Below are 72,089 nucleotides of genomic sequence, written 5' to 3'. Positions count from 1 at the left end.
CCAAAGTAGTATTCCCCGGCAACGGCGCCAAAAACTTGATGCACTTTTTATTAGCACTAAAATTACCTGCAAGTATACAGGGTAGATCTAGTATAGTTAAAGGTCAGTACCGGATATCGAACACGGGGAATATAATTGCAACTGGCTATCATGTACTAAGCGTCAAATACTATCTAGAGAAACAAAAGTTTTGGGTTTTAAACTAAACAAAATTAAATAAAGTAAAAGAATAAGGGCAAAGAAGATAGAATTAGGCAAATAGAGGAATTTCAAGGATAATGATTTCATTGACTCTTTAGTTATTCTAATTAGTTCTACGTTCATCCAACTCGAGTTTTACCACGATCTCTCACTATCATGCATCAATACTCATGTCATAATTATTGTATGAACATATAAGATAAACCAAGCAAAGCTATCACCGATCAAAGATTGACAATAATCCAGGTAACGGCCAATTAGTCGAACAAAAGTTCAAGAAAAATCAAGTGGAAATGAGTTCTGAACATTAAACATAAAAAGAACTACATAAAAGTCAAATACTATCAAACCTCAAAATTCTATTGTTTAGCAATCCATAGACAGATGAACTAAAACAATAATTAAAGTACGAGACATGAAATAAACAAACAAAACCCAAAGATGAATCTTGAAGTCTCCATGCTCCTCTTGCCTTGCTTCAATCTCCAAGAATTGTGGAAGAATTAGGTTATGGAGTAGAGAAGGAGGATGGAGGGGGAGCCATGAAGGCTCCTCTTTTGGGGGCTATGGAAGGGTTGAATTGTATGAATGGGGTTATGGGGTATATATAGGCTTGAGAAGGATTTGAATTTGGTAATAAGTTTCCTCCAAGCATTAGGAAAGATGTAATTTTCGTTCCCCATAGTATAAGGAAAAGATTTCGCTTCACAAGGTAATATCTTCTTTCCTTCTTCAAATTTCCGCCTAGACTGCAGTTGACAGCTTTGCGCGACTTTGGTAGAACGGCCATAACTCTCTCCACAAAAGTCCGATTGAGGTGATGCCTGTACCATCTTGAGTCTCTTTTCAAGATGAAGAGAATGGTGTGTAGAAATCCCTGATCGGAGTTCAGTATCGCCGGAAAATTGAGTTTGAAGACAGCTGTCGCACGCCGCATTTTTGTGGCGGGCCACCACACCTTGGCCGGCGGTCGTCGGGCGCAGTCCAGAAGCTTCTGACTCTTTGTGGCGGTCGCCACGCACTTGCCGGCGGTCACCAGGCATGTCTTTGTCACCGCTGAGCGCCGGCGGTGGCCAAAAGTGTTGCGGCGGTCGCCGGAGAAGCTCTCCAGATTTCCTACTTTGTGTTTTAACTCCGTTTTTAGGTTCAAATATGCACATTTCTCACAATACATGTCAAAATACTAAAATAGATGAAATATGCAAATAATGGACATGTAATGCAACTTTGATATTAAAAACGGACCACAAAATGGCCTTAAAATAGTGCAAAATGCGAGCGTATCACTCGGCGGCCTTCCGTTGGACCTTTTCAATCTCTCGACGGCGATGCACGTCTTCCAATCGTTGTTGCTCCCAACATTGTTGCTCCGCCGTGCGCCAATCGCCTTGAGCCGTCCATCCTTGGCGGTTATAGGCATTCTCCCTTTGTTTCTCCGCCCATCGATTGTCCCACGTGTTGGACACGTTTTGCATGTAGGAGTAAATTTCTCCTAATTTCTCCTAATTGGGCGGTTTGCTTGAATCTGGCGGCAATGGCCCTCCATTTCCTCTTCTTCTTCTTCTTCTTGGCGATGCTGGGGCGGCGGTGGTGGGGGTACTCCACTATCTTGGGCATGTGAATGCTCCCCTTCCTCATTATAATTTTCAAAAGCATCGAAGGCGGAGTCAACATCGGGCTCAAAGATGGGGATGCGAGCCGGAATATTCCTCTTCCTAAACTCCCCAAACGTCGTCCTTGGTCAACTGTGGGATTGGAACAGAGAAAGATCCCCCGCCACTTGCAAGAAAAATCCTTGACCCCAATAGTCGGTCTTCAATAACCTCACTGAGAAGAGCACCTCATAAGTGATAAAACGCTCCCCGCCATCTTCCGTCAATCCGACGAGAGATATGCCCAAGTGTTCAACAATCGCCGTGATCAAACCCCCAAAACAAATAACGCCTCCGTCTTTCTTCGTGATCCGGTCCACATAAAATGTAAAGAGGGTTCCATAGTCGAATCCCTTCTTGTGAGTAACCACCACATCACATTTAGCTCCGTTTGGGAGAGACTTCCCCGACCGACACTTGCAAACATAAGTTGGGTCATGCTCGCGGTTGCGAATCGATGAAGATTTGGCATAACCCGCGGCGTGCTCTTGCTCATTCGTCATCGCGCCCCAAACCTCGGAAAAATCATAGTCACTATCCTCCTCGGGGTTGGGGTTGAAACAATGGAACACTCTACTAAACTCGTCCATGGTGAGCGAGTGCCAACGGTTGCCTAGGCGGAAGTCGATGCTAAGCGGGACGTTGTGGCGGCGATCCTTGGTGACCTTGAGCGAGCTAAGAAACTCAAGAGTGAGCTTCCTAAACGACGGCCACTTCCTCTGGAACATGTAAGTGAGACCGTTTCCATCGCCCATGTCGCACAATGCCCAAAAATCCTCCATGATCCCCAAAGTTTGGAAGGGAAATCGTGGGGATATCTTGAGGGTGCCGTCTCTCTCGCGACACCTTCTTCCACATAGCCTTTTGCTCATCCGTGGCAAGGCTAATGCCATAGTTCTTCGCATTCTCAGGCTTTTCCTTTGATCCCATAATCCTACAAAAGAAAATTTATATTCTTAAAAGATAAAATCCAAAGGTTCCCTCAAACTTGCACTCACATAAGTAAAATCCAAAAATCAACAATCATGTGCAAGTTTATGTATCATAACATCCTAGATGGAAGCATGTAAACATTGTTGGGGTTTTGGTGCCCCTTGCACAATGGATGACTTTGTACAAGAAAAATTAATCAGATAAAGATCTATTTGACCGATTATGAGATTAATCAATTCAAATGTTAAACAGATAATTGCATGCGATTTTGATTCTCCAAAGAATCGACGATTGCTCGCGCCTTCTCCACGTGATGATCTTCAATACTAGACCACAGATCTTCTCTCTGGTTCCCGAACTGTATCTCAATATCAGGGTGGGCTGATCTTATCAAAATACTAGGGCTCGAATAAAGAAGACAGAAATATCCTCACGGAGGAGGAGCTGAATTCTCACGGAGGAGAAAATAAGAAAAATATTGTCCCTACTCTAGAGAGAGATGGACAAAATTTTTCATAATGAATTAATGAATAATTTTATCTCCTTTATTCTCCTATTTATATTAAGTTCCTTTTTGGGCCCAGACAAGGATCTAGGTTGTGAAATTCTTCTTTTTCTTTTGCAAAGCATTGCATAGATCTGACCGTGTTACCTTAAAGTGGACGACGCCCACAACCGGTCTACTAAGCAAAAGACTTAGACTTTGTTTGCTTCTTATACATTTAAATGTTTATAAAACATCTTATAAATGCACAAGAAAACACAATGTAATAATATACTGATTCTATTCGTGCAAAACTGCTCGAATAATACTAAATCGGGTTAAAAATGGATTGTAGAGTATTACATATACCCCACTTTGGTGGCGGTGGCGGCGGTGGTCCGCCGGCGACTGGGCAGTCCCCACTTATAGAGTATTACATATACCCCACTTTGATGTTCGCTATGGCAGTTGAGATCTTGTTCATTCCTAGCTCGAGGCTGTTTATCCTAGCTTCCACCACTCCGATCTTGGTATCATTAACTTTTAAGTCTTAAGTAATCACCTCCAAGATGTTCATGATTCCCTGGTCATACTTCTCTTCTTTCTTGATTGGCTAAACTACTCCTCACTTCCTAACGTTAAATCCTGCGGGGGGATGCAAGAAATTATTATTAGAATAAGAGAGATTTGGATGAGGTCGGTTCCCTTTATAATTATTGAAGTTACCGCCCCCTTGGTTAGGGCAATAATTATTATTGTAACTTCTATTGGGACCACCTCATTATATGTAGTTGACTTCCTCTTCTATCGGGGCAGGAGCTTTGGGTTTAAAGACCACTATGATGGAGGTTGGTGGAATCGGATCCTCCGTCCTCGATGTGTCCATTTGGTCTACCCTAACTTTGAGCTCGGCCAATTCCTTCGCAAAAGAACTTTCATCGGCCTCTTCTATCGCTGCTACTCTCCTTGAAGCATGCCTTTCTTTCGAACACCCCATGCTGTTAATGGCGAATTCCTCGATTACCGTCATTGCATCTTCTCTTGACCTTCTCAAAAAGCCTCTGTTTGCCCATGAATCCAACATATCACAATTTTTTTCGTTAAATCCGTTGTAAAGGATTCCTACCTGATGGTCCACGGTGAAACCGTGGTTAGGGCACTTTCGGTGGAGAGCTTTGAAACGAGCAAACGCTTCATAGTGGAGCTCGTCATAGCCTTGGATGAACTGGAATATTTCGCTTTTCAGCTTCAAGATGGTGCCTGGCGGGTGATACTTGTCGAGGAAGGCAGCTACGATGTCTTTCCATGTGGAATCCTTCTCTAGGGGCATACACTCAAATCACTCATTAGTAGAATCAATCAATGAAAAGGGAAAGAGTCTTACTCTTATGGCATCATCGTTGACACCATTTAACCTAAGAGTGTTTGTGATCTCCACAAATTTGGAAAGATGGCGGTTGGCGTCCTCTGCGGCTGTACCTGCAAAAGAAGTTTGCTCGACCATTTATATAAGGGTCATGCATAACTCAAAATTGTTAGTATCAATACGAGGACCTTCGGGAAAAGCAATCGTATTCCCATGATTGAACATGTTCATCACGGGTAGTATTTCCTTGTTCTTCTTTTCCAGTGCCTCGCGGGCTACCCTCTCCGCATCTCTCTCGTCCATTAACATCTGGACCATCTCCTGCAGCTTTTCAAGGTCCGTTTTGTCACCCATCGATCCTGATCCTTTTTCACTCCTTATTCACCTACGAGTTCTTTCAAGTTCTAAATCGAGCGGTTCTAGGCTCTCCTTCCCAAAGCGCATTCGCATACAAGACCTGCAAGAAACAAAAACTAACACAAATTAAAATTAAAAATAAAAAAAGAAATCAATTAAAATCCAAAGTAGCAAAATTGTCTGTTTGAAGATATCACTCCAAAGTGAATTGTCTTCCCTGGCAACAGCGCCAAAAACTTGATGCACTATTTTTAAGCACTATTAATATCTGCAAGTATATAGAATAGAAATAGTATAGCAAAGGTCAGTACCGGATATCGAACACGGGGAAGGTAAACACATACTATCTATCTTCTACTAAGACTCAATTACTATTTGGAGAACAGTAATGTAACATCCCAAAAATGACCCTAGACGAAATGTGCTATTATAATTAGAAAAAATGGGGATTTATGTTTTCAACAAATAAATTGACATTAGAAATTGCAATAATAAATATAATACTCCAAAATATACTCAGATAGAATATACTTTTCCAAATAAAAATGCCGATTCATTTTATATAGGAGACAAAAAGTTTCCCTTAAATTGGATATATACTAGAAGATTGAAGAAAAATCTAGAACAACAATTATAATGCCATTTGTCAACTTTTTGGAGAGGAATACATGCAATATAATATTAAGTGAGGCCATTTAATTAGCATAGTGGGGGAGATATGTCATCTCTATCACAATAAGGGGGGAGCTCTCTAGCCACCAAATACCATCGGTCTCTCTCTGTCTCTTTAAGTCACCATGTGTACTTCAAGCTCTAATCCAATTCGGTCAGATTAAACCGTTCAATTGCCAGTCCGTTGGTATTAATTTGAGGTGTCTTGTTAACTTTAGCCTATTTTGACTCCCTTTTTCGGCTCAATTATGCATATTTCTCACAAAACACGTCAAAATACCAAAATAGACGAAATATGCAAATAATGGACGCGTAGAGTGACTTTGACATAAAAAACGGACCAAATAATGGCCTTGTTCAAATCCGACCGTATCATGCATTATGTAAAGTTTACCATAGGCTTGCTCAAAGTCCAATCCCTCCTACACTAGATGTGATTAAGCATCAAAAGTCCGAAAGGTCTTTATCTTTGGTTGTAATGTAGGCTCTTTGGTAGGTGAGGAATATTTGACTAAAAAGTGACTCAAAAATAAAATATCCCAAGTAGAGTTAAAGTGACTCCACTTTTCTAAACCCCAAGAAACTATTAACAATTTATTTTTCTCCTTCAACTCACTTTCCAGTCCCATGATTTTCTTTTTTTTTCACAACCTTTCACAACTTTTTTTTTTTTTCATAGGCATCCTTTCTAAAATCAAGCACACATATTTCGAATTTTTCTATTTCACAACTTGTACTTTCTTTACATTTAATCACACTACTTTTATACTTTACCCCTTATCTCTCCAATTCCTTTACAAAAGATAATAAAAACTAGACTAACCCAAGGAATTGTCCCCATTATTTTGGCTTCCAAAGAAAAGGTTTAAAGGCTCAAAATTGGCTCCAAAGGGAAAAATTTTGAAATTTTGAGAGGGTCAAAAAATTTAGGTATAAAAGTAGGCTTGAAAATATGGCCTATCATCCTCCTAAATCAACTTAAACACTATGTAAACTTTAGGCAGACTAGGAGCAAGTTCTAGAAACATATACATGAATGCAGATAAATCACACAAGAAAGATTTAAGGCTCAAATCCTCACAAGTTATAAGGATGATTCAAGGCAAACAAGCAATTCACTAACTATGCACCTTTTCACCAAACCATCGAATCAAAACGTTAAGCCACACTTAAACATAGATGGAATATAATATCATCGGCAACTCGATCTAAAGTGTGTAACTAAGCTTGCGTGTTTCTAAGTTCTTCATGTTAAGTTGACGACATGGATTCAAGAAAATATTTTTAGAACACAAAATTCTCCTACGAGATTTTGAAAAACAAAAACAAAAACTTAAAGCAAAAAGAAAACCCTAAAACTCACGGTCCACCACTTCATCCCCCCAAACTTATTTACAACAAAATGTAAGATAAGTTTGTAGAGTCGGTTGGGACGTGAGTGAACTACTAAAAAGAAAACATACCTTGAAAAATTTTGCGTAGAGGTTGGACGGGGCAAAATTTCGAAAAATTTCGAAAAATCACGCTGGAAATTGTGCTCAGGTGGCGGTCCGCCGCGGCAGTCGCCGCACGATGTCAGATGGTTCAAGCGTTCAGGTGGCGGACCGCCGCAGCACTTGCAGTGGTAGCCACGTAAGGGTCAGAACCTGCGAAAATTTTTCAAAGCAGAAAATTAAACTAAAACCAAAAATACTTAAGAATTAAAGCAAAAATCGTCAAAAGCATAAAAAGAAATTGTCTAAAACTATCCAAAAACATGATACAAGTGCTTATTTAAAGTCATTGAGCTTGACTTCTTCAATCTTGAAGAGGAGGAGGGAAACGAGCATTGAGGTCGTCGAACGCGCCAATAAGATAGGCGATGTCGCCACTCATGGTTTGGCGCTCTTGTCGAGCCTCGACGACCCTCCTTTGAAGCTCTTCAATTTGTTGACGGCGATGCACGTCTTCTAGCTTTTGTTGCTCCCAAAATTGTTGCTCCGCCGTACGTCAATCGCCTTGAGCCCTCCACCCTTGGCGGTTGTAGCCTTTCTCTCTTTGTTGCTCCACCCAACGGGTGTCCCAAGTGTTGGACACATTTTGCATGTAGGAGTAGATGTCTCCAAGTTGGGCGGAGGTGTTTGCTTGGAACTCATCATTAGGATTCGGCCTCTCGCGGCGGCGGTTCGCTCGAGTCCGGCGGCGATGGCCCTCCACTTCCTCTTCTTCTTCGCGATGTTGGGGCGGCGCTGGTGGCGGCACTCCACTTACTTGGGCATGCGAGTGCTCCCCTTCCTCATTATAGTGGTCAATGGCATTATAAGTGGAGGAATCCTCGGCCTCAAAGACAGGGATGCGAGCCGGGAATTTCCTCTTCCTAAACTCCCCATTGATGGGGTTGGCCTCAATGGCTCTTCGGTGGGCCGGAGTGTCGAGCTTCCAATTGACTTGGTTCGCCCAAACTTCGACCTTGGTCAGCTGCGGAATTGGAACGGGAAAGTGATCCCCCACCACTTGCAAGAAAAATCCTTGACCCCAATAGTCGGTCTTCAACAATCCCACCGAGAAGAGCACCTCATAAGTGATAAAGCGCTCCCCGCCATCTTCCGTCAATCCGGCAACAGATATGTCAAGTGTTTGGCAATCGCCGTGATCAATCCCCCACAACAAATAACGCCTCCATCTTTCTTCCTGATCCGGTCCGCATAGAGAGTGAAGAGGGTTCCATAGTCGAACCCCTTCTTGCTGAGAAGACACCAAATCACATTGAGCTCCGTTTGGGAGACACTTCCCCCAACGACCCTAGCAAACATGAGTTGGGTCACAGCGTGGTGGAGGTACCTCAAAATGGGGTTGCGGATCGATGAATACGTGGCATAACCCGTGGCATGCTTCTTTCTCATTAGTCATCGCGCCCCAAACCTCGGAGAAATCATAGTCATTGTCCTCCTCAGGGTTGGGGTCAAGGCAATGGAACACTCCACTGAGCTCATCCATAGTAAGCGAGTGCCAACGGTTGCCTAGGCGGACGTCGATGCTAAACGGGACATTGTGGCGGCAATCCTTGGTGACCTTTAGTGAGCTAAGAAACTCAAGATTGTACTTCCTAAATGACGGCCAATTTCTCTGGAACTTGTAACTGAGACCGTTCCCGTCGCCCACGTCACATAACACCAAAAATTCCTCCGCGATCCTCGAAGTTTGGAGAGTGAAATTGTAGGGGTATCTCGTGTCACACCCAAAAATTCCTCCGCGATAATCCACATATTTTATCAGGTACATATTTCAAAACATTCTAAACCGTAGTGGGACCTTTCACCACTCTATATACTACACATTTATCTACATGCAAAAATGATGAGGAGGAGAAGGTTGTCAAAACGCGTCAGCCGCCGACCCTGATGACATATGGAGTTCCTATGACTCACGTTGACAAAAAAGGTTCACTGATATCTTATTCCTGAAAAATATTAGTGGTTTATATGAGCCACAACTCAGTGCATCTAAACCTTACCTTTAATTTCACACACAAATATCAAACATATTATTTCACCAACATATATCACCAGAAGTAATAGATATCGTAAACAATTTCATATTCATATGCATATGCCTCTCCGTTCTTTTCATTATTCTGTGACAGATCAAGCCCGGTATCTGCCCGGGATTTCCATTGTATACGACCCGAAGGTCCGTTTTATTTATTTGACCTTTCCACGAAGGCCCCTCTTTGATTTGACCTTTCCACGAAGGTCCCTCTTTGCATATATTCTTTGACCCGTAGGTCCATTATCATTGAATATGACCCGTAGGTCTTTTTCCATTGTATATCAAACCCAGGGCAAGATTGTCACATATCCTCTTTAATTCCATGGTTCAAAAAATTCCAATACCATGCATCAATCGTATCCATTGCACCAATTAAATACTCATATGTCATCAATAATAATTCCAATACATATTCATTGCACAAATCACATATCCACATCATTTACAACATCAATATCAAATAACACAACCATTTCAGGCTCACATCATATAGTTCAATTTTCTCGATATGGCCATTACGAGTTCACGGTAATGCCTTTTGGGCTTACAAACGCCCCAACTGTGTTCATGGACCTAATGAACCACGTGTTTCCACCCGTACTTGGACAAGTTCGTCCTAGTCTTTATTGACGATGTGCTCATCTACTCAAAGGACGAGAAGGAAAACAAGGAACATTTGAGGACCACCTTAGAGACGTTAAGAGCCGAAAAGCTCTATGCTATGTTTAGCAAGTGCGAGTTCTGGCTTAACGAGGTGAACTTCCTTGGGCACATAGTGACGGCAGAAGGGATCCGAGTGGACCCTGCAAAGGTGGAAGCAGTACAACGTTGGCAGTCACCAACAACACCTAATGAGATTCGAAGTTTCTTAGGTTTGGCCGGATACTACCAAAGGTTTATTGAGGGATTTTCAAAGATAGCAAAACCCATGACTCAGCAGCTCAAGAAAGAAGATAAAGTCAACTGGACACCAAAGTGTGAAGCAAGCTTCTAAGTATTAAAGGAGAAGTTGAGACTACCGCACCAGTTCTAGCTGTGCCAGGATCAGGGACAAGTTATGTGGTGTATATCGATGCATCGAAGTTTGGTCTGGGGTGCGTGCTGATGCGGAATGGTAAAGTGATTGCATACGCGTCACGCCAACTTAGGCATCACGAGTTAAACTACCCCACTCATGATCTGGAACTAGCGGCAGTGGTACATGCCTTGAAGATTTGGAGACATCACCTCTACGGAGTTCGATGCGAAATCTTCACGGATCACAAAAGTCTCAAATACTTCTTTGAGAAAAATGATTTGAACATGCGACAATGCAGATGGATCGAATTAGTAAAAGATTATAATTGTGGTATAGTTACCATCTAGGCAAGGAAAACATAGTGGCACACGCTCTAAGCAAAAGACTGCACCCCAATTGGCAACCTTTCTCGCACAGAATGAAGATCTGATACGTGAGTTTGGTAAGATGCGATAGGAGGTAGTAAGAGCACCGGAGATGGTGGAAAGGAGGATCGCTACCTTGGTAATCTAACCAGACCTAAGGGCCAGAATCGTTGAGGCTCAAAGGAGTGATGAATCATTGGAGAAAATTCGTCTTAAAGTTAGGACGAGGAAGGAGGTGAGTTAGGCGAAGAGGCGAATAACGACCTCACTTCGATGGAATATTGTGTGTGCCCAATGATGAGGCACTCAGGTATGAGATCATGAGTGAAGCACATGAAACACATGGAGCATAGCGTCGTTTGGGATGACATGAAAAGGAGCATATCGTCGTTTGTAGAAAGATGCCAGGTATATCAGCAAGTGAAGGCTCTACATAACGACCCTATGGGAAGTTGCAACCCCTGGAGACCCCATAATGGAAATGGGAGCACATTGCGATGGATTTCGTGACAAGATTGCTAAAAGTCGCACCGAGGAAACATTGCTATTTGGGTAATTATAGATCGCCTCACCAAAAATGCTCACTTTATACCAATTCATATCACCCTTGGATCAGACAAGTTAGCTCAAATCTATGTACGAGAGATCATATGCTTACATGGAGTACGGGTGACAATCAGACCATGATTCAAAATTTACTTCTAGATTTTTGATAAGCCTACAGCGAGAGTTGGGAACCCGACTGAATTTTAGTACTGCATTCCATTCGCAGACTGATGGGCAGTCTGATAGGACAATCCAAACCTTGGAAGATATGTTGAGAGCCATAGTACTCGACCATGGGGGAAGCTGGGAGCCAGCACTACCATTCATAGAGTTTGCCTACAACAACAGGCTACCATAAACATGGCCCTGTATGAAGCATTATACGGAAAGAAAGGTAGATCACCACTATACTTGGATGAAGTTGGTGAGAGAAAGATTCTTGGACCGTATCCTGTGGATGAGATGATAGAAATTGTCCGACAGATCTATGGAAGAACCAAGGAAGCTCAAGATAGACAAAAGTCGTATGCAGATGTTCGCAACCGACCTACAGTTCAAGGCTGGAGATAAAGCTTTTGTGAAAGTATCTCCGTCAAAAAGGATAACAAGATTCGGTGTCAAAGGCAAGCTAAGGCCGCGTTTCATCGAGCCATAGGGAATTCTAGAAGAAGTTGGCACCGTGACGTATAGATTGGCACTACCACCGAGTTTCGGAAACGTCCACAATATTTTGATCTGTCACAATTGGGGAATATGTGTTCGACCTCAAATGCATAGTCTACCAAGAAAAAAATAGTGTTAGACTCACATTTAAGCTATGAAGAAAAGCCAAAGTCAATTTTGGATTGGAAAGTAAAAGAGTTGAGGAATAAATCTATTGTAACTGTGGAAGCATCACGGCCACGAAGAAGCTACATGGGAATTGGAAGAAAAGATGAAGGAAAAGTAGCCAAAGCTATTTGAGTGACATAAGCAAATTTCGGGACGAAATTTTTGTTAAGAAGGGTAGAATGTAATACCCGTTTCTTTTGTTACCCTTTCCTTTATGTTTAAATGTCGAACTAGAGAAATGTCACCCTCTTGCTTCATTGAATTAAATGGAACTCGTTACCCCTTGATTAATACTCAATGTTATTGTTTCGCTAAACATAAGTTAAAAAGATAATCGAACAAACTAAAACAAACTAATGTATGTTATGGAATAAAATTTAACATTATACAAGGATATGAAGTTGTTCTCCCTGGACGGAAGTGTCCGCTTACATCTCAAATAATACATTAACCTACATAATCACCTCACGTGTGATTTATGAATGGAAACAAAAGAATATGGGACACTACACTATTACAAAATACTTATGAATGGGATAAAGGGCTTAAGAAACTAAAATCTTATATGAGTTGCACTTTGGGCCTCTTTCTCCCGAGCCCAAATCACACCCCACCACGGCCCATGTCTGATCAGCCCGTGGGGCCTGGGGCAGCAAGCCCATGTCTTGGACAGCAACGTGGGAGCCAAGCCTTTCCCTCTCCTGCAAGATAAAACAAGTTTTAATGACTAAGGAACAAGAGAGATTAAAGAAATTTTATTAGAAGAAAAGAGACAACCCCTCTTTAGCTATAGAGGACCAAGGACTTACCCAATAAGGCAAGTCAATGCCTGCAAGACCCACTCCTCAAAACAGCACCCACATACTACTTTTCCCTACAATACCACCCCTGCAATAAGCAAACAAGTGATTTTATGAAGGGAGTACTTATGCTTCAAGAAAGAGACGAATGTATTAATTAAAAGCACAGTGAAGATCTTAAAAAGGAGGATCTACCTGCAACAAGAAAACAAAAGGGAGTTTTTACCCAAGTTCTCGTACTCCAAATGCCACCAAAACAAATTAAGTTCAAAGCACACTAAGGAGCTGCAAAGAGGGGATTCGCTGCACAATAGGATCAGCCCATTTATTGATTCACGAGTACAACATATGTACTGCCCCACAAATAGCCAATCAATGTGAACAAAGAGCCAGAAAAATGCTGATTTGAATTCTGCCATATCTCAACAAATTGCAGCAACAGCTTATATATATGTTTTTCCCCTTCAATATCTGTTTCCCTTCACCACTCACCACTTCAAAATTTCATTCTTTCTCCCCCACAAATCACAACCGAGAGTAGAGAGTGAGTATAGGTTGCTATGCCTCTCAAAGACCATTAGAAGTGGGAGTTTTTCCCAACCACCAGCCACAAGGAATCAGGTAGCACATACTCACCCTTATACCTCATTTTCACCCACTTAGAACATCACAACATGATCATATGGGAAATAACCTTATCAGGTATAGAACATAAAGCACAAGCATAACTGGTACGCATAAAACTCAAAGCATGGAATGCAAATTTCCAAAAAGGTCATGTTTTCAAGCCTCAAACCATAATCTGTTCAACTCTAATACCATGAACCTTCTAAAAATCCAACTTTTAGCTAACTGTAAAAGAACTAAGAGAGAGAGGGTAGGGACTTAGCTACTGGCCGACGAATCGGCGTGGCTCACGGGCAGAACCGCAGCTCGAAGGAGGGAGCCGAACTGATCGACTCTGTTCTAGAGAACAGAGGAAGTCACGGAGGCAGTCGGAGCTCTGTGCGGAGGGAAGCGATGCCTTCTTCTCTCTTCCGACGGTGCAACACCAGCAACGGCTGGGCGTAGAGTCGGCTGCGCGACAGCAGCGACACCGGCTCGTCGTCAGGCGGTTGGCGGCGGTGCTGTGTAGTAGCCGAGAGATCGAGCTCATAATCCGGCGAGAGGTGTCGACGGTGGCGGTGAGAATGAGGCGAAGGGAGAGAGAAGGAAATTAGGGATTTCCCCTCAATTTGGGAATTTTTGAAGAGAAAGAAGGAGATGACCGATGGAATTGGGGAGTATGTCTTGGGCCAACTATTAATTAGTTTTGGGCCTCTATAATTAAATGTATGGACTAAGGATATAATTTAAGAAGTGGGCCTAAATTAATTAAAGTAGGAATGGGCTGGAACTATTAAAATGGTTGGGCCTATAGTTGGATACTAAATTAAGTCTTGGACTCTGTCAAGGTTAAACGACCAAGTAAATTATTTCATGAGAGGGTTTGCTAATTAAATCATTAGATGATAGTTAAATCACGAACAAGATACGTGGAAAAATAATACTCTTAAAGTTAATGGAATTATTTTTATTTAACATCCACATCAATTAAATCTCCCGATTTAATTAATGTTTCAAGATTTCTAGAACTTTTCTAGAAGACTAAGAAGAAGAATAAAATGGACACGCACTTAGGATGCATTAATGTTTAAGTTTATTTGACTTCTTAAAGTCTAATTTAAAGTATTACCTTATTTCTAAAGGGACGTCCTCACACGTCGTTTAAGATCAAGTCAAGGAATTTTCGACTATGGATTACGTGAAAATTATGTGAAAATTATGCTATTTATGTTTTGTCATGCCATTTTATGTTTTATGTTACGTCCTCACACGTCCTCACACTTGAGGTGGGCATTTCTTTCTAAATGTGAACTTGCCTTTTAGCATGATTATGTGAAATTATGCTATTTATGTTTTGTCATGCTATTTTATGTTTTATGGATTACCTATCTGCTTGGCTATGCCAATTATGTTTAATCGAATTCGGGTCCCAGTGGGGAAGTAAAGCCTACTCGGACTAGTGTACACATATGGGGATCGTGAGCTAGCTTTTAAGTTGGCCGATCCAGTGACCGTCGTGGAATGTGGCCACATTCCCGGTTCACATACGTTTCAGATATGGTATATATGTTATGTGATTGTGCAATCAATTTTACGAACAAAAAAGAAATTTTAGTGACTCGGGCCCTTTAAGTTAAAACTCCGTGTTCACTCAACTGGCTGACAAAACTTTTTACGAAAATTATGTTTCGGCAATGTGCCCACTGAGTATATCAAATACTCAGCCCTGCATGTTTCTTTTCTAATGTACAGGTTGAACGTTTACGAGGAGGCGAAGGTGTTGGGAAATGATCATTAATAAGTAGTTAGGTAGCCGAAAGTAGTATGTCTTCACACATATTATTTTGTCTTGGACTCTTCCGATGCAGTAGAACTATGTTCTAGAAACTTATGAGTTTAGTCTTGATACTCTAATTCCCTTTTGACTATGTACCCATTCGCCCTTGAAACTATTACCTTGAGTTGAATTATTGCTTTTATGTTTATTTCATGATTGATGAGGTTATTTTAGTCACGAAATAGCTTCGCTCACTAGTACTAGGGAGTTGTGGTCGTGACAGAGTGTTATCAGAGCAACGTTCTTTCGCTCTGGACCCAAGAACCTTCTTTCAAGCCTTAGTCAAGAATGATAGTACTAGACTAGAATATGACTAAAATGGGGAGCTTAAAGGGACCCAACACCTCGACTCGTCACGTTCAACCGCAACAATGAGGTAAGAAAGAAGTTCTTACCAGAAAGTTTTTAGTTATTCATGAAGGAACTTGATAAATGGAAAAATGATTTATTTATGAAGATATTTTGAAAATATTCAAGGTTTTCAAGGAAAAGCATGTAAATTTTATTTTTTTCTACGAACTGTGGAATTTCAAGCTTATAATGTTAAGCATAAGGAAGTCTTTGAGACAAATGCTAAAGTATTATGAATTGCGCATGTTCGATTATGTGAAGTATGATGGTAGACTAAAGAATTTTTAGAAAGTTACGGAATGACTAACGCATGTGAACATAGAATGCCTAAGAAGTACGTTAGGCTAAACGCTCTTGAACAGTATTGTAAGTCGATGACTTCCTCACCGCTTTTCTAAGAGATAAAACGAACGAGTATATGCAAGTTAGGGCAAACCCCTAATTTTATTTTGAAAATGAGGAAATATAGATGAATGTGTCTAAAAGCGGACCCCACACCTTTTCCTCTACCCTATGTCTTGATGAGACCACGATCCATGATGTTGTAATTTTATGTACAAGAAAGAACCTAACAATTTATAAATGACACATCTATTCTTAGATGGTAACGATCGCACGAGATACGAGAAACTACCTACGACACATGGGCGTCTATCGAACGTTTTAATAGAAAGTTCCATTTGTCTTTATGATCTCAATCATAACCAAAATGAGCGTACCCTCGATCCAGTAAAGGAGGTGTATCCTTACACGAAAAAAATATCGTACCTACGATCTAATTAAGTGATCCAGTCTTGCTTAGCAAGTCAAAGAGGCTACGCGATCTCAAAACAATGCTTATAGCACGCTGTGAAGCACGAAGGAGAGTGCAATGTTTTACGAGAATGACCCTTCTGACTTATCGAGAACATTATGAAAATATGACCTTCAACGGCAGTTATTAGTTGTAACACCAGGAATCCTAGCTTGGAATGTATGGTTTCCTATAACGCTCTGATCATGTCCGAGCTCCGAAAGAACAAACAAGGGAGTGTCACATAACTGGAACAGATGATTATGATCAACAGTACTTACTTGGATTCCAATCGATTTCTTTCTATGAACCTCCTTAATGAAAATGCCCTCGTCTACTTTAGACTTTAGATTGACTTGCATTTATGCAAGTAATGCCTCACTTTTTCCTTTCCTTTGAAAGTTGTGACTCTCTTTCAGTTGGTTGGCTATAGTAGTTGAGCTCCTTGTTTAGAAAATGTAAAGTGTTGAATTCATAAGCTTCGGTCGTAAACCTTCGATTCTAAAGTTGCTTACGACCATGCCCTCTAGAATAATCTCATTTTGAACATCCTTAACAAGGGTGTCCTGCCGTCTTTTTAAGACTTTTGATTGACTCACGTTTTGGCAAGTAATAAGTCACTATCATTTTTTCAACGAAAGTGGTGACTTACTTTCAAATCTTAAATTCAGAAGACTCATATGTTCTCAAACATCTTTGTTGGTTGTTGTCTCCTATGACCCCCCCATTTGCAAGATCAATATCCTGGTTTCTTTAACTCTCATGATATAACTTCACTTGCTGATTGTTCATACATCTCTCCTCAGAGAATGGCACCTAAAGTGGAACTTTTGTTCACCTCCTTATTTGACAACCATATTGTGACTATTTCATTCTTATATGGGTGAATTTTTATTTTTTTTGTTGCCCAGTTCCACTACATGCAATGTTTCTAGCTCATGATTTCTTTCTGAAACAATAAGTTAAGGCTAATGTACTGCATTTTCCCTGATGGTAGTTGACTTCTCCAAACAAATATTTCTTTCACTTTGGTCGCTACCTGTGAATCCATTGATGTATTTCCATGATTTCCACATTATGATGTTGGTGAACCATGATCAACGTTAAATCATGGCAATTGTTTACATTTCTAAACCCTCCTGCGACTAATCATCTGAGGTCTTGAAATGTTGAAACCATCATCCTTGATGTACGGATCTAGTCAATTTGAGCGGACAATTGAACTATCTTATTTGACAGCCTACTATGGAAATTGAGAGTTAATACAATATCATCTTATTCTCATGACCTACCTCATGTTCTTTCAAGCTCCCATCAGAAGTGAGTTTTCAAATTCTATGGGTTTATCTGAAACCATTTGGACCACCTAGTTCCTTGAATTGACATGATAAATTCCATTGAACTTAGTATTTTCCTTCAAAATAAATTGTCGCAATTTGATGATGAAAATTCATAAGAGTCGAACAAGAGATGATATTCTTGTCCCCTTTGATATTGTGGAGCCCTCCAAATTTTCAGTCATGCTCCTTCTATGTTTCATATCCAAGTTAAGACTGTTAGATTAATCTTTGAGTTCTCGATACAAGACTCTCGGGAAAGGCACAGCCTTAATTTCTTTCAGATATGTATGATAAATAAGTCTCTATTGACACACGTGCAGAAAATGATTCATCGACCAAAAGCGTCGCATAATAGACAACACGAAACGTTAAATATTTCATATATACATACCACTTGTAACAAGTTGGTAAAAGATCTAATATTATGCTATGTAGATAGGTAACTAGCCTTGAGAAGAGAAATGTCAATGGAATATACATGGATCAAATGACTTTTGATGATGTGCAAGACCTATATATATATAAACGTTTAGTTGATCAAAACGCTTATTACGAGTAAGATAAGCAAGCCACAAGAAATGAAGACTCAATCATGGTTATGTAATGAAAACCATGGAGAAAATGCGAGTAAATTCGTAGTTTATGATCGACGAAACGAATTCCATCAACAAAAGAGATTCGTTTGAAAGGTGGCTAGCAAAGGCCAAAGCTGGAGGGACATTCGGGAAAAAGAACGCGTGATAGCATCGCTACCCTCACCATCCCTACCACGGAAGAGGAGAATCGAAGTTTTCTTTAAAGGGTTATCGCAAGAGAACGAATTTGGTGTCCTGTAACATGGAGTAAGGATGAACGTTAGCAACAAAATGCGAAGAAGTATGGAGTTAGCAATGTCTGGAGAAAGGAGTCTACACCTCCACACGCACTATTCCAGTATTCAAAGATAAACATGAGTAAAAAAAAGTCTGTGCTAAATCATGACGAAACATGTATAGCAAAGTAGACTACACCAGCTAAGCGGGAAGTTACGAGGTCAAGCTGTTAACTCAATGGCTACAATTACGATCGATGCAAGCATTAGAGAAACTGACGACGAAATCTAAGAGAAAATTTGGTGCTCTACACAACCTGACTTAAACCATGTGTTAGACCCTAGAAATCACTGAATTTACCCCCATAACCGATGCATGAAATTGGCCTTATCAAGAGGCATCAATCTAGAAGGGTTCCGGCCGTTGAAGCAGCCGAGGAGAGCTCATTTGCAAAGGAGTTAGCCAAGCTCAACGTTAGGGTGAATCAGATGGACACATTGAGAAGAGAGGATGTCAACTACGTTCAACAAGGAGGCGGACCTAATAGGCCTTTCAATAATAATAATTATCGCCCTAACCAAGGGGGCGGTAATTACAACAATTTTAATGGGAACCGTTCTCACCCAAACCTTTCATACTCTAACAATAATTTCATACAACCCCCTGCATGATTTAATGTGAGCAAAGGTGGAGTAGTTGAGCCCGCAAAGAAGGAAGAGAGATACGATGCAGGGATCATGAAAATTCTAGAAGTGCTAGTGCAGTACAGAAAGACCAACGACACCAAGATTGTAGTCGTGGAAGCAAGGATGAACAACCTCGAGTGGCTGACATCAACAAAAAGTGGGTTGCGAAGCAGAAAACAAGTGCAGAAAGCAGCTCTGGGGCGCAAACTGGAGTCTACCCGACGCCCAGCTGACCGCTGCAAGCTACGCAGTGGGCCGTTATCGAGCCGGCTGAAACACCCGCGAATAAGGATGCACTCGTGCGACACAATGGGATTGTACTCCCTTTTCAGCCAAAGAGGAAGTTTAAGCTTGAGGAGCAATTCAAGCATTTCTTGAATATGTTCTACAAAGTTCAAATTAACATTTCTCTCGTCGAATCATCGCATGAAATACCTAGGTACACAAAACTACTTAGGGAGGCCGTTATGAGGAAGAAGATGCCTACGAAGGTGGATCTTAAGTTTCCATTCAATTGCAGTGAGATCATTCAACGAGAGAAGGCGGTTAAGCAGAGGGATCCCAGCCAATTCATCACCAGGTATTCAATTGGGCAAGGAAAGGTGGACAAGGCTCTATGCGATCTTGGAGCTAGTATCAACATCATGTCACTCAAGTACTACGAAAAGCTCAACATCGGACCACTTATAATTGCAGATTGCACGATTAGGTTGGCCGATAACTCTGCAATCAAGGCGGTGGGCATGATCGAGGATGTGTTGGTAGATGATTTCATTTTTCCCGCTGATTTCATTATACTTGATATGAAAGTTGATAAGAATGTGCCTCTAATCCTCGGCAAAGATATTCTAGCCACAAGGAAAGCTCTTATTGATGTAGGTAGAGGGGAGATCACGCTTAGCGACAATACTAGCAAGTCCACCTACAATATAGAAAACGAAGTGCTAAAATACGAGGAGGCACAAAGAGCCAAGATGGAGTACGGGTGAAGGGTCGTGATGATGACCAACACAACAAAGCCTAAAGGACCGAAAGAAGGGGAGGATTGTTCTAACCCTTCTAATTTTGTCATTAATGCTTTACCTCTAGCTCCGAAAAAGGGAGAGCCTAACCCACCTAAAGTTTCTTTGCAGGAAAAACAAAAGAGGAATAAGAAAAAGAAGGCTCAGTCACAAGCTGACCCCGAAGTTTATGTGATTAAGACCGCGGATTGAAAGTACAAATGCTGGAAAAAGATGGGCACGAAATTGGTCCAATTCGCAGTTTTCAGTACAAGGTTCGTTGATTCGCCCATTTAGTTGGGTCACTTCAAGTCGAGCCAATAACTTTAAAATAAAGGCGCTAGTTGGAAGGCAACCCAATTCTTTATTCTTTTCTTTTATTTTCCTTTTATTTTCTTTATTTTTGTTTTCCTACTTTATTTTATATAAAAAAAATATATCTCACGGCAGCCGCTGCACAATCTACAGCGGTTGCTACCGTTTTAACACGTGTGCAGGTACAGGGCCGGGCCCTAGGGCGGCCGCAACGGCTCGGGAGAGCGCGCCATTTTCTGAAGTTCCGCAGCGGTCGCTGCGTGAGAGGCAGAATCGCGAAACTGCCTATTTAGGTAAGTTTTTCTCATTTTCGTCACCATCATCCTCCAACTTTCAATTGAGTGACATAAACTGCTGATGCTCTGACTCAACCATAAAATGGCTATGAACCTCGTTGAACTCCTCGATAATATAACTTGGAACTCCTCCTTTGGAAAAGAACTTGAATGATATACTGGCTTTACAACCACACCGCTTGGATAACCGTCAGCGTTTGATCGAAAAACCTGACCGTGCATTCGCTTGGCCATCCTCGATCGACTTCTTGCTGCCTTCCCTATTTCATACAACATTATACCAAGTAGCAATACCATCTATTTTCCTCATTTGTGATTTGCCCATATCAAAACCAACATCACGGGCATACACATCGTAGAACGCGAAACTAAAATCTAGTGATTTGAACTTCTGCCCAACCACAGGCTTCAAATCTGAAGAACATTCAGGTACAACAACCACTGTATAAAATCACAAAAAACATGTCTCAGCTACCATACGCATTACGAATTATAAAACGTGCATTATTTATTTACACAGTACTAAATATAAATTAAGTTTATCTAATAAAACAACACCCTAGCCGCCTAGATTGCTAAACCCTAGCATAGACCAAATAAAACGTGCATTATTTATTTAAAACATTACATTACACAGTAATAGATATACATTAAGTTTATCAAATAAAACAACTCCCTGGCTGCCTCGATTTATAAACCCTAGCCGACACCATAACTAAACTCGTGCTCCTTGTAAACGATTGTGGTACTAGCACCATAATACACCCTAGCCCAAAAGCATGGCTAAACCATTGGGTAATAACTGAAACGTGACCCAAATAAGCAAATAGGACAAATCATACACAAAACACAACATAAACCGTGCATTAAATAGTCTATAATTACCATTATAACTACTACCTATCAGAGACCATATCTAAACCCTAGCCTAAACAAAATCGATACCCTGTGCGAGACCAATCAACACTGATACAATTAGGAAACGGTTGTGGTAATCCCTACATACCATCTCTCCTTCGAAATAAATAAAATGTGGAAACAATAATCGTAGACCAATGAAACGTGGAAACAATAATCTATTTGCAATTAACGAAAACTCCAACCAAACGGTTTTCAACTGCAGTAATGAGTTTAATCTAAACAAAGACTTTTCTAATAATATTACCTTCTTCCAATGTTGAAGAACAACCTTCTTCCATTGTAGAAGAAATTACGGGGACGCTCCGACAAAATATAATTTTAACAAGAATTATTAAAAATTATGCAAATTTTGCCAGATATTTTAGAACCATAAATTTCTTCAATGAAGAATGATGGGAGAATAATCGGGGAAAGAGAAGAAATATTTCTGTAATCTTTGAATAAAACCGCTGCGATATTTTGGGATGGAGAGAATCAAGCAGTTTCCATAACCGACGTGAATGTGAATACCCTAAATGCCCTTTTCTATTTTTTTAATGATTAAAAATGATTAAATCAGGCCCTATTTTAAGCCTTAGAACATGAAAATGGAAGGTGGAGATTGAGAAGGAAAAAGAACAAAAGATGGAAAAGGATATGAATATATCCATATAGATATATATATATAGGGTAGTAATATAATGCAAACTTATGTATTGTACAAACTCAAAACTCCTCAACACAGCTTCAACACTGTTTCAATACAATATCAACATAGTGTAAAATTTCAAGATTTTACTGTCAACGCAGTATCAACACAGCATCAATCATTGACTACCGTTGAAATTCTGTTGAAATTTTCTTGTTGATGTTTTTTTGTGATCTGTTGACATTTTTCAATGGTCCAGATCATAGTTTTGAGTTTGTACAATATTTAGAGTTTTCATTTGATCACATTCCTATATACACAATATATAGGGTTGCGTTAGTGTGCTAACTAATTTACTGTAATAACTAATAACTTTCAATATTGTGTGTTAAAATTATCAACACTAAGACATAATTATATCAATACAACATGCGAATTTAAAATGTCAACATAAAGACATAAGTTTATCAACACAAGAAGATTGATAAATTTATGTCTTTGTGTTGATGTTTTTAACATACAAAATTGATATTAGTTATTAGTTATTACCATAACTTAGTTAGTATTTGATCACACAATATATATATATATATACAGAGAGAGAGAGAGAGAGAGTCTCATTATCCACAAATCCACTCTTAAAGACCGAACCACCGAACCCTACCAAATTAGGGCTTTTAGATCCAGTTTTTTATGGATAAGATACAGAAATTTATAAATTATTTTCGCCTTCATCACGAGCCTATTTTAATTCATCTGAAGGTAAATAAGTCATACTAACATGTTACGAAGATTTAAATTCGTTCCAGAATATATTACTTCATTATAGTAGGTTTTTACTTCATTCTAGTAGGTTTTTACTTCATTCCAGTAGGTTTTTACTTCATTCCAGTACGTAAATGTGGTTTCGCCGTCGCGTGCCGTTCTTTCTCTCTACAATATCTATCACCAACGCCATGGCGCTAATATGGTTTAATAAACACATGGAATAATGTAATAAATTATTGGAATGAAGTATGTGTAGAAGCATTTGAAGTCCTACTGGAATGAAGTAAAAATGTTATCCAATGAAGTAATAACGTTTCTGAATGAAGTAATAAACTGACTTGAATAAATTGCATTTTTAAATGTTAATCAAGCAAAAACCCACGTCAATGAATTTGAATGAAGCATATGTTGAATCATTTCAAAACCTACTTAAGCAAGTAAAAACATGTTGTAGTTTCAAGGTATTACGTACAGAATGAAGTAATAAACCTATATAATGAAGTAAAATGGGCTTGTAATGAAGCCGAAAAAATTTTCACAGCAACACATCTCATCAAAAAAACTAGATCTAATGGCCCAGATTTAGTCTCTAGTTCGGTCTTTAAAATTGATTCGACAATGATCACAACTCTGAGTCCCATTATTCACAAATCTAGTATTAAAGAACGAACTAGAGACCAAATTAGGACCCTTAGATCCAGGGTTTAATGGATGAGATTAGACCATGATATATTAATTTCGCTCCTTCACTAGGTAGACAATATACTTCAATGCAGGGGTATTTCGGTCAAAACATATATGAGCTCATCTCCTACCCCATCTCATATTATCTTATTTCCCCGTCTAAATCTCTCCTCCATCCATCTCTCTCTCTCTAAACAAAATTGAAATCCCTAGAACTCGTCGTCCTCAACGCATCTGTCCCTCCTTCGCGGTACCGCTACCGTAACCAGCGTGAGACGACATGTGCTGCCGTCACTCTCATGGCTGTCACGCCCCTTCAGCGCCGTCACCTCATCATATTTGCAAATGCGTTGTACCAGCCACCATCGGTTTGCGCTCGGAGTTGTCTGGCTCCACCTCTGCCTATTTCCACTCGAAGCTACATTGTCGTCATCTCCTTCGCGATGCATCTGCTCACCGTGTTCGTTGCTGTTGTCGAGTGACCACCGTGGACAAAACTGCCTCGCTGTTGTTTCTGAGTACAAATAACTCTTGGATTGGCCATAATTGATTAAAAATGCAATGAGCAAGTGAGATTGGTGCGGAAAAAGGTGATGCGTTTCGTTTGATTACTCAATCCATTTGTTCAATTATTGGGGCAGAGTTTTGGTTTTTTGAAGCTGAAGGCTCTTCCGGGGACACTGCAGAAACAAAGTATTTGTAGAAGAATTTGGAGTCCTACTGGATGAAGTAAAAACATAGTATAATGAAGTAATAAACCCTACTGGAATAAATTGTACTATTATTTACAGTGAACAAAGTAAAAAACCTTGTTCAATGAATTTGAAAGAAACATGTGTTGAATCATGTAAAAACCTATTGGGATGAACTAAAATCCTATTTTAATTAAGTAATGACCCATTTGAATGAAGTAATAAACCTACTGGAATAAAGTAAAAATATGTTCATTTCCAACTTATTACGTAATGGATGGAATGAAGTAATACACTTACTTGAATGAAGTATAAACGTACTAGAATGAAGTAAAATATATTCACTTTCAATTTATTACGTACTGGATTGAACTAATACACCTATTGGAATGAATTAAAAACCTACTAAAATGAAGTAATACCTAATGGAAATAAGTTCTGCACTGGTATTTTTCAATTTATTAGTACAATATGTTATACGTCAATATTAATAGTCATTTGGTTCTTTTCATTTCTAATATTATTCGTTCATTATATATTACTTCATTTAACCAAGCTATTACTTAATTCAGATAGTTCCATCACTTCATCTACTAGTTTGTAATTTATTACTTCATTTATTTGTTTTCTAACAATATAATGATACATTTATTTGTTTGTAATATATTACTTCATTCCAGTAGGTTTGATACTTCATTTTAGTGGTGCATTACTTCATTACATGTGGTTATAACTTTATCAAGTATGTTATTAAGTTCATTACAAATATAATTTTTCACAAACTATGCATACAACATGGTTCAATTCATATTACTTCATTACTTGATGTTATTACTCCGTCAAGTGCGTTATTTAGTTCATTAAAATTATAATTCTTCACAAACTATGCATATAATACAATTATGTCCATATCACTTCATTATTTGAGGTTATAACTTCATCAAGTACGTTATTTAGTTCATTACAATATTAATTCTCCGCAAACTATACATACAACGCAGTCCTCCAAATGTTCTTCTCAACTTCAAAAAATTCCTTCAATCTACAATGATGATTTCTGCCAGAAATCCTTCAAAATCAAACAGGATGACGATCAATTGTTCTCAAAGCTTCTCTACCCCGAATCAAGTAATATATGCATTTCCTTTTTGATGAATTCTCCTAAGTAGTATTTTTATTTTGCACTCTATGCTTGCCAATAATCTGCATCACAACTAAACAATACGAAACAAGAAACAAGAAGAAACACACACAAAGATTAACACAACCAATAATATAACTCAAATGTCGAGGATTTGGCAGAATTATTTTCTCACTTTTATTCAATTCAGTCAAAAATATCGAGCCTCCTCGTGATGGAGATTTTCCAATGCTAAATTGGATAAACTAATTAAGGCTGAAAGCTGCTAAAGTGGAATATGCACAGCTCAAAACAACAGCCAATTTAGCTAGAATTCAGATGCTTTAAAACAAATTAGGATTCAAACAAAAACCCCAACATTTGAGAGAGAGAGAGACAGAGATAGAGAGAGCAAAATTTTGATGGAAATAATATTCAACCAAATTTCATAATCTGCAAACAATCGAGAACCATAGATGTACAACTACATCATAGTCGTTGTTTGCCCTAAATCAGTGACTTAGGTGAATGACCTAGTCAAATGAAGTAATAACCTAATATATGAAGTAATGACCTAATCAAATGAAGTAATATAGAAATCTAATAATGACGATTTCCACACTTCTTCCCCATTCTGGAATTACTTCAATCAGCCTTCTCCACGCTGCTCTTGCAACTTCTTCTTCTTAGCCATTAATGGCAGCTCGTCCGGCATCCTCTCCAGCCCATTCCCTATGGCCCCATGATAAGTCGAATTCTAAGCCTTGGTTACCGGTCAGTATGTCGTGAAATTCATGTATTATCTGCAAAACAGTTGCTCAAGTGTGCAGGATTGAAGGATCCAACTCAGTAGGAAACGATTCAGGTGACGCAAGTGAAAAGGGCTCCAGAAGGGTGCGATACTGACCAGGATGCATGCCAGATAAAAGGCTCGAGATGGAGAAGGAGGATAGCTAGGATGATCATTGACGAGGGCAAAAAGGTCAAAATGCGGGAGAAGTCTACCCTAAAAGCAAGGGCAAGCCTCCCAATAAAAGAAGCCACTTGGAGAGAGAGAAGGAGTTCAGTTCGGAGTTTGACAATCACACTTAGTAGAATTCTCTCTAGAAGATCCATCTTTCAGCATTATCCCACCTCTCATTCCTCGCCACAGCCATGGTCACTTGACGTCCAGAGTTTGCCGGAGAAGTCATCAGTCCGCCATTCCAGCCAGTTGTCGTAGCAGTGTAGTAGTATCATCGCCCGGAGTGGCATAAACAATCTTAATCACTTTCTTAGTTTAAAGTTTAATGGTTTTCATCATTTAAGTTACTTGCAAACACTCATCTTTGTTGCTCTTTTGAAGTACTTTGTTATTTTCCAACATTTGCATTATGAAGTTTCTATTTCGCATGTCACTTTGGTTCGAATTTGCTTCATTCTGCCTAGGAAAGTTAGATTTAGTGATTGCTTTCAATTTCTAAGTATTTTCTTATCGGGAGTTGTTGATTCAAAAGTTGTAGCTATGTTTAGTCAAGTTTTCATGCTTGAGTTTCTTTTCTGCGCCGCGGTTACCACCTTGCATGTCAGTCAGTAGAAGTAAAGTTGCAGTTTTACCGTTTAATTTAAGTTTAAGCATTTTAATTGATGGATCTTGAGTTTGAATTTATGAATCTGAAGTTTTAGTTATGGTGTCTGTGTTCATATGATTTTTGTCAATACTTGGTGAGGAAGAAAACGTCAAAATCAACTTTATTTGGACCACTTTTACTTTTAAGTTACTTTTACTTTTGTTCCCTACTTTTCAGATGTACTATCCAGACCTGTCAGGAAGCCCCCAGCCATCAGATATACCTTGTTGTCTAAATTTCCCCTTTTAGTAACTGTCCACTTTCCATATGTCTCTGATACACCTTGTCCCCTATATTCACGAACACTCCCACATGTCTGTTATTTTTCCGCCTACTAGTCAGTAGAGTACCACCTTTAATTCCTGTCTAGGTAAAATCTCAACCCAGGCGTGGTAGCTAACCAAAACACCCAGGAAAGTCACCACAGTTCTCAAAACGTGTCCATCCTCGTGGGATTCGACCCTTACCTCCACTATACTAGCCAGTAGAAATGGGTTGAGGAAATTTGTTTGAAGCCAGGTCCCGGTTATCGTACCAATGACTCAGCTAGGTCGGGAATCGCTTCCTGATCAGTTGGAAACACTCCAATTTACATACGATAAACTACAAAACACCCAAAAAGAGTGGAAAGGAACCTGAGGAACCCTTCAAAATGGCGCCGTTGCCGGGGATGGATGGCATTCATACCTGTTATTGTGTGTGATCTTTTTGGTGTACATATTGTTTATAATTTTTCTTTTCTTTTTGTTTTCAGTTTATGAGAAGTGGCTCGGCTCCTGGCCAGTGGAGACCAAGGATACTTCCCCGAGGAACAATACTCGTTACCACTCGTTCTGGTCTGTCGTCAGCACTGTCCGACCTAGGAACGAGTAGTGACGAAGAAAAAGAGGAGCCAGAGTACCAACTCCCAGAGCTTCCCCCCAACCAGTAAGAACACTAGTGAGAATGGCTGACCAAGGTGAGGACGATCCCGAGCTCGCAACGCTTACCGCGCACGCCGACGGAGATCCCCCACAAGCCATAGTAGTCACCCCAGGCCAGACCACCTGTGATGTGAAACCCCACATGATTGCAATCCTACCGACTTACTATGGGAAGAGTTATGAAGGACCCTACGAGTTCTTAAATGAGTTCTGCAAGATCTGTAAGGCACAGAGGCGGCCAGCAGGAGTGAGCGAGGATGATTACAGACTGAAGGCCCTACCTTTTGTCCTAAAGGGAGAGGCCAACACTTGGTTCATGCGTCTGCCGGCCGACTCTATCAATACGTGGGCCGATTTCAAGTCAGTTTTCTTAGCCGAGTTTTTCCCGTCTTCGAAGACAAGTGCATTGAAGAGGAAAATATCGTGCATAAGGAAAGAATATGATGAAACCCTGAGCGAGTACTGGGAGATGTACATGAGCCTTCTGGAGTCATGCCCCAACCATCGCATGAAGGAGATAGAGGTGCACCACACCTTCTATGAGGGGATGAACAAGGAAACCAAGGATCTGGCGAATTCATCATCTGGTGGTGATTTCACCCAGTTGAGAGTAAGTGAAGCCAAAAAGGTGCTACGCAAACTGTTGAATGCGAAGAAGACGTACGATAACGCGAGAGATGGGTACAGCAGAGAAAGGGTAGCTAGTGCTTCGGCTACTGACCAGGAGGAACGGATGGACTTGAAGATGGGGGAATTGAAGAAGGAATTGCTGATTGCAATCAAACAGAACACTCCACCACCTTCTCCAACTGGAAGCCAAGAAGCCCCAGCACTACCATATGATCAACCGGACAACTTGCCGGATGTGGAGCAAGCAAATGCCGCAGGATACTACAATTCCAACGGCAATTGGATTCCGGGGAAACAAAGAGATGCACCATGGAGGGACCACCAAAATTTCCGATGGGGAGATGGAAATCAGAATCAGAACCAAAATCAGGCTCCAAATCAACCCAACCCCCAGCCGAACCAATATCCCAACCGCGGACCAACAAACCCTGACTACCATTCTAACTGGGTAGGAAGAGACCAGCATCCTCGGAACCAAGGCTCTCAAAACCAGAATCCAAACCCTACCTATGTGCCACCCCATCAGCGAAACTCTCAAAACCAAAACCAGAACCAAAACCAGAACCAATTTAACCCAGGGCCTCAATATAACACCCACAATCAAAACCAAAGTCAGTACCAGCACAACCACGACCAGTATAACCCTCCTGCCCAGTATAACCAGTACCCACCGAACCAAAACCAACAAAATTTCTCAGGGTACCAGTCAAACCCACCACCTCAGTATAACCAGCATCAGAGCTCGAACCAATTCCATCACCCAAACAGGTCGAGGAGGTCCATGGAGGACATGATGGGAGAGATGCTTGCCTCGCAGCAAAGCATTAAAAATGACTTGCAGTCCAGTAATGAAACAATGCAAGGAATGCAAAGTGCCAAGAAGGAGCATAGGGCAAATATGGATATGATGAACATGCAGTTGGCCCAGCTCGCTAACTCGGTGGGCGAAATGAAGGGGAACTCAGGGAAACTCTCATCTACAGTCCATGTACCTGAGAAGGAAAATGTGATCAAGATTACACTGCGGTCCGGGACAGCCTATAATGGACCTCAGCTCAAGAACCCTATTGGGGAGTCTAATAGAGAAAGGGTGCTGAGCGACGTCATTCCAGCGGAAGAGCTCAAGAGGCCTCTGCCTCAGATGGAGGATCCATTTTTTCTAAACGAGAAGCCTACCGTGGAGGGAAAGGAGGAAGAAACACAACCTGGGAATGAGCAACCGGGAGGAGTAATACCCACATCGGAACCTCAAGCCCAGGAGGAGCCAAAGGGAATTCCACAAGGACTGACTGGAGAGGCTAAGGGAGAAAAACCGTTTCCATATCGGTTTGTGACGAAAAGGAAGAAGGAAAACCCTGTGGATTTCATGTCGATCTTTGGGAAGCTGGATGTCACCATACCATTCCTCCAAGCCGTGAGACTGCCCCCTTTGGGGAAGTTTATAAAGGAGTTCATAGCCGGGAAGGCCCAGGAGGATGGAAAGATCATGGTGGAGGGAATAGCGTCAGCCATTGTACAAGAGAAGCTACCACCCTAGAGAGCCGACCCAGGTATGTTTCCCTACCTATAACGATTGGAGATGTGAAAATCGAGCATGCAATGTGTGATTTAGGAGCATCTATCAATGTTATGCCGTTATCCATTTATAATCGGTTAAAGGGGGTAAAATTGTCGAATACTAGGGTGTTGATCCAACTGGCTGATAGGTCATGTATCAATCCTGAGGGTGTGTTAGAAAATGTGTTGGTCATGATACAGAACTTTACTTATCCCGCTGATTTTTATGTCATTAAAATGAGTGAACCAGAAGCTAGGGAGTCTAGCGGGATATTGTTAGGAAGACCATTTTTAAGAACGGCTAAGACAATTGTGGATATGGCCGAGGGAACAATATGCATTGACTTCAATGGTGAGAAATTTGTCTTTGACATCAATGAAGCCATGAAAAGACCAATAGATTCTGAAAATCTATGTTATGTTGATGTAATTGACCTCCTAGTCCAAGAATTTCTTGAGACCGAATTATTGCAGGAAAAGCTCCAAACCTTGGATGTGTATGCCCAGGCTGATGTGGAAGTAGCCGCATGGTGTGATCTGATCAGTAGCCGAGGGTTGACTGACGAAGAGATCGAAGAAGCAATTATGGAATTCTGTCAGAAGTAGGAACTAGTAGGATCCGTAGGGGCCGTGGTACGGGCCAATATGGAGGAAAAATCAGATGCTGAACAGGAACAAGAGGAGAATTCAAAGATGAACCCTCTACCTACAGACACACTACCCCCGCAAGTGGAGTTGAAAAAGTTGCCAGCAAACCTTAAGTATGCCTACCTAGGGGAGGATGACTCATTCCCTGTAATCATCAACAGCGGGTTGACTGAAGAGCAAGAGGCAAGACTACTAACTGTGCTGAGCAAGAACAAGAAGGCTATTGGATGGAGCCTTACGGACCTGGTAGGTATAAGCCCGGACGTCTGCATGCACCACATTAGGCTAGAGGATGGAGCCAAGGCGCATAGGGACTCTCAAAGAAAGGTGAACCCAAACATGCGAGAAGAGATACTGAAGGAAATCTTGAAGTTGCTCTCACTGGGCATTATATACTCGGTGCCAGACAGTGAATGGGTTAGCCCAATCCATATGGTCCCCAAGAAATCAGGAATCCAGGTAATTAAGAATGAGAGGAATGAACTAGTGCCCACCAGACTAGTTACTGGGTGGCGAATGTGTATAGATTACTGAAAGCTGAACACTGCAACCAGGAAGGATCACTTCCCCCTGCCATTCATCGATCAAATGCTGGAGCGACTGGCTGGGAGGAAGTACTTCTGCTTTTTGGATGGGTACAGTGGATACTTTCAAATTTATGTGAACCTGGAGGACCAGGATAAGACCACGTTCACGTGCCCGTTTGGAACCTATGCGTATAGGCGCATGCCATTTGGCCTATGTAACGCCCCCGGTACTTTCCAACGGTGCATGATGAGCATATTCTCGGACTTGATCGAAGATTGTATAGAGATCTTTATGGATGATTTCACTGTCTATGGAAACTCTTTCGACTCGTGCTTGCAACATTTGGATGTGGTGTTAGGAAGGTGTCAAGCAAAGAGTCTGGTCTTGAACTTTGAGAAATGCCACTTTATGGTTACAGAAGGAATTGTTCTAGGACACGTGGTGTTGGAAAAGGGGATCCAGGTGGATCAAGCTAAAGTGGATGTCATATCCAAACTACCCTTCCCTACTGATCAGAAGGGAATAAGAGGTTTCCTTGGCCATGCTGGGTTTTATCGAAGATTTATCAAGGATTTCGCCAAGATTGCCCAACCTCTTACCAGGCTTCTCCAAAACGAGGTGGAGTTCGTCTTCGATGAGCATTGCAAGGAAAAATTGATTTCTGCACTGATCATTCAGGCTCCTGACTGGGATCACCCCTTCGAGGTGATGTGCGATGCTAGTGACTATGCAGTGGGGGCCGTGCTGGGACAGAAGATAGATGGAAAAAGGTACGTGATATTCTATGCATCAAAAACCCTGAATCAAGCCCAACGAAATTATGACACCACCGAGAAAGAGATGTTGGCGGTTGTCTATTCATTCGAGAAGTTCAGGCAGTACCTACTGGGATATAGAGTCATCGTCTATACTGATCATGCGGCGATCAAGTGTCTCATTGCCAAGAAGGAGTCAAAGCCCTGACTTATCAGATGGGTGCTGCTTCTACAAGAATTCGACTGGGAGGTAGAAGACAAGAAGGGAGTTGAAAACAATGTAGCAGACCACTTGAGTAGAATAATACAAGAAGGGAACACTGAAGATGTAAGGGATCGATTCCCGGAAGAGCATTTATATGAAGTGATTTTCTCCGTGAAAAAAATCGATTGGGAAGAGGTGATGAGACTTACTGGTCAGGACGCAACAACCAAGGGCATGGAGAAAGTGGGACATGAACTGATATGGATCCATGTATTTTGTGATCCATTTCCCAAGAATTTACCCAATTTGTAGGTGATTGATCTAATATTTTTGTGAAGTAGATTTTCTATTGTATCAATAATGGCAACCCAACAAGAAATTAGGAAACATAGATGATCAAAACAAGGAACAACATTGGATAGAGTGGAAATTGAGATACATAGTCATTGATGAGGCAAGCTATAACACTTACAACATACTAACATGCATCCATGGTTAGATCTTCAAGGGAATCCACAAACCTTGAAGCATACCTCTACTTGATCCATACTTCACTAAGAATTGATGAACCAAGCAACCTAATTCTAGGAATTGGATAGGAAAACCTCTTCAAGAGGAACAAATCTCTCAAGCATATAATTCAGCAAAAACCTAAGGAAATGGAATAACATCAAGAGGTATTTATAGTATGGGTCCAAAAATAGAAAGTTGGCCCACAAAATCTAAAAAAACGGCATAATCGCCCGGTCGGGCGTTTTTCACATGCCAAAATGCCCGGCCCGGGCGTTTTCCCTGTCCCCGGGCGATTTTCACAAGCGAAACGCCCGGTCGGGCATTTTTCCCGAAGCTCCCGGCCTTCTCTGCGCGACTTCCGTAAAACCACCATAACTCCGTCATTCGGACTCCGATTGGGATGTGAAAGATACCCACGCGAAGCTGTTTCCAAGATGAAGACAATGGTGGTAGTTTCATAGCTTTCGGATGTCATCTCAATAGGAAGATTTCCAGTTGAATCCAACTGGTCGGCCCTCGTTCTTCAGCACGATCCTCAACTTTGGCTCATCCGTCCTCCTAGGCTCCTCCCGCTTGGACTTTTGAATGAAAGTTGCGAGTCCATCCCGAAGCCGCCTCGTCATGGCTCTCGTCATGGGTCCAACACGTGAGGTCGTATCATGAACCCTGGTATGCGAACTTGGCAAACTACTTAGTAACAAGAGAACTGCCAATGGTGCCAAACGTGACAAAGGCTCAGAGGATGAAGATCAAGAGCGAAGCAAGGTACTATTTCTGGGACGATCCATACTTGTGGAAGGCAGGAGCAGACCAGGTCATTAGAAGATGCGTTCCTGACTGGGAGCAACGGGATGTACTGACGCACTGCCACTCCTTGGCATGTGGAGGACATTTCGGGCCAAGAAAAACTGCCAGGAAGGTGCTAGATAGCGGATTCTACTGGCCAACCCTGAACAGAGATGCATACGAGTTCTGCAAAGGTTGTGACCGTTGCCAACTGACCGGTGGGATCTCCGCGAGGGATGAAATGTCGCAAGTTCCAGTAATAGTTTGTGAGGTGTTTGACATCTGGGGTATGGACTTCATGGGTCCTTTTCCCTCATCTTATGGTAACTCCTACATCCTAGTGGCAGTTGACTACGTGTCAAAATGGATAGAAGCCAAGGCCACAAGCACTTGTGAATCTAAGGAAGTCACCAAGTTCCTCAAGAGTCATATATTCAGCCGATTTGGGATACCAAGGGCAATCATCTCCGATCAAGGGACTCACTTCTGCAACCGAACGGTTGAAGCATTGATGAAGAAGTACGGAGTTCATCACCGCCTATCCAGTCCTTACCACCCTCAAGCCAACGGGCAAGCAGAGATCTCAAACAGGGAAATAAAGAGCATTTTAGAGAAGACAGTCAACCCCTCCAGAAAAGATTGGAGCATAAGGTTGGAAGATGCTCTGTGGGCATATCGGACAGCATACAAAACTCCTATAGGGATGTCCCCCTATCGCATCGTCTATGGGAAGATGTGTCACTTGCCAGTGGGAATTGAGCACCGAGCGTACTGGGCAGTACAACAGGTTAATGTGGATGCTAAGGCCTGTGAAGAGGAAAGGAAGCTACAACTACAAGAGCTGGAAGAACTCAGATTGGAGTCGTTCGACTCAGCCATGTGGTATAAAGAGAAAACAAAGATGTGGCACGACAAAAATCTGAGAACCAAGGATCTCCAAGTTGGTCAGAAAGTACTACTCTTCCACTCAAGACTAAAGCTAATGCCTGGGAAGCTCAAATCCAAATGGGCAGGACCCTACATTATCACTGCGCTACGTGCTAATGGAGCGGTCGAGATTTCAGGGAGTATCCCTAACTCTGAACCTTTTGTCGTTAATGGACATAGATTGAAAATATATAGGGAGAATGAAGAGGTGTGTGTAGTGGAAGAAATTCCACTACACTTTAAGAGCGTCTAAATGACCAGTAGGAAAGGGATTTGAAGTTTCACCTGGTCAACGGCATAAGTATTGTACTTACTGGCCGGGTAAAATTTCAAATACCCTTAGTAATGATGTAAATATTGTAGATATTTGGTAATTTAATTTAAGTTAAGAAGGAAAAACAACAAAAAGATTTTTCGGATCTTAAATATTAATTCGGAGTTCGTACTGACCACGAGGATACCACTTGGGTGAAACTCTGAATTATATTAAAGAGCCATTTATTTACTTTTTTCTATTTCTAGCTAATTGAGAAGAGGGAGTTGAGTAAAGTTTGAATTTTGGGCGTGTTGCAGATTTGCAGGCGAGTGCAGAGGCTGGGAGGCGCGTGAGGCAAGGACGTGACAAGCAACGACCAATCGGCTGCCAGCAAGCACAACCGCCTCCCACACGAAGCGTCTCAACCGAGCGACCGCCTACAACCGGTCAAAACCCTCAACTGCCCACCATTCTATAAAACACCCCACCGCCCACTCCCCTTCATTTTACAAACCCTTACCTGCACTCTCTCTCTCACAACCACCACCCCCACTCCGAAAAACTACCACCCACTACAGAAACCACCGCAAACCACCACCGGTACGGTCATGGCAAAGAGAAAGGCAACCAACAACCCGGCATCTACCACCGGCGAAGCCTCGTCAGAACTCCGGCCAGCAGCCGAGTCGCGGCCGCCAAGCCCACAACGATCACAACCACCGCCGACGACACAAATCCCGACGATGATTCCTCTAGACGCACTAGCGGCGTTTCTAAGCCAACAGGACCCCAACAGAGACTGGGCAACAACCCTAGCCGGATTTAGCCTAACCGGAGGAATGCCGGCGACATCAAACCCTACCCCAACTGCAACCACAGAAAACCCACCCACCACCACCCCAAAAACCTCAATTCCGACGTCCGGAAATATTTCCTCAACAATTGCTGCACAATCAGAACCCTCTCACCCTTTTCCCATACACCAACAAACAGAGCCGCTGGACGTCAGCCCTCTTTCCGCCTATCAAGATCCCAATTAGGGAGAAACATAAGATAAGGAAGGTGGAGGGAGAGCAAGCGAGAGCGAGAAAGGTGAAGCAGAGGAGATTAGGGCCACTGACGCAAAAATCGATGTAGCGGGGGAGGAGATAGATCTGAACGAGACGGCAGGAAGCAAGGGATAATGACGGATGAAGAATTCCAAACGGTTTTGGGAAAAGGGGATCGAATCGTGATAAACCCTGAAGGGGTGGCTGAGGTAATGGACCTCACATCCCAGGCAGTAGGGAAGGGGAAAGCAACAAAGGAAGCTGAAAGGTCGGAAGGGGTAGCCCACCAGTCAGTAGAGGAGAAGACAGACGAACAACCGAAAAGGGCCGAACAACTTGAAGAGGAGAGACAAGACCCAGAAACACATCAAGAGGAGGCCTCAGTGGTGACTAAACCAAAGCCAGTAAAGAGGAGGCTAGTGTTGAAAAACGACCCCAAGGCGGAAAGGCAGAAACTCCAAAGAGTGTCACAGAGATGTTTGGGAAAGTGGACGTCCAACAAGGCAGGAGCAAACACCGCAGCAGATGCAGTGGAGGTTTCGAGTGATTACAATAAGACTACTCCTACAAAACCTGGGGAGGAGCCCTCGAATGCTAGCCAGGAGGACACCCAAATGGCAACAGGGACAGTATCAGCAACGGCGACTGACCAGGAGGAGAATACTGACAAGATGGCTGAGGGTCTGGACCTCGCATCAAAGTCAGTAGGTCGGGAGGAGGCAGCAAGAAGTGATACTAGTGCCCGCATGGTGGCCGAGCCTACCGCCCAGGAGGACACTTCAACACAAGCCGACGAGGAAGCATAGCCAATGGATATCGAAGAAACCAAGTACATTCAAGAAAGGAAAGGGAAGGGGAAGGCCCCTGTCAAGAGGAAACAAGTCATGAAAAAACAGCGCACTGTCAATGCAAGCATAGTGATCAGAGAGCCGGAAGAAAAGGAGAGATCAAGCGACACCGACTACACTTCCAGCGAGGATTCTGACTCAGAGAGTGATATCTCTCTAGAAGGAGAAGACTATCATGAGCAGCAGCTCCCCGACAACCACCTTGAACTAGTCCATCCTCCGGTAGAGAGGATTGTATACCGGCAGTGGAGGGTAACGCTCACTGATGAGCTTATGGAGGACATGAAGCACTACGACACCAAAAAGCTTCAGGATGCATTTGACGACAAGGACGACAGTAGCAAGCAAGTCAAATGCGGAAAGGTACTCCATATACCCTCTTTGGATGAGTTGTCTGTTCGTGATTCCTTCTTGGCCAGTATGGAAGCATTGGGTTTTGAATGGCTGTTAGAGAATAGGGACCCAGAGATATCGGTGAGATTAGCGAAAGAATTCTTCACCACATTTAGGTTCCAACTCACTACGGACCTAGACGAGGTGTCAATCTCCTTTAGGATATTCGGTGGAGAACTGTCGATGAGTCTGATATTGGGTATGTGTAGCCTGGAGGAGGCTATAGGTCCGGACTGGAGAAGCCGTGAGAGGGGGGTACCGAGGCGTCATATAGAATTTGAGCCCCAGGAAGCCTGGGAGGAGTTAACCCACCCCAATGCTGGCCAGTTCGCCTCCACAAAATCTTGATCCACCCAATTCAACAATTCCATGCTGCGATTGGTGCAGCTCTACTTAGGCTATAACCTACTGGGGCAGAGCAACTCCGCTGCAAGAACGTCCATGACCGAATTGTACTTGGTATGGTGCGCTAAGCATGGAAGGAAACTGCACCTAGGGTTTTGGACAGCCTACCAATGCCATCTGATAGCCACCTACCCAGCCAGAAACTTGTCGCTCTGCCACAAACTAGGAGCCTTCGTGCGCAACAACATCATCATAACAGAGGCAGAGGACCTGTCTCCAATGTACATGGTCGACGCTCCTGGTCTATTTGATATACCCTTCTTCGTCCGCACCAACTTGGTATACTACAGAGAAGGTGTACCCCAGTTCTACCCAATGGGAGAAGCACCTGGAGGAAGGGCACAACAAGGCCAGGAGGTGCAAGCTGCCCAGATCGACCAAGCGCAGAGGCTGAGTCAAGAAAATCTGGAGGGGGCAGTGACAGAGCTGGCTGAGGAGAATAGACAAGCACGGGCAGAGATGGCGAAGCTGACAACCGTAATGGAGAGCATACTAAAGGAGTTGGCAAGAGGGAAAGCAAGCAGTGGAGCTGGAACAAGCGGACATGGAGGACAGGAAGAAGAACCCACCGGACATGAGGAAAGAGAAGGAACTGGACAACAGGAGGATGATGACAACCAACCCGGACCTACTGAAGAAGAACCAACGAACCCACCTGCAAAGAACCCTGCCCCAAGAAGGAGCAGGAGGAACACCTGACCGAACCACCCCCAACTGACCAGTTAGTTTTCTTTTTAATTGTATGAAAACCCCATTCGTAACACTTAGCCTATTTAATAGTCTAAGTGTGAGAAGTAAAGGGTTTGCTACTTCGGTGCATGTATTTTATTATGTTTTTCTTTGTGTTTTGTCGTGAGCATAATACCTCACACTTAGCCTACTGCGTAGTCTAAGTGTGAGGAGTTATATGTTTTTACTTCATGTTTGTAAAAATATTGCTCTGTTTTATTTATAGATCTAGGTATATATCTGAAACTCTCCCACTTAGCCTATTGCATAGTCTAAGTGTGAGAAGTTTTTAGATATAATATGTGTTTATTATAAGTGAGTGTCCGTCATACTAGTCATTCCCAATTTTCACTTCACAGCCCGTATCTGGGGCAGACACTTGTGAAGTGAGAGGGGGGAGCAAATGGCCAGTATGACATGTATATGTGTGTTATTTGAGTCAGTGCATGTTAGTTTTTTTTTTAGGTTTGTTTAGGTCTAGGAATTATGTGTTATGTTTTATGAGTGGGCTTAAAACTCAACTGCCTCGAACTGACGGTGAGGGGAATTGAGGGAGATAAGACATGCCAAAAAACAGAAACCACCCCCTCCAGAAACCCCTAGTCAGTAGAGATGATGCAAGTATGAAGGAAAAACCTATCCCTTAGGTCAGACACGAAAGCCCTCTTAAAAGGTGAGTTAGAAACCCCAAAGTGGAACTGCTTTCCACTAAATACTGAAAAAAAAAAAAAAAAAAGAGAGGCTACCACATGATGTCCGGGGCAAGGTGACCGCGTGTGGCTAACCCTAAAGGCAGTAGGAAAATCCCCCCCCCCCCCCCCCATCAGGCACTGGAACTGTGTGCGTGCAAGGCATGAGGCAAGGAAGCTACTGACCAGGAGGACATAAAAAAGGAACCAGCTGAAGAAGAGAAAAACAAAGAAAGAATGAGAAAATCGATCTTAAGTTTCCAGATCCAAAAAAACAGAAAAAGGAATAAGGGTGGCGAAGCCACAGAAAGAAAAATTGAAGAAAATGGTCGCAGATACTTGACCACAAAAAGAGAAAGGAGAAGAAGGAATAAGGGTGGCGAAGCCACAAAGAAGCTACTGACCAGTTGGAAGCCAATGTCAGAAATTGTCCAGCCAAAGAAGAAGCCCTAGCCAGAAGCCCGAATGCACACAGTTCTCCCTCATCAGATAAGTAGTTATTGTTGAACCTTAGAGCCTTAGGGACAACTATCCCAAACACTACAAACCACTAGCCCCATTACAAGCCTTAAAGACCTTCAGGAGCTGCATGTCAGATCTGAGTCCGAAACATTTGTGGTTAAGCATTGAGAGAAAACAGTCCTAACATCCCCTGTGAGAAATGAGTGACTGAGTGAACCCAGTGTTTGGCCTAGGATTGGGTGATCCTGACAAGCAGATATACTGACTGGAAGAAAAGGGGGGCGGCGGAAGTTCAAGGCTGCCTAAGGCCGGATTGTACCTGATCTCGAGGGGAAGGGTGGTTGAAAATATAGCCTGTTCTATGTGTTTAAGTTAACTATGTGTCTTATGTGTTTGTGTCGTTTTTGTTTTCTTTTCTTGTGCGTCAGAGTCTTGAGTCTAGTTAGGTAGAGTCGGTCAGGGGGAGTAACCAGGCTCGAATTCGACTTATTTCTTTTTGTTTGTCTTCACGCTTGAGGACAAGCATGTGGTAAGTGTGAGCAGTTTGATAAGTCGAATTCTAAGACTGGTCAGTATGTCGTGAAATTCATGTATTATCTGCAAAACAGTTGCTCAAGTGTGCAGGATTGAAGGATCCAAGTCAGTAGGAAACGATTCAGGTGACGCAAGTGAAAAGGGCTCCAGAAGGGTGCGATACTGACCAGGATGCATGCCAGATAAAAGGCTCGAGATGGAGAAGGAGGATAGCTGGGATGATCATTGACGAGGGCAAAAAGGTCAAAATGCGGGAGAAGTCTACCCTAAAAGCAAGGGCAAGCCTCCCTATAAAAGAAGCCACTTGGAGAGAGAGAAGGAGTTCAGTTCGGAGTTTGACAATCACACTTAGTAGAATTCTCTCTAGAAGATCCATCTTTCAGCATTATCCCACCTCTCATTCCTCGCCACAGCCATGGTCACTTGACGTCCAGAGTTTGCCGGAGAAGTCATGAGTCCGCCGTTCCAGCCAGTTGTCGTAGCAGTGTAGTAGTATCATCGCCCGGAGTGGCATAAATAATCTTAATCGCTTTCTTAGTTTAAAGTTTAATGGTTTTCATCATTTAAGTTACTTGCAAACACTCATCTTTGTTGCTCTTTTGAAGTACTTTGTTATTTTCCAACATTTGCATTATGAAGTTTCTATTTCGCATGTCACTTTGGTTCGAGTTTGCTTCATTCTGCCTAGGAAAGTTAGATTTAGTGATTGCTTTCAATTTCTAAGTATTTTCTTATCGGGAGTTGTTGATTCAAAAGTTGTAGCTATGTTTAGTCAAGTTTTCATGCATGAGTTTCTTTTCTGCGCCGCGATTACCACCTTGCATGTCAGTCAGTAGAAGTAAAGTTGCAGTTTTACCGTTTAATTTAAGTTTAAGCATTTTAATTGATGGATCTTGAGTTTGAATTTATGAATCTGAAGTTTTAGTTATGGTGTCTGTATTCATATGATTTTTGTCAATACTTGGTGAGCAAGAAAACGTCAAAATCAACTTTATTTGGACCACTTTTACTTTTAAGTTACTTTTACTTTTGTTCCCTACTTTTCAGATGTACTATCCAGACCTGTCAGGAAGCCCCCAGCCATCAGATATACCTTGTTGTCTAAATTTCCCCTTTTAGTAACTGTCCACTTTCCATATGTCTCTGATACACCTTGTCCCCTATTTTCACGAACACTCCCACATGTCTGTTATTTTCCCGCCTACTAGTCAGTAGAGTACCACCTTTAATTCCTGTCTAGGTAAAATCTCAACCCAAGCGTGGTAGCTGACCAAAACACCCAGGAAAGTCACCACAGTTCTCAAAACGTGTCCATCCTCGTGGGATTCGACCCTTACCTCCACTATACTAGCCAGTAGAAGTGGGTTGAGGAAATTTGTTTGAAGACAGGTCCCGGTTATCGTACCAACGACTCAGCTAGGTCGGGAATCTCTTCCTGATCAGTTGGAAACACTCCAATTTACATACGATAAACCACAAAACACCCAAAAAGAGTGGAAAGGAACCTGAGGAACCCTTCACCCCATGACCTTATCAATTATCTCCTTTTGCATCTCCTTATTCACAATCTTCCATGTGTTGAACCGATAATGTCGACGTCGTCAGAGTTGTTTTCTGTCAATTCCTCGACGATGTAATCTCGACTCGAGTTGAAATCCCGACTGATTTCGACGGCGGCGTGAAAGGCAAGGCCCAAAATTAAAATTTTTCTTCAAATTCTAGTATTATCTAAACTTGAGGAACCAATATTTGATTGTTTGTGTACACTATTTCATATAAATTTTGATTTATAGTGTAGTTTATGTTGATGAGGGTTTCTCGATGATTGAGTGGCCGATTATTGCTATGTTAGATAAAATTAGAGAAAAGAATTTGACAACTCCTGTCAAAAACTATGTAGGTGAAACTGTGAGATCTTTGCACAAAAATAAATTTGTTACCAAATCAATCTTTCTCCAATCGAAATCTTCTATTGTTCTAGTATCCTGTTGAATTCGCGACACAAAGTTGTTCTGGGATTGTAATGGATCCCAATGAGGCTGCCGATTTGTTATATTGAAATACTGCATTTAACATTTTTTTGTTAGTGAAATTTGTCATCCAAATAGTTGACACAAAAATTTAGATTACTCACGCATAGGGATGTTGTCAGAAATAGGCGCGGAGGTGACGATTTTGCCCTTTCTCTTTCCTTGTAGTTCAGGTGTGCTGCCCATACATCAATTACACCTGTACTGATTTCTGAATGGGGTTTCAGAGATGAAAACACTCATTTGCTTGCCCAAACAAAGCCATTAGTGTAGACACATAAATCACTGAAATGAAAGCGTGCAGACAACATTTAAATATCATTCATAAATTATGTCAACTGCATGTAAATATAAAAGGATTGTAGAGATATTCAAAGAATTAAATTATGCATACTCATTTGTTCCTTCAGTTTCTACTATGTAGTAGTACATATCTCTTTCGTATGGGTTCAGGGTTGTTTTCATATGCATGGCTCATATTTCAAATGGTGAGCGTAGCACTGGGCTAGGACGCATTTCAGCACGAGTTCGTTTCTCTCTAGCTTCAGCCAGTGGAATCTCAGAGATCGGAACAGGTTCGGATGCTGTTGTCAGTGAATTTAATGTTAGTTGCAATTATAAATCATGTCAACTATATTACACTAACTGTTTCAATAACTAATATGATTATGTCAACTACACTACATATCATGTCAACTGCACTACATATCGTGTCAATAACCGTGTCAATTACATTTTAACAACTATTACAAGCAATGTAAACAATAATTCATTCATTTTTTTACCTTGTAAACAATCATTCTTCTTTCCGTGTTTTCAGGAGTTTTTTCTTTTTCCTCATGCATCTTCTCTTTCCCTTTATGTTCTTGTATTTGTATGTTGGATTCAGGAGGAGTGTCATCCAGTGTTTCAATACCCTCTCTCATCATATACTCAACAATTGAGCATGCAGCTGCATCCTCCCTGTCTTCCTGAAACTCCATGTTATACCATGTCAATTATATTTTTATCTATGTCAACTATGATATCCACAATGTCAATAAGTAATATAAAATTATATAAAAATATTCAAGAGTTTAATATAATAATTATAAACTGTACCTGTTCATTTATGATATCAATAATAACATTTGTTGCCTTGATTGCTTCTTCATTGTTGCTGATTTCAAAGTTAGTACATGCTTTTGATAATAGATGCAAGGCATTTTTTGTTCTTAATTCTATATCAGCTTCATCTTCTGCTTGAATTTCAAACTCACTTTTCCTGTTCTCAAATCCTATAATTGATGCTTCAATATTGACATGTGCAAGAGATTCATTTGTTGGTGATGTCCTATCAGCTTCATCTTCTGCTTGAATTTCCAACTCACTACTCCTGTTTTCAAATTCTATAAGTGATGATTGATTATTGACTTGTCCAGGAGATTCAGTTGTTGGTGATGCCCTATCAGCTTCAACTTCTTCTTGCATTTCCAACTCAGTTCCACTGTTCTCAGATTCCATAATTGATTCTTGAGTATTGACATGTCCAGCATATTCAGTAGTTGGTGATGCCCTATCAGCTTGAACTTGTACTTGAATTTCCATCTCACTTCCTCTGTTCTCAGATCCTAAAACTGATGCTTGATTGTTGACATGCTTTGAACCATTGGCTTCTTGTTGTTTGAGAGATGGGGATGCTGTGTGTGGAGATCCTAATACGGCTGTCAAGATAGGAGAGTTTGATTCATTATCACCATCACACATCATGTTCTCCTTGCTTTGTTCATCTTCTTCAACAGTTTGTCTGACCTCTTCAGGATTATCAACTGGTGATGTAGGTAAATTTTCTCTATTTCTTTCTTCTACAGCCTGTTCAAAAATTAGTTCAACAATGTATCAACAAAATGATGTATTAATCTAAATATAGGTTGATTATGTGCTTACTTTATCGAAGAAATCTCCCAATCTGAAAGTTGGAAATTCATTCAAATCTTCAAGTGTTTCGTTTTCTTTTTCAGCATTCTGTATTGAGTCAAATACCGCTTTCAAGTTATGAACATCAACATTTTCGTCTATATGAAATGACTGGGACAAATGCAGGAAAGTGTCACTCACAGATACAACCGGAGATTTTTGGCTTCCAATTGCGCTTGTAGCAATGTCACAAACAAATCCGAATAAATCATTATTCTTAATCTGTGAAGAAGCTTCTTTGAGGACTCTAACAAGATTGTTCCTTCCATCATTTATCTGATTGATGTATTTTAAAGCATTTTTCACCATATCTGATGGGAATATGTTCTGAGAAGAAGACCCCACTCCACTGTCATCTACATCAACTCTTTGTTCTTCATTCTCTTGCTGCTGCTCTTCATTTCGAATGTATCTCTTCTTTACATTTCTTAAACCAAAAACTCCTGCACTAATCTCTCTATCTTCTCTAGCCTGAAGATGCTCACTTTTCCATCCTTTCATTAATGGAAATGTCCGAGGAACAGGACGCTTATCTTGTATAACTCTGTCTAAGTAGCAGAGCTGCATATGTTAAAAAATGCATGTCAATTACTATTGTGTCGTGTCAACTAAATTCAAAAGCCACTTAAAATAACTAATACAGCTTATGTCAACTATAGTACGAGCTATATCAACTACACGCACAACCTAATGTAATAATGTTAATAATTAACAATGCAAAATGTAAAACATACCATAAGGAAGGGAAGTGGTCCAGCAAATGCATTCTTCTCTGTGATTGACCAATTTTGCTTTGCAAATTTGAGAACAGATATTACATACGAACACCAATTTACATTTCTCACGTTATCCAGATCATCAATTATCTCTCCAATCTTAGATTTTACCATTCCACATGTTGATTGCTCAATCAATGTTGATTCTAGCAATAACAAAAACATTGTCATAAACTGCCTTCCTCCTTGAAGATCATTCAACATAACCTTTAAAACATCGTTATGGTTCACACTTTCTTTTTTCGTACGACATTTCTTTGCTATCTTCCTCATGAAAGCTGCATTAATTTTACACTTATCTCTAGAATAAGTAATGTCACCTCTTGGGAATCCATATACAAGCTCCACATCCTCTTCAGTGATATGAATTTTTTTACCATTGTTAAGCTTTATCTTGCACTTATTCTCTTCAAAATTTTTTAATAATACTAATGCTAATCTGCTAGGAATGTAATCAATCTTGAAATGTAGGACACTCTCGAAACCCAACTCCTTCACAGAATTAATCTGTTCCTCATTCAGTCTGCTTATTGCATCAACAAAATACATCGGCTTCCTTTTCACTAGAAGTCTTTGAGATAGATTTTCAGCAATAACAATCTGTTTTCCATCCTCTACACTTTTCTTTTGCTTTTTGTTAACAATAATTAACTCTTTCTGATATACCGAGGTACTCCTTTTTCGCTTGGATATTCTTCTGTTTTCTGGTTTAAAATCAAACATAATAAATCTATATCAATTATACAAAGTATCATGACAATAACAAGTGTACTCTGTTGACATCAAGTGTGTGTATATTACTAAAATTATTTCATTAGATATACCAATCACAATTAACAGAATTTCAGGCATTAAGTATGCTCTGTCATTAAAAGGTATTTTCCATATATAGTTAGAACAATTATATTATTACTATTACGTCAACAGTTAAAGTTGACATAACCTGTTGATTATCTTATAAAGTTTATGGCAAGTATACTCTGTTTATATAAATATGACTATGTCAACTATTATTTAAACAAGATTAGAATATGTCAATAGCTATTGACATACTACTACAACCATACATATGTTTTCTACAGCCATCCTAACAGCTATTGAAACAAGCATACCCGATGTCTATAGTTGTTGACATACTACTACTGCCATACATTTGTATGTTTTCTACGGTCACTCTAACAAGCATACAATATGTTAATACCTATTCAAACAAGCAAACACTACTGTCATTAATGTCAACAGTATATTATTATAGTTATGTCTAGTGTTTTAAAAACCGGACCGGACTGGCCGGTTCGACCGGTTCAACCGCGAACCGGCAGGTAGTCCGGTCCGGTTTACCCCTAAAAACCGCTAGTACATTGAATCGCCGTGAACCGGTGGAACCGGCCGGTCGGACCGGTCCGACCGTGAACCAGAAACCGGTTTTTCACCTTTTCAAAATATTTTTTTTAAAATTTGTTGTTGTTAGGGCTTGAACACATGACCTCCTCTTTAAATACCAACTCCTTTACCACTCCACCACATCATCATTTTGTAATATTATGAACATTAATTATTCTTATACATTAAATCTGAAATTCTTTTTCCACTAAAACTAATAATTCATTTTAATTTTATATTATTTTAAGAGAATGGTAATTATAATATATGTCTTATATTTTAATTATACTTTTACAATCACTAATATTTTACAATATATGAGTTTATAATTATACATAGAGTTTAATATTAGTTTTTAATATTGTGTATTATAATTTATTATTGTATTTAAACATATGGTCACTAAAATTATAATATACTAATATAAGACTTGTTTTCTATAATAATACTATTAAATATATAACACTATAATATTTATTGATAAAATATTTAATTAAATCTTATTATTTACTATTACTAAATAAACAAATATATATATATATATATATATATATAAACAGTATTCCGGTTCAACCAATGGTTCGACCAGTGAACCGGTTGAACCAGTGAACCAGTAACGACGCCGGTTCGCCGGCCGATCCGATTTTTAAAACATTGGTTATGTCAATAGCTAGTATATAGAATGTCAATAATCTTAAAAATTTAAACAAATCCTTAACTGGAAGGTGAAGCTTCTTCTCTTCCTTTTTTTACAGCAGCATTTTTCGTTGCCATCTTTTCCGATTCTACAATCGCAAATCAACAAAAAAATCAGCAAGTATCGAATTCATAAAAAACGAAATCGAGATGTTTATTAAAACACCAAAATCAAAGCAATATACTTAAAATTTGAATCAATTTCTTAACCTGAAGAAGTGGCTTCATGCATCGCCGATTTTGACTTCTGTTCCTTAGCTTCAATTGATTTTTCAACCGATTATTTTCGATTTTCCTCTTCATTCGTCATTTAGAGCAGCGAGATTTTGAATATCAGCGAGATTTTGCATAATTTGAAGGGATTCGAATTGTATGAAGATCAGCGAGATTTTAGAGAAACTTTTATAAACTGATTTGAAATCAGTTGTGTGTTTTACAATTTTTCTTATTAATGAAATTACGATTTTACCCCCTTGTTGACATAATGTAGTATTTGTTGACATTTTTGTTTAGTTTGTGGATTAGTGGCCCATATTGCATCTCATTTCTCAATTTAGCTAAATAATCTCAACCTAACAAGACCCTATATATATATATATATATATATATATATATATATATATAGGGGTGTGTTAGGGTCCTTACAGCATCTTAGTGTAAAACACAGCACTAATCACAGTCCTTGGATCATTAGATTGGATGGTTGTGATTAGTTACATTATCATACTAAAAATTTACATTATTAGCCGAGGTACATTATTAGATTAGAAATGTACATTGTAAGACTAAAACTGTACATTATTAAACTAAAATGCGTTAAAATGACAACACTCTTAATATGACAATGTGACACCACGCTAGACTGCAATATTATATATGCTAGACTGGAATAGTATAAACGCTAGACTGCAATCTATAGATTGCAGTCTAGCGTATTGGATATTGCAGTCGGGAAAAGTTGCAGTCTAGTGTATTGGATATTGCAGTCCGTGAAAATTTACCCTTGAGCAAATTTTATGATTGCCACATGGCAGCTTATTATTCGTCCACATGTACAAATGATTGGCTAGGAATGGTGGTATGGTATTACTTTAAGAGGTGTTGTCATATTAACACAATCCTATATATATATATAGGGTTGCGATAGTGTGCTAACTAATTTACAGTAATAACTAATAACTTTCAATATTGTGTATTAATTTATGTCTTTGTGTTGATGTTTTTAACATACAAAATTGATATTAGTTATTAGTTATTACCATAACTTAGTTCGTATTTGATAACACACACATATATATATATATATATATATTATATATATATATATGGGCATGTTAGGGTGCCACCACCCCTTAAAATAACATCATACCACCATTCCTAGCCATTCATTTGTACACGTGGACAAATAATAAGCTGCCACGTGGAAAAAAAAATCTGAAAAAGACGGCCAACAATTTGTTGTTCTTTATACAACAATTTTTCTTGTCCAACAATATCCGACACACTATACAGCAATCTATAGATTGTTGTGTAGTGTTTGTAATATTACTGTGTAGCGTTTATAATATTGTTGTATAAGTGGTGTCACGGTGTCACTTTAAGAGGGGTTATCATTTTAACACAAACCTATATATATATATTTATATATGGACTAGTATAACAACTAATTTTAAAGTTACAACGTACATCCAATCTGGTGCTGCCATGTGGCACAAAAAATTGCAATATTGTAAACACTAAAATGCAATATATATTTGTAGAAGCTATAAATGAATTTCGGCAGATTGCATTTTTGTTATATGCAGATTGCATTTTTTAATGGTGAGTTTTGCACTTTAGATATTGATTATTTAATTTGCATTTTATATAAAGACGGATTGCATTTATATATGTGAAAATGCAAAACTTAACAATATAAATTGCAATTTATGTGAAAATGCAAAACTCAACACTATAAAATGCAATTTACCTACAATTAAAATGCAATCTGCAGAAATGCATATACAACTAGATTGCATTTTTGTGTTTAAAATATTGCATGTTTTGTGTCACATGGCAGCACTAGATTGGATGTACATTGAATGAATTAAAATTTATTCTTTCTAGTCAAGTATATTCTTGTTAGTGAGATAGGCGTGTGTTTAGGTTTTATTTTCTTTGTTTTATAATTATTATTTATTTATATGATTAAGTAATAATAAATTCTACATATTTAGTTTTGCTAAAAGAAATTTAGTTTTATAGTTGACATAGTTTAACTAATTATGTTCATCAATTTATATATGCGTGTATGTATATATCATATTTTATTTCTTTGATGGTATATAATTTTATAGGATACATCAGCATATATGATGCTTGTTCAATTTGGTTATACCCAACCAATCTCATTTACTTCATTATTGACTCAGGTATATTTTTTATACATAAAATGATATATTATCCTATAGCTATCATGTTCTCCGGTGATTGTCCCTCTTGAATTTATCTCAAATTGAGAAAGATAATTTGCATCGGAGAAACTTGATTTGCCTCCCATTTTTGGATTACGAAGAAAGCATTTTGAATAGGAGTTTATGATGATTTTAAGCTTGAACTTTTATTTGCATCTTTTATTCATGAAACATTTTATGTATTAACTATTGACTACTTTTGATATGATTAAACTTTATTGTTGGTGATCAATTTTGAGTATAGTATTTTTATTTATTTTTATTTTATTTTAATTGCTATTTATTGCAACAGTCATTTACTCTATTTTGCTTCTAGAGTTTTTATGGTATATTGGCGAATTTTAATATATTAAAAATAGTTTTGGATCATGTTATTATTATTAAATACTCCTATCTTTATATCTTAACATGAATATAATGATTATTAAGTTAAAGTGCTATATAAAAATAAAATTAGAATTTTAGTACTATATTATCATTCATATTTAATGTGCTACAGAAAAATTAAGTAGGAAGTATACTATATTAAGTATCATACTATATTAAGTATCATTCATATAGATAATTTATTATGTGCAATACTTATTGGTGATGATGAAATGTTGACTTTTTTTCATTGATGTGAAATTTTTTTAAGAGCAGAGCAGTAGCAGTAGTTATTGTGTGTATATGGAGCTAGTAATTAAAGCGTATATACGTGTATAACGGAGTTATATGATTTATGTATGGACATGCGAAATTTCCATATATGTGTATGCCTATGTGTGATTCTAGTTGGAAATGGACCCATAAACATATCTATTTGTCAAAATACTATTGGTTGGGCATACCATATATGCTTTCCATGGTGGTATACTCATACCACTGAATTTTTTCTCTATATTTTTGGTACTCCTAATTAATTGAAATTTCTAAATATACCCTTTGTGTGAAAGTAAAAAGATCATGTACTATTTATGTAGATTACTCTTCTTTTTATAACCGTCACGCTATAATTGAGTTATATTTTTCTTTTTTTTTGGCAAAAAAATAATACATTTAATCTCCCCAACTTTATTATTCTCTCCATACTGCTACAAAAAATTGAAATTTTAAAAACACGAGTTTTAAGAAAATGATATTTATTGAATTAAGTGATGAAAGAATAAAATAATTAAGTGAAAAAAATACACCGATAAAACTGAGAGAAAAACGAAAAGTAAAGTAAGAGATGAAATAAAATTAATATGTCGCTTTTTACTTAAAATAGAAATCAATTATTTATATAGTAAAAGAAATCACTTATAATAGGACAGAATAATATCTTTTTATCTAATTACTTTCTTAACATTTAAGGTATTTACTGTAACCTATTTGACTTGAAGCTTAAACAATATCTTAAATTATTTAAATTAAACAAAATGTATGGAGTATTAAATATTTAAAGATATTCAAAAATGATTTGTAGCGTAATTGCAGCGGTGAAAATTCCCTTTCCTTTTCCTTTTCCTTTTCCTTTTCCTTTTCCTCTCCCTTTCCTTTTATCTATGAGTGAAAAATGACACGCATTCTCACTCCCAATGAGGCGAGTCTAGCTGCTGCACTATAATTGAGTTATATTTTTCTCTTTATTTTTGCAAAAAAATAATACATCGAATCTCTCTAAGTTTATTAGGGTTTAGGGTATTTACTTTATCTTATTTGACTTGAAGCTTAAACACTATCTTAAATTATTTAAATAAAACAAAATGTATGGAGTATTGAACAATTTAAAAGAAATTCAAAATGATTTGTAGCGCAATTGCAGGGTTCTTTTCCCTTTCCCTTTTCCTTTCTCTTTACCTTTTATATGTGAGTGAAAAATGACGCGCATTGTCACTCCCAATGAGGCGAGCCTAGATACTGCGCTTGGAGTTGGGGAACTGCTGCTGATCCCCGGCGGCCATCGCCAGAGAAGACGTCGAATCTTCCAACTTATCAGGCCACGATTACGGCCGGAAGGAGAAGCCGTCGAAGAAAGCAACGGCGGATGTGAACAAGGAGATCATCGACGGCAAGTATCTAATCGACAGGGAGCTCGGCCGCGGACAATTCGGCGTCACTCATCTCTGCATTGATCAGGAAACGAAGGAGCTGCTGGCCTGCAAGTCGAAGCTGCGGACGGTAAGGGACATCGAGGATGTGCTGCGAGAGGTGGCCATAATGAAGCATCTGCCGAACAATTCCATGTAAGCCATATCTCAACTTTAATGATTTCGATAATGAAATCTTATTCTAGATTTGAATTAATTCAACCACAACATTTATACTATAAAGTGGAGAAAAAATCACCAACCTCCATCCATGCTTTCTTTATTTGATGTAGAGGTTGAAATCCACCAATTAATGTCCGTCCTATCATTGACTGGATCCTCCATAATTGATGTTATCCCCTCTTTGACCTTAAGCCTTTTAATGATTTTTTGATGGAGAAAGAATCAAAACTTTATACATGCATCTGCCGAGAATATATGTAAATTCCGTTGCATGCATGTCATTTACTTGCAACTGATCACATCTTTCTTTTTATTTTTTATATCTTAAGAATGAGGTTCATTTATATAGAAATCTATACACCTCTTCGAGAAGACGAGACTTTCCATAATATGCATTTAAATGAATAAACATGCTTTTGATAATGGAAGTTAATTAAAACATTAACTACCTTTTCCTAATCAAACTAATACTCACGGCAGTTGCATATAATATTAGAAGTCCAACATATGCATATGTACATTATAATATATATATATATATATAGGGATGTATTCAGATCAGAACGCTAAGTATAAGTAAAACTCAAAACACTTGCAGTCCATTGGATCTTATGATCTAACGGTTAGATTAATGCCACGTGTCATCTAATGATGTAGAATTTTAGACTAATAATGTAGCTCGGATAATAATGTAGCATTTTAGTTTAATAATGTACAGTTTTAGTCTTACAATGTACATTTCTAATCTAATAATGTACCTCGGCTAATAATGTAGATTTTTAGTATGATAATGTAACTAATCACAACCATCCAATCTAATGATCCAAGGACTGTGATTAGTGCTGTGTTTTACACTAAGATGCTGTAAGGACCCTAACACACCCCTATATATATATATATATATATATATATATATATAGGGTCTTGTTAGGTTGAGATTATTTAGCTAAATTGAGAAATGAGATGCAATATGGGCCACTCATCCAGAATATTTGTGAAATGTCAACAGCATGTAGTTTATGTCAACAGAGGAGCATAATTGTAATTTTTTAAATTTTTTTTATTTTTTAATTTTTTTTAATTTCTTTTTTAATTTCTTTTTAAAGTTTTCAATTTTTTTTTAATTTTTTTTATTTTGTTTTTAATTTTTTTTAATTTTTTTTTTCGTTTTTTTTATTATTATTTTTAAATTTTTTTTTTTTTCAACTATATGTACAATTCATGTCAACTACACATCAAATGTCAACAACTTTATTCAATAAAAATACTATTTGACATGAATTGTAAATGTAGTTGACATTATATTGTGTAGTTAACATTGATTGTATATGTAGTTGACATGGATTGTACACATAGTTGACATTATATGTGCGTAGTTGACATGAATTGTGTGTGTGGTTGACATGGATTGTACCCATAGTTGACAATATATGTGTGTAGTTGATATGAATTGTATATGTAGTTGAAAAATAAAAATTTTAAAAAATAAAAAAAAATTTAAAAATTAAAAAATTAAAAAAAATTAAAAAAATTTAAAAAAATTTTAAAAAAATTTTAAAAAATAAAAAATAATTTTAATTTTTTTTAAAAAAAATAATAAAAAATTAAAATTTAAAATTTAAAAAATATTTATTGAATAAAATTTACTATGATATTACCATCTGCCCTTTCATAATTAATTAATCTAAAGATATTTTCCATGGGGAAAAATCTGGACCACTCATTTAATAAAAATGAGTGGCTGATATTGCATCTCATTTCTCAATTAGCATAAAAAATCTCAATTGATCACAATCCTATATATATATATATATATATATATATATATATATATATATATATATATACATATACATACATATATAGGGGCGCATTATGGTCAATAAGTGAAATTCTGTTAAAAATCAAAATAAATCTCAGCCCTTGGATTCTGAGATTGGATGGATGTGATAAGTTACATTATTAGCCCAAAATGCTACATTATCATTATTAGACTAAAATGCTACATTATTGTACTAAAATAGTACATTATTAGCTAAGTTACATTATTTGACTAGTAATCTATATTACTAGATGACACGTGGCAATAATCTAACGGTTACATTACAAGATCCAATGACTGAGATTTGTTTTAATTTTTGACAGAATTTCACTTATTGATCTGAACACGTCCATATATATATATATACACACACACACACACACACACACATATTATTATCATGATGTCCATTCATATATACATATATTGTATATAATATTACATTATCACAATTAGAGGTAAGAGAGGAGGGTTATTAATACACCCGAATTCTAATTCTTTAATTGACACCGATCCATCACGGTATCATCTTTTATATTAGAATTCTTAACTTTTAATATGAACTTAATCAATAATATTAAACCAATAGATACATAGGTCACATAAGAATAAAAAATATTCTTACATTCTCCCACTTGACCTTTGTATCGTCTTGATGGTTTAATTACCATAATGCGCACTTTTATATCAAGTTCATAAATCCTTTAAATACAATATAAAATTATAACTAATCGAATCATGGCGGTCACACATCATTATGCGATATGATCCCTTCCATGTATCACAAATCAATTCTAACTTTATATTGTCCTTTCACTGAGATAGAACTTGTATTCTCAATTTATTATATGTTATCCAAGAACCATAATTGTATACAAACTATAATGATAACATATCTAACAAACAAAAACATAACTTTAATTGAATTCCAAGTGTCTTACACCTTATGAGCACAATATAATTCGCAAGCAAGGCTTTCTCTATAATACCCATATGTTTTTCATGGCCAATAAACATTTAGGTGATAATCCTTTATTTAACGGATCCACTCCAATTATATTGTCCTAATATGCTCAATGGACACTTCATGTTTCTGTACTTCTTCATTTACCGACAAGTACTTCACGCCACGTGTATCACCTTTCAAATACTTATCTTTCCTTTAGAAGAAGATTTCTGCGAAATTATCACAATAAAATCTCAGCAGCTTGGCTATAATGTTAACAGTTCCAAGTCCCGAGATTAAATTTCGCAATCACTTTTCATGAACTTTGGCCTCAAAGCATGCCAAAAATTCAACTTTCAGAGTGGAAATAGCAATGACACACTATTTTCTGCTATTCCATAATATTGCTCCCACGACTTAAAGGAACAAATAGCCACACGTCAATTTTCTACCATTGACGCATCCGGCATAGCCTGAATCTGAATATCCAATGACTTCTATGTCATCGAATCCCCTTTACATAAGCATGTGCTCTTTGGTGCCTAGCAAGTACCTGAGGACTTTCTTTGCAACTTTCTTGTGATCCATTCTGAGATTACTTTGATATCGACCCAACAATAAATGTAATATTTGGTCGCCTACATGTTTGAACATAGTTCAAACTCCCAACCACTGATGCATATGGAATTCTTTTCATTTCCTTACGCTCCAATTCACTTTTAGAACATTGCCTCCCTTCTGAATTGGAGCTATCCTTATAGAGCAATTTTCCATTCTATATCTCTCTAAAATTTTTATAGATATATCCTTTATGAGACAACTTTAACAATCCTTGTGATCTAGCTCAAAATATTTATATTTTGATCACATAAGATGTCTCACTTTTAGGACATTTCATTTACCGAACTTGTCTCCCTTCTGAATTGGAGCAATCCTTATAGAGAGATACTATTTATTAACATCATGTAACATACACATGTCATTTGCAACAAACAAAATATCATCAATATATAAGACTCAATTCATAAACTTGCTCCCACTGATTTTTACACAGATAATCGATCAATAATGATCTCTACAATTGTGGTTCACTATTCTCTTCTAGAATTGTGACAGGTTCATCTACTTCATTTTCGATTAGTGGGTTTTACACATCATCATGTTGTTCTATTGTGTCTTTTGATTGTGACACAATAGGAACAACAGCCTTAGGTGCAACATGTGGATGAAACTTATCGTGGACTTCATGAACATCCACCTTTCACCACTCTCACTGTTTTCACCATTTTCAATGAACCTAGCATTTTCCGTTTAAAAAATTCTCGTACTATGGTTAGAACAATAAAGTGTATACCTCTTTGATTTTTCCGAATAGCCAATAAAAAATTCACTGACAATTCTTAAATCAAAAACTTTTCATGTGGAATATATATAACATTACTTATGCTCGACAACACCAAATACGAATATGCCTTAAGCTAGGTTTCCTTTCCGTCCACAGTTCAAAAAAAAAAAATTAGGAATTGTCTTATTGGGAACCTAATTAAGCATATACATCGTAGTCTTTAAAGCATAAATCCACAATAAAAAGGGTAAAGTATAACAACTTCACATACTTCTAACCATTTTCATTAATGTACGATTCCACATTTCTATTACACTATCCTGTAGCGAAGTATTAAGCATTGCATACCATGCACAAATGCCTATACTTCGAGAAACTTTACAAATGGACATGGATAATATCTATTATAAAAACTCAACAACTTTATCTGATCTCACAACTTTAACTTTTCTATCTAACTGACAACCACCTTGTCAATGAATACCTTTAGGACATTCACTGGCTTGGATCTTTTATGCAATAGATATTTATTCCATAATGTGAGTAATCGTCAATAAAGATGATAAAGTAATTCTTATCAATCCAAAGAGAGTATCAAAATGACCACATATATCGGTATGTATTAACTTAATAAGCTAACTGCTTCTCGTGGTTGATTTCTTTATCACGTGTTTAGTTTGCTTCCCTTTAATGTAATCTACACACATATTTAGGACACTAATTTCCAATTTTCGAGGAAAATTTTCATACTTTACCAATGATAAGGCTCGTTTCATGCATTGGTTTTGGGTCAAAATTCTGTGCATTTGGGGCGCTAATCTGTGTTTCTGAGTTCAGGTGCGTAATAAATCTGCCGGACCTAGGAGTTGTTGTTACCTGACCAGGCAAATGCAAAAGAGATGAAATTGAAGTAAAAATCAGAAGTCGTCGCCCGGACCTGAGAGAATTAAAAGTTGGCGACAGGAGCAGAATGGAGCATGAGCAGATTATTTTAAAGAGTCTTATTCAAGGGAAAAAGCGTCTAATTACCAGAAGGATGCCCTAGGGATCAGAGCCTCACATATATAAAGAGCTCAACCTTGAAGAACAAGACAACCACTTCTACACACACTCTTAGCTCAAGCTCTTGTTCTATTCCTTAGTTCCACACTTCAAATTCCTCATTTCACTTGTTGCGCACTTGGAGATGGAGTGATTCCGGCTACCGTGGTGGTTCATCGTTGTTTTGCTGCTGTGTAACACCGCCTTGTGAAGGCGAAGAAACAATATTTATCTTGCTTTGTTTAGTTTACTTTCGGTTTCAAGTACTTGTGGGTTTTTAGTTTCATAACTCTAGTTTCTGACTTTGATCTACTGGATTCGAACTTAGTTCTCGTTATTATGGAAGTTTATGTTGGTTTTTGTTGGATATCGCTGAGTTGATGTTTATTTCTTGCTTTTCGCTTTCGTTCTTGTTGATTGTTGGATGTTTGGAGCTGAAATCTGTTGGTTTGTTGATGTAGGTTGTGGATTTACGTATGGAGATGTTTGGATTTGTTGAATCGTGGTGGATTTGAGTTGGAGTTTCGTAGATCTGATATTTGTTGCTTACGTTTTGCATGATTATGGCTATTTACTTTCTGTTTCCGCATCCTTTAGGTCCAGTAGCGTAGATCTGATAGTTTAGGCTTTAATTTCTCGTTTTAAGTTTAGATCTAAAGTTTTCTCTGTTTTCATGGTGTTTAATACTCTGTTTTATCTGCTATTCTCGTTTGATTCCCGAAGAAGATGAAGTTGTTGGTAGTTAGAATCAGATCTGCTTTTGTCAGTATATTCTGCATGTACCTTGCTTTTTCTGCATGTTCTCCAGACCCTGTCAGTACTGTCTGCATTTTTTTTTTACTTTTCTGCATGCTTTTCCAGACCCTGGAAGTTTAAGGAAACTTGTCCCCACTTTTCGCTTTATCCCTGTTTTTCCAAATTAGGAAAGTCCATCTAGTTAAGTTAACTCCAGTTGTCTTAGAACTTTAAAATATTTCATTTCTCAAAAGTCATGCATGTTCCGTACGTTCTCATTTCTTAGACCCAGTAGGTAGAGTAAAGTAGTTTAAGTCTCTCAGACCCATTAGTTTTAAGTTCTCGACCCACAAAATTGCGTGGCAGTAGCCAACCCCCTTTTCCCAAGACATCCTCAAATGCAGTTTCGTAACACATTCGTCCTCGTGGGATCGATCCTTTACTTCCCTGTGCTAGTTGTAGTATAGTGATACGCTCAGATTTTGCACTGTTTTAAGGCCATTATTTGGTTCGTTTTTTTATGTCAAAGTCACTCGACACGTCCGTTATTTGCATATTTTGTCTATTTTGGTATTTTGACGTGCTTTGTGAGAAATGTGCATAATTGAGCCGAAAAAGGGAGCCAAAACACCAAGTTTGGGAATCTGGAGTCAGACGGCGACCGGCTACTGCCGCGGATGTGTGCGGCGACCGCCGGCGCGCGGCGGGCAGATCAATGCAGCGGTCCGCCTCGGAAAAATGTGCTTGGAAGAGAAGTCTCGTCCGGCGACCGCCGGAAGATGTGCGGCGGTCCGCCGCTGAGGGAACAGACTCTCTGGACACCAACGCGGCGACTGCCGTCCAAGGTGCGGCGGCCCGCCGGAGAAAGGCGGCGAATCCGAGAAGCCCTAGATTTGCGCCCAATTTTACCATATTATGGAGATTTGTTCCTTCTACAACAAGGCATGGCTTTTCCCTATAAATAAGGCCTCAAGCTTCATCAAAAAAAGAGAACTTCTACTTGCAAAATACTTCATAGAGATCAAGACCTAGAGTACTTCATTGGTGCAAGGAGTTGAAGAAGGATTTCAAGAACATCAAGAACGACAAGGATTTAACCCACGGGTTTTATTTACTTTAGTTTTATGTTCAAATTGTCTTCCCTCCAATCTATGTTTTTAGCTTATTCAATTATGTGTAACTAAACTCATAGGATTCTAGGGATGTGTTAGTAACGACTTTGGTTATACAAATTCCTTTTTCTATTTAATATCCATTTTGTTTTTACTTTGTTTCGTCCCTAAGTAGTTTTGATGGTGCATGATTGAGTGACACAATCGTGTATGATTTAATATAACTTGCTTCATAACTGTGACAGAGTTCTAGCGAGTTAGATTCACTTAGTAGACACTACAGTTAGCTTCCCTTAAAACAACACTGTTAATTGAGAGTGAGGACTTTTCAAGGGTCTTGGGAGCTTTTTGGAGTTACGTGTTAGGATTGACAACCCTAATCTTGTAATCAACATTTGTATCGCATGAGCATAAGCTAGGTGACTCGTCCTTTCAAAGTATAAACTGTGCTACGGTATTGTAGTTGGAATTTTGTATAACCATAACTGTGAACACACATCCCTGGGATTCCCTTATCTCTATTGTCTTTCTCTTGATTTATTTGCTTTTAGTTGATCTATGCTTTCTATTGTTTTTAGTTTTTCAAAAGTTTTCAAAACCCAATCGTTTTTCCAGATAGTATTTGACTCTTAGTAGAGGATAGACACTTTGTGTTCGTCTTCCCCGTGTTCGATATCCGGTTCTAACCTTTAGCTATAATATATATACTCTGTATACTTGCAGGTTTATTTAGTGCTAATAAAAAGTGCATCATATAGTGGGTTGACGTTTTGAAGAAATAGAGTGCACCCAAAGACCCCTTTATGATAGTTTCAAGATCTTCTAGTCTCTGAAATCTAGTCGAATTCTCTGGACCTGTTAGATCGAGTGATATCACACCGCATTGCACATCACTCTAAGTCTCTTCAACCAACCTCATACTACTTTCCTTGGAAATAGTTTCTTATCTTTAATACCACAAGAAATTTAAACTTTTACTTGACCAACAACTTTTACTGCCTCGACTTTCAATATTAAATAAGGATTCAGAAAACATTGCATCAAGAATGTATCCATTAAGTAAATCCAAATAATGTACTATTACCATAAAATTAATCATTTCGGTACGATGTGGATTTACCATATCCGTTCTTGATATTAAAACTTAAGTTATCCAATCCACTTATGAAAACAATATTTATAGCACACTCAGGCACATAGAGATAACCGTTAAGATCTACATGACATCCTATGTCTAAGATCAATCTGTAAATCCCAAGCCTTTGTTCCATGCCTTTATCATGTTTCTTATGAACAATTATTGTTCAAATCCTTTTATAGATTAGATCGAACTGAATCCATGTTTAACATGAGACATATGGATTGTAGCACCAAAAACTGACCACTAAGTATTATTAGGCTCTTCGATAAGATTTAATTTAAAGTAAACAAAACTGTTATGTTCAACTTTCTTATCGAACCAAGCCTTCCTTATTAGGACACTCTTTCCTGAAGTGTTCTATTTTCATGCAAATAAAACACTTCTTTTGTCCTATTTACTCTGTTTTCTTTTATTGGTGCCTACACCTCCAAGACCTATGAGATTCGCAACTTGATAATTTATCTTCTTTAATCTCCCTTCCTTTTAAAGTAACATAGCCTTTAATTCTTTAAATGTCCCATTTATCTAATCTCCCTTCCTTTTAAAGTAACATAGCCTTTAATTCTTTAAATGTCCCATTTATCTTTAATTGTGTTATAATTCACCTGGAACTGGCTAAATTTAACATGTAGGGAGTTTATGATAAATTATGGCCGACAATTGCTTATGAACCTCCATTCTCAAGGTCGTTAACTTTACCGTCTGTCAAGTTAGACATGTTTGTCACATGATCGTGAATTGGCTGAGACCAGTCAAACTTCTTTGTAGTAAGCCCATACATTATGCTTCTACAATTGACTTATCAGCCAAAGCCGATTGTGAACACTCTTTAATTTCTTAATGAATTTCCTTGCATTTTCTGTCATGGGCAATGATGACCTCAAATTTTCTGCCATCGTGATTGTCATAAGGCTCAACCTGTTTGATCACTCCCAAGTCTCATATTGAGATTTTTAGTTACAGAGTGACATCTATAATGGTTGAGGATTCATCTTCCATTAGTATGACATGGTCCAATATCTTTACACCCAGTGTAAGCCGGATCTATTCAGACCATTCTCCCTAATTTTGCCCATTAATTTAATGACAGAGTCAGCACATGCATACAAATTTTATAAAGCTACAACATTTATACATGCTTATCTATACATGCTTGAGTTCTTTAACACAGATTCATAAACAGTAATAAAAATTTTAAATAACATGCATTCAAGTAACCTTTGGGTAATACTTAAGCACATATACTTTCAGCGATGCTAAATATAGCTTTAACAATTAATCAAACTAAACATATATCAAATAAACATGTTGCCTTTGGGTGTACATACTAAATGACACATGAATAAATGATTAATCCACTTCGTATTTATTAACTATATACAATGATCCACCTTTGGGTGATCTCCCAATATATAAATAATAAAATAATTGATCAATCAAACTCTTATGTCATTTACAACATCTCTATAATCATGATCAATTAATTAACATTTATCATTTTCAATAAATAAAAGCAATATAACAAGACCACTCTAGTGATAAACAAGTTATATATTATTTATATATTGAAATTTTTAATGAGTAGAATAACCTTATATTGTTTAACATTTCATAAAACAATTACCCAACACATAAGTGGAAGCATATTAACCAAAATCAAAAAATTCAAGACCATTCAAATTTCTATTTTGAAATCACATAAATGGTGAATTAACCAAATCTAGATTGACTCTGATACCAACTTTAAGCCATATCTCAACTTTAATGATTTCGATAATAAAATCTTATTCTAGATTTGAATTAATTCAACCACAACATTTATACTATAAAGTGGAGATAAAATCACCAACCTCCATCCATGCTTTCTTTATTTGATGTAGAGGTTAAAATCCACCGATTGATGTTCGTCCTATCTTTGACTGGATCCTCCATAATTGATGTTATCCCCTCTTTGACCTTAAGCCTTTTAATGATTCTTTTGATGGAGAAAGAATCAAAACTTTATACATGCATCTGCCGAGAATATATGTAAATTCCGTTGCATGCATATCATTTACTTGCAACTGATCACGTCTTTTTTTTTTTATATCTTAAGAATGAGGGAAACATCATTTATATAGAAATCTATACACCTCTTCGAGAAGACGTGAATTTCCATAATATGCATTTAAATGAATAGACATGTCTTTTGATAATGGAAGTTAATTAAAACATTAACTACCTTTTCCTAATCAAACTAATACTCACGGCAGTTGCATATAATATTAGAAGTCCAACATATGCATATGTACATTATAATAATGATCATTCCATATATATACATAATCCATTCGTGTATATATATACACATTATTATCATGATGTCCATTCATATATACATATATTGTATATAATATTACATTATCACAATTAGAGGTAAGAGAGTAGGGTTATCAATACACCGGAATTCTAATTCTTTAATTGACACTGATCCATCACGGTATCATCTTTTATATTAGAATTCTTAACTTTTAATATGAACTTAATCAATAATATTAAACCAATAGATACATAGGTAACATAAGAATAAAAAATATTCTTACATTCCAGCCTCGTGTGCTTCAAGGAGGCATGCGAGGACGACAAGGCGGTGTATTTGGTGATGGAGCTGTGCGAGGGCGGGGAGCTCTTCGATAGGATCGTTGCGCGCGGGCATTACACGGAGCGGGCGGCCGCTACGGTCATGCGGACGATTGTGGAGGTCGTGCAGCTCTGCCATAAGCACAGAGTGATCCATTGGGATTTGAAGCCAGAGAATTTCCTCTTCGCGAATAAGAAGGAGAATTCGCCTCTTAAAGCAATCGATTTTGGCTTGTCGATCTTCTTCAAGCCTGGTAAGTTAACATATTTGTTTGATTGCATAAATTCGTTTGTACGATTTGGTAGGTTCGTTACGTAGAAGATTCGTCTGTATATAGGTCGCTTTTGTCTATGAATGAAATGTGAAAATAAGGGATTATCATGAAACTTTTTAAAAGTTTGTTTTTCTCCCACGAACTTTGAACTGAGCATATAATATTACGAACTTAAATAGTTGTTGAATTTTTCCACCTACGACATAATCCAACTATATTAAAATGAGATGGATAATCATATCTGGTTTATAGTGACTTGGTAATCATATCACTATCATTTTTCAGTGATAACCATATCTTATGTTATGTAATAACAAATGAAATGTAGCCGGATTTTGTCACGGGAAAATTCTGCAACTATTGAAGTTCGTGATGTTATATGCCAAGTTCAAAGTTAGTGGGAAAAAATAGAATTTTGAAAAAGTTTCATGATATTAGGTGATAATAGCCCAAAAGTGGGCCTTATATTAAGATTGTTGGAGAGCCTGACTTGATATATGATGCTAGATGCAATTCCGTATTAATTATGAGTTAAATAGCGTCAGTTCCTTGGAGGCTGAAAAACTGTTTGATAAAAAAAACGTGTATATTGCTATAGTGTTGATACTTTCCGTCAATACATTTTATTTTATGAAGTGTATATGCTCAATGTTCCTGATAGCAAAGTTATAATAATTGACACATCCTCACCTTCATCAAAGCACAATGCTGGAGGCTGGTGCAATACTAAATTTATTTTGTTATCATGAGAAACCATGAAAATAGTTCTCGTAATAACACCTCCATAATTTTCTAGTATTTTTTTTCTATTGATAGTTACTTCATTGTCTCAAGGAAGAATGTGACTGTGAGTCTTTTCTTTGTGATACCTCATTATGATGCCTGGATCTGGATAACCATTAAATATAGATATATTTAATGGTTATCATGCATATGTTTTTATTCTTTTCATTTATGATTTCTAGGTGAGAGGTTTTCTGAAATTGTGGGGAGCCCTTACTATATGGCTCCAGAGGTTCTAAAGCGAAACTATGGCCCAGAAATAGATATATGCAGTGCTGGAGTGATTCTCTATATTTTGTTGTGTGGATTTCCTCCTTTCTGGGCTGGTAATTTGGACTCCTTTCTAGGAAATTGGTAGTTCTATGTAGCATATCACTAATTCACTAAAATGTGAATACTCATGAGAAACTTGGGAAATATCTTCAAATTTTCCTCACAGAATCTGAACAAGGTGTTGCCCATGCCATAATACGTGGAAAAATAGACTTTGAGCGAGAACCATGGCCAAGTATTTCAGATAGTGCAAAGAGCCTTGTAAGACTGATGCTGGAACCTGATCCGAATCATCGGCTGTCTGCAAAGCAAGTTCTTGGTAAGTTACATATTTCCTTGAAATTTTCACTGCACTTGGTGCCAAATACAAAATCCTTAAATCACATTTTTTTATATATATTTTTGGTTTTTGGTGATCATGATGTTAACTACCTTCCAAATATGCATATTAATTTGGCATCCCTTCCTTACACATCCTTAGGATCTGCTATCTACCTCTCTAGATTTTCTAGGGTTTCCATCATCCGATTGACGTGCAAGTTAGGTGTTGTAATCAGTACTTGTTCTATGGCTAGAACTCGCACTAACAGCATAGTTCTTGTTCTTGCTTATATTCATTTTTTCGTGAAACAAGTGCAGACTAAAACTTGTTGTGTGTGTAAATTCTTATGCACATTTGTCAGTAATGCTCATTAATTTGAGAATTTTAAGCAATGGCATTATTGGCGTTTATGGTATTATTCTGCTGTATCTATGAAAAACGTTCCATGTTTAACATATGCAAAACTTCATGTTTTCCTTCTCTGGGCATTTGGCAATTGCAGAACACACTTGGCTTCAAAATTCAAATAAAGCTCCAAATGTTCCCCTTGGGGACGTCGTCGAGTCACGACTCAAGCAATTTTCAATGATGAATAGATTCAAGAGGAAGACTCTTAGGGTCTGTTGACGCTTATATGTTTAGTCACTGTATATTCACAACTTATATCTTGCTGAATGTATGCACTCGTCTTTAATCAGGTGATCGCTGATTTCTTGTCTAATAAAGAAGCTGAAGGCATTAGAGATATAGTTGCTAAGATAGATACAGATAATGATGGTATTGTCTCCATTGAAGATCTTAAGGCTGGGTTATTGAAATTCAATGGGCAAATGGAGCCATCTGAAGTGCAGATGCTCATAGAAGTTGTAAGTTTACTACATACAACAAGCCAATAGAAAAGGTTTAGGCGCCTTTTCACATCAATTAGATTGAACCTTTTGCTCTAATTATTTATATAGGATATAACCCTATCAATAATGCAGTCTATCTATGAACTTTTCTTGTTTGTTAACTTCTAATATTAAAAAGCTTTCATACTTGAGATTGCAATCTTGTTGCCTAGAACACATTCCTTTAATATAGCATCTATTGTTTATGCTGATATCTTAATTGCCAATAGGTGGATACAAATGGCAAAGGAACATTGGAGTATGGTGAATTCCTTGCAATTTCACTCCATCTGCAGAAGATGGCCAATGATGAACATCTCCATTATAAGGCCTTCTCCTACTTTGATAAAGATGGGAATGGTGAGCATGATGAGCTTCGAGATGCCTTGATGGAAGACGGGGTTGATGACTGTATAGATGTGGCAAATGGTATATTCCAGGAGGTTGACAGAGACAAGGTGACATTCAAACATACATAAGTTCTCTGGTATTGATTTGATGTGTTATCCCGTTTTTCGCACACTGTATTCATTTTAAATCCAGGATGGTCGTATAAGCTATGATGAATTCGTTGCTATGATGAAAACTGGGACGGACTGGAGAAAGGCTTCTCGACATTACTCAAGGGGAAGATTCAATAGTTTGAGCATAAAGTTGTTGAAGGGTGGTTCTTTATAAACTCGGGTGAGTAAATATGATTGGGTGCCTCTCTCTTTTTGTCACTTGAATGAGTTGTCAATTCCATACATATATCGACCATATCCCCACCATGTTTTGAATTCATATATGTGTGTGTGTGTTTGTTTGAGACGGATTAGAATATTGGATAAAACATAATCTTAATAGTGTTCGGTTTGCAAGATAAAATAATACCAAGATACAATCTAGGATTGAGTTGTGAGATTATTTTAGTCATAGGGTGTTATCTATGACTAATTATCCCATGATTATCCATCTAGGATTGAGTTGTGAGGTTGAATATCATAAACCGAACACACAACAAATTTAATCTCGAATACAATCTTGCAAATTGAACACCCCTCTGTTGTATTGTATAAGATGTGATGTCTAGCAAAACTTAGTAATAAACAAAAATAGTCGAACCGTCTCGTAACCAAAGGGATTACTCATTTTGTGTATTTTTAATACTCTTATCTATCAATGTGGGATTATGTCATTTTAATCTCTGAGTTTGTACACACATCATTGGATATTTGTAAATTGATTTCCCACTATAAAATGCGTTGATTAAACTTTAAGATTTACTTTTTACTTACTAAAAAAGCCATAAAAATACTCCCTACTTCTTCTGTTGTATTAAAAATAAAATATTTTATCTTTTGACCTGTCTTATTAAAATAAAATATAAAATAAAAATAACATCATCTCTATTTTTTCATCTTTTTTATTTTACTCTCTTTTCATTAACTTATAAAATAAATTCTAATGTTTCATATTTATTATGACGGAGAGTATTAAATAACCTTTCTATTCCGTAAACATATAGACTTCTAGAATAATAGTACTAGATTTTATGTGAAATAAGAAATTGTGAGAGGAAAAAATAGTTGATAGATAGTGTAATGTGCAATTAAAACTCTTCAAAATAAAATGGCTTAATTTTAGTGGATGAACTCTAGAGACGAAGTATAATAATGTCTATTGAAGGCTTGTAAAGGTATTTTTTTGGGGCACATGATTGTAGAATATTATGCCCAAGTCATTAAAACTTGAGCGTATTTGTCGGACACTAATACAACCAATCATTGCTGGGTTTCTTCAAAAATTTAGAAGGGGGTGTGGTAAACGTTGTCTCGTGTTAACGAGTGGTAGCATAATAGTATTAGTTTTCTTTTTTTGTTTCTATGTTGTATTTCAATATCTTAGTACACAGTTACTTCCATATTTTATAGTAGTATTTTATTTGGTTAGACGTAAACTACATGTTTATAATTAAATTTTGGATTTGTATTAAACATGGTATTCAAATTTTAAAAACTTCAATATGCGTGCATAAATTTTAATATAGTATTTGCTGAAATTTTTGCACTTTTAAACTTTTTTGGTTAAAATTACCCTCTAGCCTATAAGGAGCATTTTAGTCTATTTGTGATTAAAAAGAAATTTAAATTAATTTTTCTATGGGACGAGGGGATATTATGTTATCCTAATATTATAGGATTGAATTATTTCTTGAATTTGTCTCGTATCTCCTATACTACATCGCGTTTGAAGATTAAGAATTTTGTAATCTTTCAATGCCATATTTCCTAATTCATTTTCTTAGATTTATTATAGACACATTTGATTTCATTTCTATGCAAATTCACAGAAGAAAATGATGACGGTCTCTCTCATCACAAATAGATTGAAATGCCAATTAAGGGTTATAGGATATTTTATACTATGAAGTGTAACAGTCACTCCATTGATATTATCTCAAAGTCTATGGATGTGTTGTTGATGATCAATGCCAGATATCCAGATACAATCAAATTTCAAAGATGATAAAAACAAGGGTTTTTGGCTTTTTAAACCAAAACCTTTCCCCGAATTCCGGTTTTTTCCATGAACTATGAGATTTGTTTTTAAAACCACGAACTTTCATTTTGTTAGGATTTTCCCCTGGCGGGTCAACGACGAAACCCGGGTTGTCTACATGTCAATTTTAATCCTATTTGTCATTAAATTGATTACTTTGATACTATTTGGCACAATAATACATACAATCACAATTATTACATAACAAATGACAACTTTTGGATAAACAAAACACAACTTTAACATTTTGAATTATGCTATTCGGGTCGGAAATGTGCTATTTGGGTCGGGTTGGAAAAATCCTGACGAAATGAAAGTTCGTGGTTTTTAAAACAAATCTCATAGTTCATGGGAAAAACCGGAATTCGAGAAAAGGTTTTGGTTTAAAAAGCCAAAAACCCTAAAAACAACTCTTGGAAGCAAGACATTTTTCACCAAACACTATATATATACCTCACATTTTTCATTTTATTTCACTATTCCACTCTCTCAATTCTCTCTATTTCACTAAATAGACTGAATCCCGGAGATTACCCAAGTCCGAATAGTCCGACGTTCGATGGTGGTGCACTGTGGCCGTGTACAGAAGTCGATGAATACGGGCCCTTCGACTCCAACACCTAGTACAATCTCAAGTTCAGCACGGATTCGTACGGGCTGTCAAATATGGAGCCTTCTCCCACGCGCGCACCCGCCCCACCCTACGGCCGCTCCTCCTCCGCCGCCGCCTCGGGATCCGCCACCAAAAAGAAGCGGACCAAGGCAAGAGCCCAGAAGTTGCCGCTTGCGGTGAACAATGAAGAGTTCACCCCGGGGAGGACGAACTACAACCCGATGAATCCATCGTCCTAACGAGATGTTGGATTGATATTTCCGAGGACCCGGTGTACGCCAATAACCAGAAGCAGATTGCGTACTGGGAGCGCATCGCTGATAAATACAACGAGGGCAAGCCGCCACCCGCCTACAAGCGCCAGAGGTAGCAGCTCCGCAAGCACTGGGAGCAGATTAAGAAGCAGGTCAATTTGTTCTCGGCAGAGCGTAGAAGTGCGAGAGGGAGCAGGGAAGCGGCGAGAGTATGGCGGATGTGCGCGATAAGGCGATCGCAATGTACACTTCATTGTACAACGATTTCAAGAACTTCCAGTCCTGGCTCCTCTTGAAGGAGAAGCAGAAGTTCCAAGGAGGGATTCTGCCCCTATCGTATGCGGCGAAGGGGGTGAAGCACACCTTCGCTGGTGATTATACGAGCAGCGATCGCGGCGCAACTCCAATGGACCTCAACCATCCGTTGTACGAGGATGAGATTTCCGGCACACCGATATCCCCCTGGCGTCCCTCTGGCATCAACGCTGCCAAGAGCAAGGGCAATGTGAAGGCGACATCCTCACAGGTCGCGCCGCCGGCCCCGGCCCCGACTTCGGCTGCGGGACATGTCTACACGGAGATGGTGGCCTCCGCCGACTTTAGGACGTTATTGGACACGCACAACTCCCTCAGACGGACAACGCGACTCAAATCGAATACCTCAAGGATATGATCGAGAGCCTCCGCCGCAAGTTGGGAATTCTTTGGACTATCCTCTTTATTATCTGTAGTGCATTTTTTTTCTTATTTCTATTTAGTAACTTTTTTTAAAAAATTAAGTAAAAATGTAGGATTTCCCTTATAATTGTGGTGCTTTTTTTTATTTTGCTTGATGTATTTGCAAACATAAAATAAATACAAAATAGAAGTTTAAAAACTATAGGGCGGACTTTAGGGCGCCCCACTGCAGGTGGAAGGGTAGGAGGATAAAATGCTGATGTGGCGGAGCATAGGGCGTCCTTTACTGCGGACGTTAGGGCGCCCCATTGTGGATGCCCTAAACCCTCAAACTAGACAAGTTACAATAAGACAAATAATATGGGATTATACAGTGTTATCGAACATACTAAAAAAAAGTTGGTCCTCTTAAGATTGGGGCGGGAAGGAGGGAGCAACTAATTGGAAGAAACATAAGACATTTTTTCGATTAGAGAGGTCCGTTTAGAGAGTTTAGACATCTCCAACTCCAAAGGCCATATCTAGCACCGTAGACATAATTTGCATCTAATTTTACGTTCAAAAGCATAGCATATACACCAAATAATAAAATGTTGCTTGTGTTAATGAGTGTATTTACTCTCTTCATCCCACTCTAAGTAACACATTTTTCTTGTGGGATGTCGCATTCTAAATGACACATTTATAAATATAGAAACATTATTCTTTCTACCTTTTCACTGTTTTGTACTTCATCCGTCCCATAATAAATGTTACATTTTCTTTTTAGTTTATCCCACAAAGAATGTCACATTTCATTTTTTGGAAAAAATTATCTCTCAAATTAATATAAATATACTATTTTCTCTTTTCACCTAACACACAAAACATCTCCTAAAATCTCCTGTCATTTCCTAAGTATGTCATCTATTATGGAGCGGATGGAGTACTTTATTTTCTCGACTTTACTCACAAAACAAATACTACATAAAATCTCATACTGAATTTGAAATGCCTCATTTAGAACGGGACGGATGGAGTATAGTTTTTCTTTCTAGCCTTGTTTTTCATTTCCGTTAATAAAAGAGTGGAAATTAATTCCTATGAACATTCGACACAAGCAAATTCGGCCTAAAAATGTCAATCTCAATACTGTTTTATGATTGTGCAATTAATTTATCGTAATCTCTTTTTGTAACAGCCCGACATTTCTAGGGTATAATAAATACGGTGACTGTTAACTAGGCGAACTTAAGGCGACAAGAATATAGACTAGGGTTTCATTTAAAGAGATTTGATCAAGTGTTTAATGAAGGTCAAGGCAATAAGTCAACGGCTTTAAATACTAAAACAATATTTAATAGCTAACATAGGTAAAGCTGAAAAGTCAAAGGTTTATTGTAGCTCCAACAAAACGCAATAATTCACCATATTCTAATTCGAAGGAATAAGTTCAACCCAACCAAAATGACTTCTTCAAGTCTTGGTACATCTTTATACTTCCAGGGTGAGCAGTATATGGAGTCTCATGAGCTTCACTCAGGATCTCGTTCTTGAGCTCCTCGTTGTCAGGCACGCATAGTCTTCTTTCAAACATGAGGGCATTATTGGACTCCTAACTAAAATTTCCCGATTTGCCCGTTCTCACTTCCACTCGAATCTCTTCGAGTTTCGCATCCATTCGTTGCGCTGCAACGATTCTTGTTTTCAAATCTGGTTCCACCACTAAGGTGGCGATTTGTCCTTCCACCGTTTCAGTTGCCTTTATCACTTCCAATTGCAATCTACTAAACTCTCGTATCAAACTTTCCTCTTCCGTCAGGAAAGCTAGTTGCGAATGGTCCTTTCGGCTCAAAGCATCTGCCACCACATTTGCTTTGCCGGGGTGGTAATTGATACCACAATCGTAGTCCTTCACTAGTTCGAGCCATCTTCGTTGTCTCATGTTCAAGTCCTTCTGCTCGAAGAAGTATTTCAAGCTTTTGTGGTCCGTAAAGATTTCACATCAAACTCCGTAGAGATGATGCCTCCAAATCTTTAGGGCATGAACCACTGCTGCTAACTCCAAATCGTGTGTTGGGTAGTTCAACTCGTGTGGTCTCAACTGTCGTGACGCGTAGGCGATCACCTTGTTGTTTTGCATCAGCACGCATCCTAGCCCAACCTTCGAAGCATCGGTGTAGACTACGTAGTTCACTCCAGACTCTGGCACAACTAAAACTAGCGCGGTGGTCAATTTCTCCTTTAGGAGTTGAAAGCTTGCTTCACACTCTGGGGTCCAATTCACCTTGACTCCCTTCTTAAGTTATTGCGTCATTGGTCTCGCTATCTTGGAGAACCCTTCTATAAACCTTCGGTAGTATCCTGCCAAGCCTAGGAAACTCCGAATCTCGTTTGGGGTTGATGGTGACTTCCATTGTTGTACGGCTTCAACTTTGGCGGGGTCCACTTTGATTCCTTCTGCCGACACAATATGTCCAAGAAAGTTTACTTCTTTCAGCCAAAATTCACACTTGCTAAATTTGGCGTACAGCTTCTCGTTTCTCAAAGTCTCCAAAGCGATTCGTAGATGCTCCTCGTGCTCTTTCTCGTTCCTCGAGTAGACTAAAACGTCATCGATAAATACTAGGACAAATTTATCCAAGTACGGATGGAATATTCGATTCATCAAATCCATGAATACCGCTGGGGCATTCGTTAGGCCGAACGGCATCACCACAAACTCGTAGTGGCCATATCTTGTGCGAAATGCAGTCTTGGGTATATCCTCCCTTCGTACTCGTAGCTGGTGATATCCGGACCTCAAGTCCATTTTTTAAAAGACTCCGGCTCCTCGAAGCTGATCGAACAAGTCATCTATCCTCGCCAGTGGATACTTGTTCTTAAGAGTCAACTTGTTTAGCTCCCTATAGTCGATGCACATCCTCAACGATCCATCCTTCTTCTTTACGAATAGCACTGGTGCGCCCCATGGCGAAACACTAGGCCTAACAAAACCTAGGTCCATGAGCTCTTGGAGTTGCATCTTGAGTTCCTCTAACTCCTTAGGCGCCATTCGATATGGTGCCTTAGATACGGGTGCGGCTCCCGGCTCGAGATCGATTGTGAACTCCAATTGTCGATCTGGCGGCGGTCCAAGTAG

The 72,089-nt window shown here is 38.7% G+C and overlaps 1 protein-coding gene and 1 pseudogene across 2 annotated transcripts; both read left to right on the top strand.

Annotated features, from left to right (window-relative positions):
- Nucleotides 1–19,645: 19,645 nt before the first annotated feature.
- Nucleotides 19,646–20,167, top strand: LOC125196311 (uncharacterized). Its single transcript, XM_048094777.1, has one exon. It carries the CDS (start codon nt 19,646–19,648, stop codon nt 20,165–20,167), a length of 522 nt encoding a protein of 173 aa, XP_047950734.1.
- A 15,957-nt stretch (nt 20,168–36,124) lies between these two features.
- Nucleotides 36,125–67,249, top strand: LOC125196283 (calcium-dependent protein kinase 13-like; annotated as a pseudogene). The gene is made up of 10 exons (XR_016135581.1): nt 36,125–36,199; nt 51,223–51,551; nt 62,310–62,593; nt 63,580–63,723; nt 63,837–63,989; nt 64,495–64,610; nt 64,691–64,858; nt 65,113–65,340; nt 65,426–65,556; nt 67,213–67,249. The product of XR_016135581.1 is annotated as a calcium-dependent protein kinase 13-like (transcript).
- The last annotated feature ends 4,840 nt before the right edge of the window (nt 67,250–72,089 follow it).

The sequence above is a fragment of the Salvia hispanica genome, chromosome 2 (assembly GCF_029641045.1).
Source record: "Salvia hispanica isolate PSC_SH4W2 chromosome 2, Shi_PSC_v1, whole genome shotgun sequence".
NCBI classification, from domain to species: Eukaryota; Viridiplantae; Streptophyta; class Magnoliopsida; order Lamiales; family Lamiaceae; genus Salvia; species Salvia hispanica.
The sequence above is the reverse complement of the archived record's forward strand: the minus strand, read 5'-3'. Positions and strand labels throughout refer to the sequence as shown.

Coding starts and splice junctions, on each gene's coding strand:
- LOC125196311 (XM_048094777.1), top strand. CDS start 19,646: ATGAGGAAGAAGATGCCTACGAAGGTGGATCTTAAGTTTCCATTCAAT.